The 54,005-nt window shown below is 39.5% G+C and overlaps 1 protein-coding gene across 2 annotated transcripts; it reads right to left on the bottom strand.

Annotated features, from left to right (window-relative positions):
- Nucleotides 1-20,090: 20,090 nt before the first annotated feature.
- On the bottom strand, nt 20,091-37,114 carry RCN2 (reticulocalbin 2). 2 transcript variants are annotated; one of them, XM_060617957.2, is made up of 7 exons: nt 36,787-37,114; nt 36,291-36,396; nt 33,015-33,211; nt 26,717-26,830; nt 22,735-22,831; nt 21,461-21,603; nt 20,091-20,923 (listed from the first exon to the last, which is right to left on the bottom strand). In XM_060617957.2, the coding sequence occupies exons 1-7, from the start codon at nt 36,928-36,930 to the stop codon at nt 20,771-20,773; spliced, it is 954 nt and encodes a 317-aa protein (XP_060473940.1). In that variant the 5' UTR covers nt 36,931-37,114; the 3' UTR covers nt 20,091-20,770. The 2 variants fall into 2 exon arrangements, with proteins under 2 accessions (XP_060473940.1, XP_060473941.1); XM_060617958.2 differs by having other exon boundaries at nt 21,461-21,600.
- Between the last annotated feature and the right edge of the window lie 16,891 nt (nt 37,115-54,005).

The following is a 54,005-nucleotide window of genomic DNA, read 5'->3' as shown; positions in this document are numbered from 1 at the left end:
ACCTAAGGGCAAAAATATAAAACATCTCACAAAGCTCCTGTCTCCAGGCCAAAGTAAGTCCATCTACTCCAGCTCTGGGGCCCAACTTCTTCCAAGAGTTTGAAACAAAAGCACAGTGGCCTGTGGCTTATCACCTACCCAGAGATCCAGCATTATAAAAAAACTCCCAGAAGCTTGTATGGAGGATGGTCAAGGCTCAGGGAGTTTCACACTATAACCTGTTAGGCAGAGAGAAGCGCCCCCTAGAGGCCAGAAATGTGGCAGCGGTCACAGAATTCTCTTTCTGGTCTATTTGAGTTTAACCAAAACTTCCTGGCCAACTTAGAAGCCCTTGACTGCCCCCAAAGCTCTAGCTATGAGCAGTGTTCAGACTGCTGTAGCTGTGAGGCCAGGAATGGGCTGGCAGAGCACTGGTCAACCTGAAACCTGTGCCTTTGGTCCTTAATATCCAGATCCTAAAAAAAAAAAATCAGGATTCCAAGAAGACACAAGTCTCAGATTCGCAGTGTGCTGCCTGGCTTATAGAACTCTGAAAAATTCCTGCTGTTTTATATCTGTAATACATTCTGCATCACAGCCTCCTGTGGTACAGGAGCCCTCAGTAAAATTATGAAGAAGGCAAACTTGGGTGGAAGTCTGTACCCCATCTGAAGTCCTCTGTTTATTCTTCACCCCTTCCATTCAAGGGCCAGGGTGCCTGAGACTCTGTTGCCCTTGCCCTTCCTGTGAGAAAAGCTGGTCAACTTGTTCTCACTAAGGTGTGAAGGTCTGAGAGGTTTTCCTTCCTAGGACAAGTTGCATTTGCTCTAAGAGCCTGATGTATATTGCTGCTGATGCTAACAAAGTACTGATGGTGGGACTTTAAGCAACTGAGAAGCAAAGATTTTTCAAGTTAGGCCAAGAGATTGCCACCTGGTCAACCAAACCAATAAATCTCGGAGGCATTATCCCCTGCTGTTTGGTTTTGGAATGCATACCAGTTTCATCTTGGAGGCACAATATGAATTTTATTTCAATAAGTGCTGTGACTTTTTAGAAGATACGATGTGTATAATTGAACTGATATTTATTTTCCTCTCCAATCAAACCAAAATAACTATATTATTTATAATGTTACTCCAAATAGTCAAATTTTAAACCCTCAAAGGATAAATCAGTCTTCTGATTTAAGATGGCTTCTAGGACACCCTTTCCATTTGTATGCCTTGATTTTGCTGTGGCTGGTCATCTTGCTGTGGGAATAGGGTTGCAGATGAAAAAATTATCCTTTTTCCAAAAGGCATGTATTTAATTTTGGATTTTGAAAATTCTAAGGGCCTTTCAGTTTTGCTTCATCTGAGATAAAATTTCCATCCTCTCACCAGCCATTCACTGGTATCACTCTGGGGACCCAAGGACTCTGGCCCCCATCATGGACCTCCCCCAACCACATTCCTCTCCACAGCATGAGGAGTCAATAGGAACAAAGAGACATACCCAAGCAGAGCTGTGTCCCCTTCCTGGAACAAATTTCAGATTCCTGAAACTCTGGAATAGCCTTCCCAAACTGCCTCCAAGCCTTGTGAGGGTCTCTTCTTCATACCTGTGTCCTCCTGTGGGTAAACTAAACTGTTGGCATGTGCAGCCATAGGTCCAGAGGATGGAGCAGCTTTCGTAGGCAGCGTGGACAGAGGTTGGACATGTGAGCTGGGATACCCACATGCATGTGCACAAGGTTCTTTGCAATGTAGGACAAAGCTGGGGGGAGGAAGAAAAAGGGAGCCCTTTCCAAGATTCCATGTTCCAGCACAGTCTAGGTATTTGAAATTTGAACCTGGTTTTCCAGGTCTGTATGAAAGTGTATTTTTCAAGGTAAGAGGATAAAACAAATTTTACTTAGTAATTGTTAGTCTGATTTATAACTTTTATGATTTAGACATCCCATGGCACGTTGCCTCCATTTATACTCTTAGCTTGGGCCCTGCAAATTTGGGGAAAGGCCTGACCCTATATTCTCTTGTGAGTTTGAGACACAAACATCTGTTCTCTTGTTCTATGAGGCAGGGAAGGAGATGCAAAAGGAACTTGAGAAGAGAGTAGAGGAAAACAATGCCTCTAAATACCCCTTCCAGCCCATCTTCCACACGGCCACTACAGGGATCTTTCTTTTCTTCTCATTGCTTTTTTATATTTTTAAACATTTTATTGTGGAAAATCTCAAACATATCCAAAAGTAAGATAGAAGGTAGAACAGAAAAATGAACTCCCATGTCCCCAACACCCACTTGCAGCAATTATCAATTTACAGTCAAATTTATTTAATCTCTATCCCCATTCACGTCCTCCCCCTCTGCTATTATTTTGAAGCAAATCCCAGATATTATATCATTTCATATGTAAATATTTTTGTATATATTTCTCAAAGTTAAGGACTCTTGGGAAAAACCCATAACCACCTCACACTTAAAAACTATAAACAATAGGGATGCTGGGGTGGCTCAGTTGGTTAAGCCTCCGACTTCAGCTCATGTCATGATCTCACAGCTTGTGGGTTCGAGCCCCATGTTGGGCTCTGTGCTGACAGCCCCGAGCCTGGAGCCTGCTTCGTATTCTGTGTCTCCATCTCTCTCTACCCCTCTCCTGCTCTTGCTCTGTCTCTCTCTCTCTCTCAAAAATTAATAAAATATTTTTAAAAACAATTAATAATTTTAATGTCAAATATCCAGCCATGTTCACATTTTAAATTTTTTGTATTAATTTTTAAATATTTTATTTTTACGTCATCTCTAACCCAATGTGGGGCTCATACTCCCAACCCCAAGATCAACAGTCGCATACTCCACTGACTGAGGCAGCCAGGTGCCCCAAATTTCTAATAGCCTTTTATTTATTTATTTTTATTATTTTTTTAATGTTTATTTATTTTTGAGACAGAGGGAGACAGAGTGTGAGTGGGGGAGGGGCAGAGGGAGAGGGAGACACAGAATCTGAAACAGGCTCCAGACTCCGAGCTGTCAGCACAGAGCCCATGCAGGGCTCGAACCCACGAACTGTGAGATCATGACCTGAGCCGAAGTTGGACACTTAACTGACTGAGCTACCCAGGCGCCCCTCTAAGAGTCTTTTAAATGTCACAAATGTCTTGTTTTTTTAGTTTGTTTGAATCTTGATACAAATAAGTTGTGATTGGTGATATGTCTCTTAAATTTCTTTTAAATATCAGTTTTATATCTCTTGTCTCTTTTTTTTTTCTTGCAAGTTATTTAAGAAATGAGATCATTTATCCTATCGAGTATCCCATGATGGAGATTTTACAAATTGCATGCCCATGGTGTCCTTTTATATTTTCTTTTGTCCCTTATAATTCCTGTAAATTGCCATTTGAATATAGATTTAGGCTGAAAATCTTGACAAGAATACTTCCTAGAAGGCTTGTGATGTCTGGTTGTCTCTATTTGTTTTGTTTTGTTTAAAGTTTATTTATTTTATTTTGAGAGAGAGAGAGAGAGAGAGCACGAGCAGGGGAGGGGCAGAGAAAGAGAGACTCTCAAGCAGGCTCTGCACTAACAGTGCAGAGCCTGACATGGAGCTCAAACTCAAGAACCATGAGATCATGACCTGAGCCGAAATCAAGAGTTAGACACTTAACCACCCGACCACCCAGGCACCCTGGTTGTCTCTATTTGTGATAGCAGATACCACTAATCAGTGCCACCATTCATTAATTAATTAGGGGTTGCCAAATGGTGATATTCCAATTCTATCATTCCCTTTTCATTTATAAAGGGAATTACTTCTATAAAGAGAAACTCCCCCTCATCACTGTTGGGTTCCCCAGTAGTACAGTTTGTATTGGAAAGACAGATAAATGCTCAATTACTTGTCTTTATAAATTTCAAAATAATGAATTTATTCATGAGCATGCTCCAAAGGCAACCGATCAGATTTGTTTTAATTTCATTATGAACTCATGGAGTTAAACTTGATGTGCTTCACTCCATTGCAGTTTTACCTATATTGATGCTAAAATTGTCCTTCTTTGTCCAGAGGGAGCCTCTTCAAGTTGACTCCTAAATCCTTTTAACCCTGTCCTAGCAGTCTTTGAGGACTTCCTTGTCATCTGGTTTGATTGATGTTCCAGGCTCCTCTTGTCCATTTCCTGTCCCAGACCTGGAATCAACCATTTTTTCATGGAGCCTATCCTTTTATCAGAAAGGGGGATTTCAAGACCACAATCTGGGCACTGGGGGTGCTCACTGCTACTGGATAGGTTATTGGTCCTAGATCCTTTCAGAGATCAGAACAAGGAAATATGTCTTTTGTTAGTTTTAAAGATAAAACACATAAATTCATAATGATACTGTCAATTCAAATTCAAGGGTACAGTGTTTTTGCATAACCTCTTATTTCTTCCACCTGAGTCTCCTTTCTTCCATGCTAAAAATCTCATTTCTCAAAGACACCAAGAATTATAGAATTAGAATTTCACATAGTTTCTCATTTGTTTCATCTCATATGTACACACGACAGTCTCTGAATACCAATATCAATTCTCCCATCAGCCAAATGATTGCTGAAAATGGCTTAAGATCATTTGTTTACAATTCTCTTTGTTCTTAGCTTATTTCTTTCTGTAGATATATAGTCAAATTACTGTGTTTGGAACAGTTTCCCTGTGTGCTTATTCCACCAACAGCAAGCATACTTCTCTTTATTTGTTTCATTTCATTTTTTATTTTCAGGGATTCCTTTTTTAAAAATGTTTGTTTGTTTGTTTGTTTGGAGAGGCAGAGAGAGAGGGTGAGAGAGAATTCCAGAGCCCGACACAGGGCTCAAACTCACAAACCATGAGAACATGACCTGAGCCAAAATCAAGTCAGTGGCTCAACTGATTGAGCCACCCAGGCACCCCCCCCCCCAGGGATTCCTTTTTATTTGATTTTGTTTTTTACTTGAATGAAATCTTTACTTGGTCCCAAAGTTAATATACAAGGCTAATATACAATGTACATTCAAATAAGTTCAGCTTCTTTGTTTTTAAGTTTATTTTTTTATTCTTGAGAGAGAGAGAGAGAGAGAGAGAGAATCCCAAGCAGGCTCCACACTCTCAGTGTGGAGCCTAATGTGGGGCTCAAACTCACAAACCAAGAGATCATGACCTGAGCCAAAATCAAGAGTCAGACGCTTAACCAACTGAGCTACTCAGGCACCCCCAAATAAGTTCAGCTTCTACCCCCATCCCCTCCAGTCTATACCCTCCTTCTCCGTATAAGTAACCATTTTTCACTGGTTTATCTCTCCAATGCTTGTCTGTTTTAAATATAAGCAGATAAGTTTATATGTTTATATGTTTGTATCCCTGCCTTTCTTAGACAAATATTATACACACATGTCTTTTTTACTCAATGGTATGTCTTAGGTGGAGATAGTCCTCATTCCTTTTTACAGCTGCCTAGTACTTCTGCACATGGGAATGCCAAAATTTATTCAACCAGCCTGCTGATAGACATGTGGGCTGTTTCCCATTACAAATAGTCCTGAAATTAATTGCTTTTTATATTTTGCCCCAAGTTTATTTGGATACAAATCTTAGACATCATATCATCTCATAGAGGAGTACAGAGGTGGTCATAACTCTCCCTTCCTTAAAACCCAGTAATGGCTCCTCCTCACTTGTGGGATAAAGTCCAAACTCCCTAGCTCAGTAGACAGCACCCTACCAGATCTTACCCTGCTCAGCTCACCAGGTCACATGCTGCCCCTCACTCCCCAGCACCTCTCATGCCCCCTCCACCCAGGAGGATGGTCCATTCTTCCCTGACACTGGGCTTCTTACACATGCTCTACTTTCTGCTTTGAAGGCTTTTTGTCCTTCTTTTCTTCACCTGGTTAACCATGTAGCAGCTTGTGTAAACCAATTGCTGACAATGCATGGATGTATGGATCATGATTTTCTTACATCTACCACCTCACCTCCTGGCCCCTTCAGAATTAGGTTTGACTTAATATCTTCCATGCCCAGCAGAAGCCCAGCATCTCTATGTGCTCACCAAATGTTTGTTGAATGACCAAACAATTGCCTTTCCTTTTAAATAAGCAAAATCAGGGATGCTTGGGTGGCTCAGTGGGTTGAGCATCCAACTCTTGAATTTGGCTTAGGTCATGATCCCAGGCTTGTAGAATCGAGTCCTGCATCAGGCTCTGTGCTGAGCTTGGGATTCTCTCTCTCTTTCTCTCTCTCTGTCTCTCTCTGTCTCTCTCTTACCACACTCCCTCTCTCTAAAAATAAAATTTTTTTAAATTTAAATAAACATAATCAGCTCCAGGTCACAGCCATACCTCTTGCCAACCAGAGAAGCGGCTGTACCATACTAAGCTCTCCTTGGTGTTATTCTTTGTGTGCCCTCCTGAAGGGAAAGCATTTTCTGCCTGTTAGATATTTATAAGAGAGACTTGAGTTATCATCACTGTGGAAAAAAAGAAAGATGTTAGAATCCAGAAACTCAAGTAGGCCAAGAATTTTATGACAGGAACTCGGTTCTGTTGGAAAAAGGCAGACTCAGAGCCAGCAAATGTTGGGCAGAGAAGGGAGGGCCCTGGAGGTCAGCCCTCCACAGCAGGTCCTTGGGCCATCTCACATTTGGCCCCTTCAGAGTTGAAGAAGGCTCCCTTGTTCACCTCTGAGACCCCTTCCAAGGCAGGCCCAGACAGCCTTCTAGGCTGCCTTCAAGATGGGTTTCCCACAGCATGGCAGAACCAATTCCGTTCACGCTTACCTGTTGGCCCAGGCTTTGGGATCTGCCTGCTTTGTCATGTCTGCACTAAAGCTGGCTGAAGACAGGCATGTCCCACTTGAGTGAGCTCCAATCACAGCCTCAGCTCTCTCCCTGCCACTATGATCCTCAGCCTCAACTTGGAAGGCCTTCACTGCGTGCCATCCCTGAGAAGGACATGTGAGCCATGTGGCTGCAGGAGCACACACTCTTGGATTTGTCCCACCCCCTTTAAACATCACCATCTTGGTGATACCACGTTGAAGGAAGCTCTTGGGGAGCTCAGGAGAAGCCTAGAGAGGAAAGAGAAGTTCTGGTTCGAAAAGTTATCAAAGCACCACAGAATCAGAGAGTGCCCCAGGGATCACTAAAGAGGCCTCTCTTCAAACTGTTTTATAAATTTAGGTACCATGGTGTACTTTCTAGCTTGAAGGAGTTCTGATTAAAAAATAATAGTAATAAGTCTGCAAAACCCTAGCCCTACGGCGGCTTCTTGCCTGATACAAGAATTCCCTTTACTATGGCATCTTTGTCACGTGGCCATCCAGACTTACATGCTCTATGAGCCAGGAGGCTCCTTATTGCCCCTAAGATGCCTTTCTATTATTGGGCAGCTCTAATGATCGTAAGGAGTCCCCAAAGCCTCCATGGTTCTCTGCATTGGTCCTTTTCCCGGTCTTCTTCCCTTTGACTGGGCTGCAGCCAGTTAGTTGAAGGCAGAGCTCAAATCCTTCCCCTCTTCCCACCTCACCTCTTCTCCTTATTAATATCCTCAGGTCCTTGGTCTGCTCCTTTGATATTTAACAGACCATTACCTGCCCTAAAGGGATTCTCTTGTCAGAAGTAAAAATGTTTTATGGCTATCTCTTCAATTTGCTGTGCTACTGATTCAAAACAGCAGTTGTTTTTCTCTTTAATGGTTTTTTTTTTCCTCCTACTTGTGAGTTCTCTCCCTTTTTAAAGGTGTGAAGATGGAAAGCAGGCACCAGCAGGTCTGAGATTGCCTCCCCAGGCGTTTCGCAACACCGTGCTTCTTCCCTTCCTGTCACGGAGGTTGTTGCTGTCAGCAGCCTTACAAGGAGGCAACTTCAGGTGTGCAGAATTACAAAGGAAAGACTTTCTAAATTAGAAGTAAAGCGGTTTGATGATCCACACCAATAGAAACAGTGGTTCAAATTGGTAGTTTTGCACCTGACCGCCTGCACTAGAATTACCCAGAAGGCTTGTTAAAACAGATTCCTGGACCCAGCCCCAAGTTTCTCATTCAGGGGGTGTGTGGTGGGGCCAACATGCATTTATAACTTGTTCCCAGATGATGCGTGTGCTACTGGTCTCAGAACTATACTTTGAGAACCACTGGATGAAATGACCAGAGAAAGATTCCCAAAGGAAGCAAAGTTTCAGAGAATGGAAGTGTTTCTAAGTGCCCAGTAGGAAAGCTTGCGGCTGGACTTGCACACCCTGCAGGTACCTGAGCTCTCTGATGCCCCCGCTCCAGGTGGTTCCTCTCCTGCCTGCCTTCAGCATCCCTCCTCCCAAAAGGAGTCTCACAGCATCCCTCCTCCCAAAAGGAGTCTCACTGGGCCGGAAGCACTGCGCCTGGCACTTAAGCCTTGCTTTGCTGACCATTTTATCTCAGAGACTAAAGGAAACTGCTCCTCTGGACCCAATTTTGGCCATTAAAAAAGAATTGGCAAGAAAACAGCCATTTTGTCTTGGAGGTGGCAATCACCAGAGAACAGAACAAGTCATGGCTCTCAACCAGCATTTAAACAACTCCCATGCATGTCAAAGGGCCCTGCAGACATGTCTCAGTGTCTTCAACACTGCACGGTTCAAAATTCTGGGAAATATGGTTCCCAAGAGATGTGGCTCCCGAGAGAAATGAGAAATACTTTAACAATAACGGTGGCCTGATTTTGCAATGCTAGAGGATGCTAGTAAGGAAGGGAAGCTGAGCAGGAAACCAAAGCAGGAGAACGGGCTGTCACCAGGACCAGGAGGTGTTAGAGTTTGTGGTGGTGGTGGGGGTGGTGGGTGTTGGTTTTTAAAATTTTTCACACCACCTGAGCATCAAAGACTGACAACACACTGTGAAACTTCCTGGTCCAAGAGAAAAGGCAGTTAAGTTTCAGGGGCAGGAGCTGTCAATTGGTAGCCAGTGTGTGTGGAAAAGGAGCCTTCATCTCTGGCATCTTAACTCCAGGCTGTGGGGATTCATCTCACCCTGCAGCCTTATCAAAGCATTGCCCTTTTGTTGCTTAGAAAATCACTTTATGGAGATCTTAAAATGCCAAAGTTTTCAAACCATTGTCAGTGGCTATCAGAACTCAGATGAGCTTTAATCAGAATGTGTGTATTTTCTGTTTTAACCTTCAAGAGGAACTTCTACAGTACCCACTGAGGTTTGACGAGAACTGTTTTACGACAGCGGGTTCCAGAGCTTTCCTTCACATTGTATTTTGGCCATGCTTGCTTCATCTTTTTATTACCTAGCAGGGAAAGAATTTCCTTTTTTTTTTTTTTTTCTAGTCTAAACATTCCCCACGAGAAAAACAGTCTGCTTCTCTATTGAATAATAGACCAAAGAGTCTGTTAATAAAAAGTAAAGTCTATTTAGAAATTAATGGTAGGTAAGAATCAATATAACTCATGTTAATCTTATTTTTGCTACCCTATAGAGCACACAAAAAGCAGATTGCCTTCCTGAGCTTGCTTTGAAGGAGTTGATTCTCTCCAAAATGTCTCCACCATCTGTTGTGAGGACAGTTGTCTTACCCAAGGGCTCATTATTCCTTTCTAGATGAGTCAACATCCTCCTAACTCCCCACCCCCACTGTCCTTCCCTTCCCATTTTGCTAATAATCCTTTCTCCATACACTTCCCAAACATTCCTCCTCAGGGGGGCACCACAGAGCCCCCCACCAACATTCCTTTCCAGCTTCACCTAGCCCAGGCTCCCAGTTCCCAGCTCCTACCTCAGAGCCATCACTTTTGAGTCAAGCAGCCAGGAGCTCTTTCATTCACTCAGCACCCACTATGCCCTTTGGCCCTGGGCCACAGTTTTAATAACAATAACAACAGCTAACATTTACTAAGGACTTTCCATGGGCCAGGCACTGTGCTAGTCCTTTCAGGTAAGAACTCATTTGATCCACACAATGACCCTATTAGGTAAATATAGTAACTCCTCAGTCTCTGTTAACAGTAATGAAACAGACTCAGAGATGCTAAGCAGTTTGCCCAAGGAGATGCTTCACAGTTTTGGGGAGAGACAGAAGATCTAAAGATTAAGTGCTATAGTAGAGGTATGAAAGTATAGTGGGTGACCAGAGGAGGCTTCAACCTACCTTTTTTCCTTCCTCCCGTCCTCTCTTCCTTCCCTCCTTCTTTCCTCCCTCTTTCTTTCTTTCTTTCCTCCTTCTTTTTCTTTCTTTCTTTCTTTCCTCCTTCCTTTCTTTTCTTGCTTTCTCTTTCTCTTTCTTTCTTTTTCTTTTCTTCTAGTGGTTTTGGTGCACCTGTTATGTTCCAGGCATTGTTCTCAGTGCTTGCAAAATATGAGAGAAGAAAACAAAGAACTCTGCCTTCATGGAGCTTATATTCTTGTGGCAAGAAATGAACAAAAGAGAACAGACATTATAAGTAAATTATTTAGTGTGTTTGAAGGTGGTAAGGAATCAAATGAAGAGAAGGGCCTAGGGAAAGGGGAGTCAGTATGTGAGTGGCAGGTTGCGGTATTAAATAGGGTAGTCAGGGTGGCTGAATTAAGCAGGGGACCTTTTACCAAGACCTGATGGAAGGAAAGGAGTTACCCTATGTCTGTATGGGGGAAGAGCATCCTTGGGAGAAGGAACTGGCTAGTGCAAAAGTCCCGAGGCAGGAATATGCCAAGTGCCTGGTGTGTTTGAGGAACTAGAAAGGTGTGGAGGGAGAAGAGTAAATGAGGGAAAATAGCAGATGAGGTCTGAGATAAAAGAGGAGGGGTGGGAAGTCAGATTCTATAGGACCTTGTAGCTATCATAAGGACTTTGGTTTTCAAACTGAGTGAAGTGTGAAGTGGTGGGGAGCTGTTCTATTCTATTCTATTCTATTCTATTCTATTCTATTCTATTCTATTCTTTCTTTCTATTCTGGTGCCCTCTAGAGAAGAGATTATGGAGAAGAAGGTGGAGGGTGGGGGAAAGGGAGTCAAAATGGAAGCAAGAAATAGGAGTTGATTACATTAATCAGAAGAGATGGGTCTGGCAGGAGCAGTGCAGGGGTGAAAAGAGGTGGCTAGACTAGAAATGGAATGAGAGAAAGAGAGGAGTTAAGGACTCAAGGCTTCCCAGAGCCTCACTTAGAAGCCCAAGTGCTTTGTCTCTTGTCCCACCTTCTGTCTACCTTCTGCTCTATTCTGCCTCTTTACAGGTTCCTCTGATTTCACTGTTGGCTTTTAAAGGGCAATGCACCAGTCCTAGCTGATTTTGTATCCCCAGTGCCCAGCAGGGCTCCTGTTTGCACAACTCCAGTGTTCTCCATTCACATTGTAACCTATAGGCAATGCTGCTGTCCTGTGGGGTGCTTCATTATGGGGAACGCAATCAATGATTATCAGAGAAGAAGAAAGGAGGGGGCTGTGGAGGAAGGAAGGAAATCTCTTTGAATTAGCAGATTTGTTTGCAATCACACACTCCAAACTGGAAATAGTTCATTTAAGTTAATTTAATATTAGCATTATATTTTTAATATATTATTTAAAAAATAATATCTATATAAAAAATAACACCTACATTTTAAAATTCCTACAGATATTTTTTGTCTGTGAGAGTTGAAGTGTTAAATCCATCATCTCCACTTTTAAATTCCTCTCATAAAAAGCAGTGTTTCTTCCTGCCTGTTTAAATCATATTCCACACTGAAATTGGTTATGTAACTTAGGAATGAAAACAATGTCATGCCTTACTTTTAGTTTGTCCCCTGGGAGGTTGGTACAAGGAAACTTATTGAGGTGGAGTGGAGAATCAATAAATTCATAACCGTAAAGCAATTTGATGAACTTTTTCTTAATTAAATGGGAAATATAAAATTCTTTTCAATAACTGTATCAATTATTAAAACACTCCAATCCAAGTGGCTGCTAGGTAAAGCAGGAAAAGACAGTCAGAGCTGGAAAGAAATGTAAAGATCCACTTTGGTTTGTTTGTTTATTTATTTATTTTGAGAGGGAGAGAGAGAGAGAGCACAAGCAGGTGAGGGGCAGAGAGAAAGGGAGAGACAGAATCCCAAGCGGGGCTCGAAACCACAAAACTGCGAGATCATGACCTGAGCTGAGATCAAGAGTCAGACACTTAAGCGACTGAGCCACCCAAGCACTCTGTTTGTGTGTGATCTTTTCCATAGCCCTCTGATGAGGAACAGGACCCAGGGAAGGAGAGAGTGTGGCTGGGATTGTAACGCTGTTGAGCAGCCAAAACCCAGGTCTGCCTTCTGACACCAGCTTAGCGCCTTTCCCAGACACAGTGATGCAGCTTCCTGTCAGAGAAGACACAGAAAACAAAATTACAGGCTTTCAAAGCCAGGCTCTTAAAGCAATACACGGAACCATAGACCAGTGTTTCCAAATGGGGTGATTTTACCCCATGGGAGGCATTTGGTAACAATGCCTGGAGATATTATCTATCACAAGTATAGAGTGGGGAGGTGCTATTGGCATCTCACCAATAGAGGCCAAGGACACTGCTAAACATCCTAACATACACAGGACAGGCCCCCAGCAAGGAATTATTCAGCCCCAATCATCAATGGTGCTAAGGTGGAGAAACTCTGAACTAGACTGCAGCCCCCAAATGAAGATAAAACCAGTGAGGCAGCTCCCACCCTGGGGGCCAGGACCACAGTGAACTACAGAAAGAGCTGCATTGGTGAGGGCGCCTGAGCTTCTGTTTGGATTCTATTTCCATGGGATGCCAGCCTGGTGAGCAAGCAGGCAAAGGGACCCAGCTTCTCTGGTAGGCTAGGATTCAAGGCTTCAGTCATCAAAACTAGATGTGTCCTCCTCTGAGATCCTGTTTGCCTGGGATTTTATCCTATCAGTATCATTAGTGAGCTCTATTCTCTCATGATTTTTTTTTTATGTTTATTTATTTTTGAGAGAGAGAGAGAGAGAGAGCATGAGCAGGGGAGGGGCAGAGAGAGAGGGAGACAGAATTTGAAGCAGGCTCCAGGCTCTGAGCTGTCAGCACAGAGCCTGACAGAGCACAGAGATGGGTTGAGCTGGCTCAAACCCATAAACTGTGAGATCATGACCTGAGCTGAAATTGGATGCTTGACTGACTGAGCCACCAAGGCGCCCCTCTCTCATGGGATTTTGAATAAGGTCACCATACACCAAAGTATTTAGGGCCCCTTTTTCTTTTGCCAATCTTCTCAGTTACAATAAAAACTGAGCCTGGGTGGCTCAGTCAGTTAAGCATCTGACTCTTGGTTTTGGCTCAGGTCATGATCTCACAGTTCTTGGTATCAAGCCCTGTGTTGGGCTTTGCGCCGAAGGTGCAGAGCCTGCTTGGGATTCTCTTCTCCCTCTCTCTCTGCCCCTCCACTGCTCTCTCTTTCTCTCAAAAGTAAATAAATAAACTTAAAAAAAAACCTTAATATGATGCAAATATATATGAGAGAGAAAATATTCTTCTGCTTTAAAAGATCTCAAGAGGGTAGGAACAGAAGTCAAAAGGGAGGGTAATGTTGATGAGCCTGGGAATTTATAAGGAAAGTCAGTGGGAAGGAAAGAGTTGAGGACATCAGAGGACATCAGATATAGAGTATCTAGAGGAGGATGGGATGGGGACTGGGGCTTAGAACCAACTCTGGTGGCTCTACACTTCAGCTACACATGCCTATTCCAGATCATTTTTTTCCAAAATGATCTTCTCAAAGTCAACCTGATAACATACACTTAGTGGTGTTTTCCAGTAAACTCTGAAATGACCCACTTGGTTTCCTGCCTTTACCTCCTGGTTATATCCATCTGCAGAATCAACCTTGATCCAAGGTCTAAGGTCAAGCCTATCATTAGGAAGTATTTTAAGGGGCAATTCTTACATTTTGATATAATTTCACACCTAAGAAAAGTTTCAAGAATATGACTTTGACTCAGATTCACCAACTGTTTATGTTTTACCTCATTTGCATCATTATTCTCTTTCTCTTCCCCTCCCTCCCCACCCTCTCCATGCATACACAGATTTTTTTAAATGATTTGAAAGTAAGTTGCAGATATCATGCTCCTTTGTCTTCCAAGTACTTCAGTGTGTATTTTTAGAACAAGGACATTCTTATTAAAACCATGGTTCAATTGTCAAAAATAGGGAGATTTATCATTGGTACAATATTAACAAATTACAGTACATTTCCAAATGTCAGTATTGTTCCACTAATGTCCTTTATCCCTATATTTTCTTTCTTCAGGATCCAGTACAGGATCATGTGTTGTATCTGGCTGTCATATTTCAATCTCCTTTAAACTAGAAGAGTTCCATGACCCTTTTTATCTTTCTTCACCTATCATTTTTGAAGAACATAAGTATTTGTAGAATGTCCCTTGCTTTGTGTCTGTCCGAGGTTTCCTTGCAGTGATTCAGACTATTTTTGTCAGGAATGCCACAGAAATGATGGTGTGTCCTTCTCAATGACTATATCATAAGACAAATAATATTAGTTTGTCCCAGTATTGGTGATGTTAATTTTTATCGCTTGGTTAAGGTGGTGTCCTCCAGGCTTCTCAGCTATAAATTTACTGTTTTTCTCTTTGCAATGAAAGAATCATTTGTGGTAAGATGCTTTGAAACTGTAAATATAGTGTTCTTCATCAAGCTTTCACCCACTAGTTTTAGCATCCATTGATGATTTTCTAACCCCATCATTTGTTTTATGTTTATTGGTTGGCATTCTACCATATGGAGGGAGGTTCCCTCTTCTGCTCACTTGTTTCATTCATTACTTTATATCACCATGGACTCATAGATTCTTATTTTATTCAAAATGTTATAATCTATTACCATGATTCATTTTGATGCTTAAATTGTGCCATATTTGGCCAGTGGGAGCCCCTACAAGCTGACTCCAGTGTCCCTTTCATGCATCCCCATTATTCTTCGTTTGAGGAATTTTAAGAATTCTTGTTTACTCATTTAGTTGACTCAACAGGTCTCTGGTTTGCTCTGACCTCATGGCTAAGTCTCAGAAAGAAAATGCAAATGAGATCAAAATAGCAGTGGGATTTTTCTGACAAGCTGCACATAGCATTTTTATTTGAAAAGCATGTAAGACTGCATTATATACGTTGCTTTATTTTTGCACTATTAGATGCTCCTATTTTGTGGTTATGTAACATCTCCAGCTCTCTTGCAATATAAATTAACATGAATTCTTGTAGTAATCATGGCTGACTGAAATCCTGCTCCAAATAAATAGAAATGCTGGACAAAATACAAAATGTTTAATATAAATCAGAGTACAAGAGTAAGAACATCTCCAGGTTCTAGAAACAAAGAAGGAATAAACACAAAGAAGGAGTCAGCAGGGGCACAATGGCTCACAGGGGAATCAGATATGGCCACTGGATATGGGCCTTAACCACTGGCGCTGAGGTCTAATGCCAAAGAGAGGGAACGAAATGATGCTTGTATATGTGGAGAGCTAGCCAGGACCACGAAGGAAGATCTCTTTGAGATGGAGACTAGAAAAATGCCACTTACTGGTCTAAAAGGAACAAAGAATTACAGTATCTGCCAGTCATGGGTATATAAGGTCACTGATGAGAAATTGGGATCCAAAACTGTGCCTGTGCAGATACAGGGGAGGTCCTAATTCACTCTATTATGAAGTACGGAAACTTCAGGCTAAGAAATTTAACAAAGAAACCTGTCTAGAACAGATAAAACCACAGGGTTTAACAAAGGACACTTCCACGATATTCCAGATTCCCATGAAAACAATTCTCACTAAATATGAATTCAGCCATAATTTGCAAACCACAGTGAAACAGAGTCATTGGACTACTAAATGGGAATATAACTAGAAGTCACAAAATCATCTCAAAGACACTTTAACATAAATAAACTTAAATATCCAAAGAGATAAAGAATATATAGAGACTATAAGGCAAGAAAAAGGGACATAAAAAGAGACAAAGAAAAAAAAAGCCACAGCCATTGAAACAAACATATATTATGTCAGCTCTCTCATCTTGTACCATTAGTACATTCACTCAGTAGATATCTACTATGTGCTAATCACATCCTGGACACACAATGGTAAAGAAGATATAGCTGCAAGCCCTCAAGAAGCTTATATTCCATTTTTTAAGTGCAAGATAATAAACTGATTTCTAGATAAACTGTTATACTTTTTCTTCTTGCCACACATAAACTTTTATAAATGTTTATCATGTCTTTAAATTTAGCAGGGTAGTGGCATTAATACAAACCATCCCCATTTCTTTCCCTCTGTTAAGCATTAGGAATTGTTTTTGCTTTGGTAGCTTGTTTGGGAGTGAGAGGGTTTAGCTGAGATGTTGCAGTATATAATGGGGAAGGGCTGAAGGAGCAGACTGAAGACTAACTTGAGGTGTGACCATCAGGTAATGTGTAAATCGCTTCATCACAGTTCAGTCTCAGCTGAGCCTAGCTCCCCTTTCCTTATCACCCTGCAGGCAGTCCACAATTAAATGTGATCAAGTTTTTCATTAGAGTATTCTTAGGAAATCAATCACTTGCATAATGTCATTGTCATAGACAGAACAACACGGCATCACTTCTGACGGTCCAGCAGCTGGCACAAAAATACCCATGTTTATGTTTTCAGTGTATCTTGTAATGGGATAGCCTCTTTGCCTGTGTCACTAACCACTGCTAATGGTACAAAAGAGCAAAACAGTGATGCCTTCTGTTCATTGGAACCTGGTCTCAGAAGAGATGAAAAATATCTTTGTAGAACAGAGAACTAGTTAGGACTTTATTTTTTAAGGTATGTAAAGTCAAGATTAAAGGCTATCTTATTCTAAAGATATTCTAATATTCTAATGATTCTTTAACCATTTTTAATAGTTTTATAAACTCAAATGATTTCCTTTCTACACCTCATGAACTAACTTTGGTTAATTTGAAATGAAGATATGGCAAACTTTAGGTATTAGTTTTTCTTTGTGTTTGGATTGAGTCCTTTTTTCCAAATAAAACTGAGATATATTTGGTAGCTTCTCTGGAAGCCCTTAGGTAGGAGATGCTCATTGATATCAGTTATAAAAATAATTTATAGCAGCCAGGAAATCTAGCCAAATATTTATTCCACAAAACTCAATGTTGAAATAAAGCAAATTAGTTGTTAATACTTTTATCAAAATTTTCACTCTAATTGGCTTTCCTAAACCATTTTCCAAAGTGAAAAAAAGATTTCATAGCTTAAGTAGAAATTTCTCACTGAAAAGGAAATATTGTTACACAAAAACCTTAGAGAACGAACAGCACAAATTTATTCTTACATTTAAAACTGTAAAGGAATCTGAAAAGACCACATACTGTATGATTCCAACTATATGACTTCTTAAAAAGGGCAAAACTAGAGATACTAAATTCAGTAGTTACCAGGGGTTAGGGATGGAGAAGCACAGATGATTCTTAGGGCAGTGAAACAACTCTATATGATACTATAATGGTGGATGCATGTCATTATATATTTGTCCAAATCCACAGAATGTGCAACACCAAGCGTGAACGCTAACATAAACCATGATCTTTGGTCTTTGAGTAATAATATCGTGTCATTGTATGGTCACTGATTGTAACAAATATTCCACCCTAGTGTAGGATTTTGAGAGCAGGAAGGCTGGTCGTATATGGGGAGCAGAAAGTATATGGAAAAATCACTGTACCTTGTGCTCAATTTTGTTGTGAACCTGCAAGTGCTGTAAAAAATAAAGCTGCAAATGGAAAATAAAAATAAAGCTGCTGTAAAAAACCGCAATGGAAAGAACAAGCCAAACATGACATCATGGCTTTTACCCTGAGTGTCCTGGCTTCCTTTAAATTCATATCACAAACTAAACAGCCATTTTCTGTCCTGTAAAATTGCCCAATCAGAACCACCTAAGAATTGATTTGTACAAATCCTGTCAACTTTTTCATTTTGAAGTAGTACCTGCAGTCAAACAATGGAAGTGATTAAGTCCTTTTGCCAGAATCAGCCAATAATTCAAAAAGTCACATTCCATTTTTACTCTCATGCTACAAAGATAAATTCAAATTCTCCTAATTCCATCAAAATAAAAACAAAAGCTTTATTTTTAAATTTTTTAATTTTTAATAAATTTGTAATAATTTTTCTAGTTTGACTTATTAGAAGATATAGAAGCTCTTCTCAAGCAGATGATTCTTTTTCTCCGTTTGCCTGTAAAATCCAGTTGTTTAATACTAAATTTTCACTCAGGATAAGCTAGGCTCTGCTGTGGTTAAACATACATATCCCCCTCCCCCAAGATCTCAGTGGCTTAACAACCACACACACAATCTCAGCAGCTTAACAGAGTAAAAGTTTATATTTTTTGATCATGCAAAGTCCACTGAGGGTCCAGCTGACCTCCATGTGGTCACTCAGAAATCAAGGCCTCTTTGATCTTGTGGCCCCACCATGTCACCTGAGGCCTTCTCTACAATGCCATGGCAAAGGAAATGGGTTGGTCACTGGCCCAGTCTGAGAGTGACACGCACTATTTCGACTCACTTTTAACTGGTCAGAGGTAACTGTCTGCCTACAGGGAGGCTGGGAAGTGTAATTTTCCTCTTGCCAGGAATAAAGGAGAACAGATATTACTGAACACTAATAATATCACCAAAATTCTTATATGTGATGATATCAAGGCTGAATGTAGAATGTTAATTCTTGGGGCACCGGGGCGGTTCAGTGAGTTGAGCTGACTTCGGCTCAGGTCATGGTCTCACGGTTTATGAGTCGGGCTCTGTGCTGACAGCTCTGAGCCTGGAGTCTGCTTGAGATTCGGTGTCTCCTTTACTCTCTGCCCCTCTCCTGCTTGCGCTCTGTCTCTCTCTCTCTCTCAAAATTAAATGTAAAAAAAAAAAAATTAGAATGTTAATTTTTAACTCATTAAGATAAAAATAAAATCCGTATCTAATGATCTAAAAATTCTGATATAGATTTTGAAGAACCTAATAACAAAAACAAATAGTATCATGCTAATGAAACTGGTTATTTCTAATATCCCAACTTCAGTAAGGCTGACAAGTGACAAGTGAGTGATGATGGTGTATCTTTAAATCTTAAACTGCTATCACCAGATAGGTGTTGTAGGTTAAAATGAAAACCTTATACTTTAGGTACCAGGGTAAGCAAGCTATCAGTATGGTGTAAGAGTTTACAATTTGCATTCACACTTCACATCAGCAAAGATGGGGACAACAGAGAGGTAGGCAGATGCTGTTAATTCTATCAAAAAGAGCTTCAGTCTTTCCCAAATACTCATTGAGGACTTGCTAAGCCCCCTGACTGCTATGTGTGCCATAGAAGACACAACTTTAGTCTGGAAGAAGATTAACAGAATATGTAGCTGACCTCTTCCCCCACAAATAAAAGTAATTAAAAACATTTTTTTTAAATGTTTATTCATTTTTGAGAGAGACAGACAGTGGGGGAGGGGCGGAGAGAGGGAGACCCAGAATCCAAAAGCAGGCTCCAGGCTCTGAGCTGTCAGCACAGAGCCCGATGAGAGGCTCAAACCCACGAACTGCAAGATCATCATGACCTGAACCGACGCTGGCATTCCACCAACTGAGCCACCTAAGTGCCCCAAAGTAATTAAAAAAAAAAAAAAAAAAAAAAAAAAGGAAGACTATCTGTAGGTAAGAGCTAGGAAAGCAAATTCCTCACCTTGTCACTTTTCTTCCCCCCCACAAAGGTGAATAAATGGATCCCCTGAATGAGGTTGAAACTGACAAATACTTACCAAGTATGATTTTAATTTCAATAGAATGGACAGTAAACGATATCACTGATAACTAACCAGCTCTACTACTGATTTCAACCTGTGTAATTCTTAGGGTTATTTCTAGCACAAAACAGCAAGACTACATTTGTTACAATAGCAACCGAAGTAGGTCAAGTGTACATTCAATTATAACTTGATTCTTTTATCAAAAAAAGAAAAAAAAAATAAGAATATGTAGCAAGAATAATTTAAGTTTTGAGAACACTCACTATCAAAATCTAAGAACGAATAAGGTGAGATCATGTATAATAACAAAACCTATGTGAAATATCTGGGAGATCAAAGAAAAACAAACAAACATATAAAAAGATAGGACATTTCATTTTTAATCAGTCAAAAATGAAGAGTTCTGGACAATGTCAAATTCCACACACCATAACGCTATAGTTACACATTAAATATAATTACTATCTATACATATGCAAAAATATAGTTCTATTTCATACAATAAAACCCTTTATAGAAACCATTTTAAAATTAAGCAGAACTTCTCAACATTAAAATGTGAGGTGTAAGTCCTTCTAAAGGTTCCTTTAAAGGTTTTAAAACAAAATGCTAAATCTAAAAACAATGTCCTTTCTGTCAGTTCCAAAGTTAAATCTACTTAAAACAAAAGAAAAACTGATAGCTCAGTCACATACTATTTAAATAATATTGTTCAGGCATCTCTAAAATCCTGCATTTTTTTCAAGTATGGAAATAGAACTCAAATATCCCACGATACAGTACTAAACAGATGGAATATTTAGGAAAGACTTTGTTGTCATATGGCACAATATTGTTTTATTCCTTCAATATATTTTGAAATAAATACCAGGTTTGGTTCTGTTCTTCTAAAAGGCCAAAATTACAATTTACATTTAAAATCATTTTGACTGTGTTAAGACTTGAGTGTAAAATATAACATCAATATTTTATCACAAAAGTAAAGCTGGTAACAAATTATAAAAGAGACAGTACTCTACTCAGATCTACCCAGGGATTAAAGCTCATCGTGATAGAAATACTCATCATGAAGCTGTCTGCCATAATCTGTAGCTTCACTGGTAAGAAACAAGTCCTGGTTCTCCAGAATCTCTGCTTCAGAGAGCTTTCTGTCACTATTCAAATCCATTTCATCAATTAGGTGAAGAGCCTTTAAAACAAAACAAAACAAAACAAAATAAAACCAAAAGGTGTCAAGTATAAGTTTTCAGCAAGATGTTCACATTTCAATGTGATTGGATTTGTCAAAATCATTCAGGTGTGCCAAATACTCATTACTATCTCAGTATCTCAAAATATTACACATTATAACCAAGCTATCTACCGCTTCTCTTACTATCTCCTTTCTTAATTTCTGCTAGGTTCTGCCTCCTCCCTACTCAAATCCAATTCAGGATACCTCAAAGTTAAGCAAAATTAATATAACCCACTTTGGGCCCTTATAGGTAAAGTATAAACTTTTATTGTTCTATTCACTGTACTATCAAATTAATACATGATATAATCTTAACTTCCTTGACAATCTAAAACAGTTCACAGATTTAAGTCAAGAAATTGCAATGCATGGATCCTAAAGAAACAATGATTCCATTACTTCTTTCTTCAGCTTATGGCTTTGAACTTCTTTTCTATTAATAGCACCAAATCTGGGGAAGAGGAGAATATATAGTCACTTTTTAACACTCACCTCTTCTTGTGCAATTCCTTGATTATTGGGTACTACCCAAGACAACAGCTCTTGGGGGTCAAGCCTGCCATCGGTATCTTTGTCATAATCATTCAGGAATCTATCTTTCTCAACCAGTATCCACTCTGGATCCTCATTTGCTGCTTAATTAAAAAAATAAAACACAATATGCATACACAAGAATAGAACCTGTATCCAATAAGAAGTTTGGTACATCCCTAGAATAAAGGAAATGAATTTAAAGCTTACTACATCAAGGAAGCCCAATGAAACAGATCTACATATCTGAAAAGTCCTAAAATAAGTATACACTATATAATTTTCAAAAGTGACATGTAAGTCTAAATGACCCAGAGTTTTTATTTTTTATTAAAGGTTTGTTTTTTTTTTTGAGAGAGAGAGATAGAGAGAGAGAATGAGCAGGAAAAGGACAGAGAAGGAGAGGAATAGAGGATCAGAAGCGGGCTCTTTGCTGACAGCAGAGAGCCTGACATAGAGCTCGAACTCACGAGAACTCATGAACTGTGAGATCATGACCTGAGCCAAAGTAGGACACTTAACTGAGTGAGCCACCCAGGTGCCCCACCACTCAGAGTTTTTAAAATGATGTATATTATCACAACAAGTTAAGTCTGTTAACTGCTGCTAATTGTTCTGGTATCTAGTTTCCCCACATTTGAGCGGGGTACATGTACCCATGTACACATTACATGTACATCATGCGGCTATATAAAGCTTGCCATGTGTGCTTATAAAGTAACATGTGTAATTTTAAAGTGAAATTCACACTAAGTGATGCTTTGAAGCAACAATTCCAAAAAGACCGCTGTGAAAATAAAAAGCTGCACATGCAGACTCCTCAAATTTCAAACACTCAGTAAGACGCCATCCATGGTCTATACCAGTAATTATAGTATTTTGTTTCTTTTTCTTTTAAGATCTACATGCAAAGGTACAGGATTTTGTTTAAAAATATCAACCTCTACCTCCTTGCCCATTTGAATTGATAATTATGTTACGTTTGTTTGGAAAGGAAGAAAACTCTTTGAATCTACAAGTGGAACTAAAAGTGAGATAGCATTCTCACATAAGCCATGAGTCTGTTTTGCTTATATTATATTTACTCGGCAGAACAAGCAGAAATCAGGCACAATTCTTCTTGTTCCATTTCCCTCTGTCAAACAGACCTCAAACAGAGTAAGGCTCTCTCCCAATTCCTTTCTTCTTTAATTCCCATTTTTCCTTCCTCCTTCCACACATCCCAGGGTACTTACTTGGATCCCGCCTGTAGTCACCAAGAAATTCTTCCAAACTAACAAATCCATCACCATTTTTGTCATGTTCTTCTAAAGCCTCTTGAATGACAAATTCCTATTGTATGTTCGTAAACAACAACAACAACAACAACAATTAATTACAAAATTTTCCCACCACCATCTGGATCCATCCCAGTACAGAAGTTCTTTAGGAATAATCATTTCAATTGTCCATACTTGCAAGACAATCTTTCTAAACTGGAATTTAGAAGCAGGAATAAAACCACAAATATTAAATAGTTTTAAATTCAATGTCTTTAAGCTTCTGCTATTGAGAAGAACTCCACTTCACCCTCCTAAACAACCTGAACACTAAACTCACAATCCTATTTTCTGCACATTCCCCTCCTTCTCCAGAAGGACACCTCTTATCACCTAGGTCTCCTTCAGCTCCACTTTTCGTCTAGTCCATTAACAAACCCAAAAGAACCCCCATTTTAGATCCCTTTGCGTGGAAGTGTTCTGCCTCTAGATCTAAGTGAAATGTGTCAGTCCCCCATAAACCTACACCTCCTTTCTTCCTCTTCCACCAAATCTACCCCATCCACCCCAAACTGCCCCAAATCTGCTCCTCATTCTTATCATGGCTTATCAACCAATCCTCTCTAACCCAAAGATTACACGCTTTCTAGTTACATTTGACCCAAGGTGACCTGTTTAATGGCCAGCTCTTTCAGGCCTTCCCTTATTACCTTCCTGTATCTTCTTGTACCCTTTTCTTACTTTGCCAATCTCCACCCTGTATAGCAGACCCACATCACTTTCTCCTTTATTCCACAATCATAAAGTCTAAAAGAAAGAGAAACACAAATACAAATACAAACCTAACGCTTATAAATTAATTTTATTCCTTTCAGTGGGCTCTCACTGCAGTTTGGAAGTCTGTCTCTGCTTCAGTTTCCCTAACACATACTCTAAAGCTGTTTTTTGAAAATTCCACTTTGGGCCTGACTACAATTCTATCCAAATACTCTCCCATTTTTCCAAACAAGGTACAGGTCTTCTGAGAGATAGAGCGTGAATGGGGAAGGGAGAGAAGGGGACAGAGGATCTAAACCGGCTCCACACTAACAGCACAGAGCCCGATGTGGGGCTTGAACTCATGAACTGTGAGATCATGACCTGAGCTGAAGTCAGAAGCATCTGACTGAGCCACCCAGGTGCCCCAAGGTATGCCTGTTTATCAGCATTGCATCCTCACCTTTAATTACCTCTATTTTTATGCCTATTCCTCTCATCCTTCTCTTCAATCTCAGGAATTTGCTGTCTTTCCCCTTTCTCTAGGGTGAATCCCTCAACATTCTTCCTAGGAAGACTTTTCCCATACTTTTCCATTTCCTGAGTGTTTTCTTTCACTCTTAACTCTGGCCTCTCCTAAGGCTCCAATCTCTTCTCATCAGCTTCTTCTTCTATGCCTTTAACACATTCAAGTCCCCAGGACTTTGCTATACTCTTTAATTACCATCCTGGATTCTTTGATGCCTAGCTTCTTATGGGTTACATTTATTACTTTGTCCTCACGACCTGCTGCCACCCAAACACCTTTCCACCTGGATTCTAGCATCACAACTGTAACAAAAACATATTCTCAAAAGTCTCTAATTCTAGCCAAACCCAAAGGCTTCCTTTACATCTGCATGAAATAACTTAAATACAAGTTGTTAGTTTTCTAAAAATCAAATGTTACAGATTTTATATATAGAAATCAGGGGATCTTAACCTGGATATCCAAAGATTAGTTTTAGAGAATCTGAGAATCTCCTGAAATTATAATCCCATATTTTGTGTGTAGGAGCCTATGTGATTTTTCTGGGATAGTCTACAGGTTGCTCCATATTTTTAAAGGAGTCTTGGGGCGCCTGGGTGGCACAGTCGGTTAAGCGTCCGACTTCAGCCAGGTCACGATCTCGCGGTCTGTGAGTTCGAGCCCCGCGTCAGGCTCTGGGCTGATGGCTCGGAGCCTGGAGCCTGTTTCCGATTCTGTGTCTCCCTCTCTCTCTGCCCCTCCCCCGTTCATGCTCTGTCTGTCTCTCTCTGTCCCAAAAATAAATAAAAAACGTTGGAAAAAAAAAAAAAAAAAAAGAAAACATTAAAAAAAAAAAAAAAATAAAAAAAAAAAAAATAAAGGAGTCTGTGATCCCATACAAGTTAAGAATCACTGTAATCCCATACAAGTTAAGTAATCCTCTTGGGAGACAACAGACTTATTTCAATAATGTTGCCATGATTAAAAGAAATTTTGGGGGGCACCTGGGTGGCTCAGTCGGTTAAGCATCTGACTCTTGATTTCAGCTCAGGCATCTCATGGTCGTGAGATGAGGCTAAACCTGCTTGGGATTCTCTCTCTCCCTCAAAAAAAAAAAAAAAAAAAAAAAAGGAAATTTTGGAACTACATGAATGAAAGTACTTTAAATTCTAACTTTTAATCCAAAGTAAAACCATCTAGTTGATCTTGTACTCTGCCTTTTCCTTTATCAAATATATCTTTAAATGGAAAAAGGGATACACCAAAACAAATTAAGGTAAATAAGAATTAATGAAGCTGCTTTGAATGAGACACCACTTTTTGGTCACATATCTTATGTGCCACAGTCACGTAAGTGGGAGTCAACTCCCACTTGGCATATCCTGTCCCGTCCTGACACAACCCATTCTGTCAATGGTACTACTGTTTTGATCATTTTTATACAAGCTCAAAACCTCACAGTCCTCTCTAGCTTTTCCTTTCTCTTCCCACACTTATTTAGTCAGTCAACATTCTTGCTGTGTTTTCTTCAAAATGTTGTTCATGCCTATTTCGTTCCATTGCCACATTGTACTCTGGGGCCGTGGCACATGATGCCCAAATTATTTCATTGTTTTCACTGGTCATTCCCCTCCTCAGTCTTCAATTCAATTGTTCCTTATTCCCCAGAGAATCAATAACTGCCTGCCATGCTAGGGTTCAATTAGCTAGTCTTAACTTAATTTTGGCACTTAAACAAACTGTGCCCAGCATTGTTCTAAAACTAGGTCGTGTGTTTTGTGCCAGGTGAGAAATCAGAAGCCTCAGTGGCAAATGTGGTCGCAATTGTGGTGTCTTGCCGCTGGGCTATGGAGAAAAAGGTTAACTGCAGCCTTGTTATTCAAGGCAGCAGCTTTTGGCCATGACCCATTTAATATAAAGCTATGTTCCCTCCTTGAAATATCTTCCCTCCCTGAAATATCCAGAGAACCAAGCCACACAGCTGGAGGCTGAGGCTAGGCAACAGACCTCAATATTGAATGTTTAGTCTATTTTTTTATAAGGCTATTTGTTATATTAGCCTTTACAATAGTAAAGTTAACTAGCCTTTACAATAGTTTCTGTTCTCAAGAAGCTTGCCGCGTCATAGTAGGGACTCAATCAATGTTTGTTGAGCTAAATTCTAGAGTTCAACAAAAATTCTGAAGAACTGGTAATTCTTTTAAGTACTAAAGTGATGAGAGGGATCATTCCTCACGCTGCAAACATGTTATTCAGCAGCGGCTACACCTACACCCCTCACCAACACCCTAGGAAAAGGGATCCGAAGGTGATATGTTTTCCCAGACCTGAAGTTTTTACAAGTGATGTCGTAAACTAAATAGAAGTACTGATGCTACTGATACTGGAAAACAGAAAAGTGTGAAAGCTACAAAAGGACAAGGAAGGCAATGAAAGTAATGTGGTTATAAGGGAGAAAACAGCCAAGGGAAGCATGCCACTCACACATTTGACAGAGATTTGCCTTCTCCCTCCTAATCAGCACTCCTCCCCGATCAGCAGAAATCCTTTCCCACCTCTCATCTTAAGTAGGGAGATCTTTGGATCTTGGGTTCTCTTAAAAATTCTCATTGCTAGACGATTCATTTTAACAACTTAGAAAAAAACAGGTTTTAAAGTTTTGGTTACTCAAGAATTCTCTTAAAACTTCCTTACCGTCATATAATCAACTTCTTCAGGATGCTCAAAAGCAATAAATTCCTCAAGATTCAAACCAGGACCAGAATCTTGGTTCGCTTTCTCAAATCGCTTCTTGTCCTTTAAATGAAGCTTTGAAAATTAAACATTGAATTTATTTAAGGTCTCATCCACACAACATCATTACACATACTTTGAAAAATACATACTATGTGAAATCTGAAGTACATTCTCGTACATTATCTTCACATTGCCCTTTTGAAGGTAGGTTAGACAAATTAACAAACATTTATGAGAAGCAACTGAGACACAGACTCTAGAGTCAGAGACTCAGATCTGAATGCCAGCAATGCCACTTACCAGCTGTGGTAAGAGCACGATGCTTAACCTCTCTGGTTTCCTCAGCTATAAAATCAGGATAAAAATCTCCATTAAGCAATTGGGATGAGAATCCCTCTCAAGCAATTAGTAAACCTTAGCATTTAAAAACTGTTACATATTACTATTATTGATAGAAAACTGAAATTAAATGATTGAGAAAGATGTCAGAAATACAGCTGGTATGCTGAACTTTGATCCTCCCTGTTCTTCTACAGTACTACACATTATCTTCTTTAACAATCTCAACTTTTCCGAATGCCCCAAAAGCAATAAATTCAGACTATGTATTAATTCTTGATATATCATTTTCAAATAATTTCTGGTCCTTGGAATGACTTTTCAAAAATGTTAACAGATTTTAGAAAAATAGTCCTCTTATGAGAATACTTCTGGTATATGTATCTAATATTTGAAAGTCTATTGTTGGTAGGCCCTTTAGAGTGCTAATAATTACTCAGGTACAAACACATCAAAAGGTGAAACGGACCTATTTTGAGGTTAAGTAAACATACTTTTTTACTTTCTCACACCATCTTCCTTTTTTTCCTTTTGTAAAGTATGCACAAGTAGTAAATCAAGAAGCAGCTATTAGAGACAAGGCTGTTTTTAATGCATTTCTCAAAAGGAATTCTGTAATCAAAAACCTTGGAAGCCAATAGTGCTATATTGCTAATCTTGCATAAATTCTATTTTGAGAATTTATGGGAAAAACTTTCCTTTCTGTAAACTGTATGTATTAAACAGCACATGAAAAAAAAAACACAATTTCAAATATTTTGGAAGTTTTTAATATATGTATCTCATTGTTGAAAATAAATGCTCTTTTCAGTTTTCTAGAATAGAGGTTAGGTAGCAGTCATTTACTGAAACACTAGTTCTTTTAAAATGACTGATTTACAGTGGAGAGGCTCACTTCTTCCCCCAAAGAGTTCATCTTTTAAACCATCCAGATCCCACTAGCCAGTTATTACTAAATCATGACAGAAAGAAAAAAAAAAAAAATAACAACAACCTTGTTTCCAAATAGCTGCTTTTAACTTAATGTTTCCTAATTTCACATAACTAGACCAAATAATTTACATTTGCTGTTCAGGGGCTTAACATAGGAAAAAGTAGACAAGAATTTGAGGTACTTTGTTGAGTCAATCAAGTTCTTTCTGAATAAACTACTATTCAAAATACCAAGTGCTTAGATTTCCTTATGAAAGAACCCTTCAGTTTGGAGCAAAAAGGTCCATGTTTCAGCAGCGGGAGCTGAATTTGGTCAAATTTGCCTATGGAAAGAAAGGATCTCTTTCAACAAGCTCAGATTGTTTTTTAAAAAATTAAGGAAAGTAGTTTTCTTGTTCATATTTCTCAGATTTTTAAAATCAAATGAAATAATGAGATTTTAAAAAACAGTTTTATTCATGGTTATTTGAAGAAAACAATTTAAGAGCAACTCAAATTAAAGAAGCCAATACACAGGAAGATTGTTTTTCCAAAGTGGCAAAAGATTACAACAAAAAAGGCTGTCAGCTTCATAAAACCTCAACAGTCTTCTGTGTAAAAACACTGTATTTTAGTGGAGAGTAGAAAGTGCTACATACAGTTAGTAAAAAGGTAGAAATGACCATAATCATTTATTTTTATATTGTCACAGAAACTTGTGAAGAACAAAACTGCCATCTTTTGGTAGACTAATGATTTTACACGAGGAAATATAAAACCTGTGATGCCAGAACAAAAGTCTAGGTCTTAAAAATTCTGATCAGCCACGTGCCAGATTCTATCTTACATAAATAAATATTGCTTGTACATGCACATTCAGCAGCTGGCTTTAAAAGTTAGACCAATTGAACTTTTGCCAGGTAGATGCCCAAACTTTAATTATCCTGCCTAAAAGTGCTGACTATTATTGTTCACCATAACGTAAAGAAATGCTTTTTCAAGCATTTTACAGCCTTAGAGGACCATTATTACAGGTTATCTCTATTCTCTACATGGAAAGTTACTAAAAATAAGATAAAATTCAGGCATCAAATTGATTTTTGTTTAATAGGCTTCCATATAGAAAAATTTTATTTTATTTAGATATGCAATTACTTTTGATGATTAGTTATGGTATAATGTTAAGTCTGTAACTTTGAGTAAGACTGATTCATTCTTCATCCTTGTTGATTTTTATTTTGAAGAATAATACATACGTTTCTGAGTTCATCTTTATAATCCATATCCACTTTGAGGGGGTTATATATAACAAATTCTAATAAAGTATTATCAATGGAACTTCATATAGAGACATGAAGAGAGAGACATGAGATAACACCTGGTGCAGAGATATTCCTGGGTTGTCAAAGAATAACCAGTAGGACTTCCATCGAGAAGTGTTCATTTTAGGGATCCATCAATTCCTTTACACTATTAAGATCTAATTCACTCTTAAAAAGTAGAGTCTTATAATCAAAATGTACTGAGTACCTTGGTGGCGAACCCATTATCAGAACCACACATTTTTTAAAAGAAAAACTGTTCTTAAGTAGATTATATTAATGAGTCATGTATCCCTTCAAAGTGAAGATTTTTTTCTCAACACCATCATCTATTACTAATCACCCTGTTCCAAGAATATAGACTCAAGAAACCACATATAAACATTTCTCATGTTTTGATGGAATAGTTATTAAATCTTTTGGGTGCCAAAAGAAAAAAAAAGACACAATTATAGTCTGATGCTGGTAAGATTTTAAAATATTGTATTTAACTTCTCTCTTGTTACCTAGCAGTTAAGTCATTATATCATTCCATGGTTTGGTTTTAGAGAAGTCTCAGAACTCAAACAATACTTTTAAGATTAATTGATTCCTATAGGATATCTAGGAGACAGGCAAATCCCAAATCTCATTATTGTTTGTTTCTTTTTTAGCATTAAGTAGTAAAAAGACTAATTTCCACTCTCTGTAGTCCACTGTAAGATGAAGACCCAAATAAAGAGGAAAAAAGGGAAAAGGAATCTTAACTAATCTAAAGCTGATATAGTTAACCAATTCTTCAATAATTTTTAAAAGCTAATTATGTATTAAATATAAACCTATGTGAATCACACATGCTTTCTTCAATAATATTCTTTTGTGGGGCACCTGGGTGGCTCAGTCGGTTAAGTGTCAAACTTCAGTTCAGGCCATGATCTCATGGTTCCTGAGTTCGAGCCCCACATCAGGCTCTGTGCTGACAGCTCAGAGCCTGGAGCCTTCTCCAGATTCTGTGTCTCCCTCTCTCCTGCCCCTCCCCCAATCATACTCTGTCTCTCTCTTAAAAATAAACATTAAAATAATATTCTTAACCGTCTGAGCCACCCAGGCACCCCTAAAATATTATTCTTTTGTTTACTGTTTAATATTCTGTTGACCTACCCAACTGCTACTATTTATTGCTATCTCTCCATACTATTATTATCCTCATTTTTTGAGATGAGGAAACTGAGGCATAGGGAGGTTTAATAGCTTACCCAAAGCTGCACAATTGTTAAGCTGTACAGCTGGATGTGAAGCCAGGCAGACTGGCTCCAAGGCTGAAGCCCTTAACCTCTACACTGGTGGCATACACATAGCATAATCATTAGCAGAAAAAACAATCCACTTTGAGTTAGTGATGGCCTATAGAGCTCAAGTGGCCAATATGATTCTGAAATAAATAGAATGTATAATGATAAATATGGCCACAACAAAACCTAAAAAGTAGACACCATAATGGAATATTAAAGAATGGAAGAGGCTCAAATGTTATACAAGTATCCTTGACTAATATTTTGGGATGTAATAATTTGCAACAAGGTGTTTAGTTTAATTGAATCAGTTACTTTGTTTATTCATTTATTTAAAAAAAAATTTTTTTAACATTTATTTATTTTTGAGACAGAGAGAGACAGAGCATGAATGGGGGAGGGTCAGAGAGAGAGGGAGACACAGAATCCGAAACAGGCTCCAGGCTCTGAGCGGTCAGCACAGAGCCCGTTGCGGGGCTTGAACCCATGGACCGGACCGTGAGATCATGACCTGAGCTGAAGTCAGACGCTTAATGGACTGAGCCACCCAGGCACCCCTCATTTATTTTTTAAATAGGCTCCATGCTGGGTCCCTAACACAGGACTTGAACTCAGGACTCTGAGATGAAGAGTTGGACACTTAACTGACTGAGTCACCCAGGTGCCCCTGGGTTTATTTTTTCCACATAGAAAAAACTATTCAAAAAAAGTCTTTAGAGTTACCTTTGAAATATAAAAGTTCATATTGAAATAGCAATTTCTTAAGCTTATTTTCCTTTGTGTTAAGAAGTTCGTACAAATTAATAATTAAAAGTTCTTATTAACTCCTAAATAAAAATTGTCTTCCTCACCTCTGTTTAAGAAGCATTAGAACCTGTGTGGCTCAGTCAGTTAAGTGACCGATTCTTGCTTTTGGCTCATGTCATGATCTTACGGTTTGTGAGTTCCAGCCCTGAGTCGGGCTCTAAAGCTGGCAGCATGGAGCCTGCTTGGGATTCTCTCTCTCTCCCTCTCTCTCTGCTCCTCCCCTGCTCACGCTATCTCTGTCTCTCTCAAAATAAATAAACTTAAAATTAAAAAAAATACTTTTTTAAAAAAAGCATTAGAACAAGACATATTTTAATTATGACAAATTAAACCATGAGAATCAACAAAACTTATAGTGACACTGAATCTTCAAAAATGAGTTACTTTAAATGGTACAGCCTCTATGGAAGACCATATGGCAGTTCTTCAAAAAATTAAAAATATAAGTACTACACAATCCAGCAATTCCATTTCAGGGTGTATATCCCAAAGAATTAAAAGCAGGATCTCAAAGAGGTATTTGTACACCCATGCTCATAGCAACATTATTCACAAGAGCCAAAAAGTTGAAGCAACCCAAGTGTCCATGGATAAACAAAGTGTGGTATATACACACAATATGTCCATGGATATACATGTGGTACATACATACGATAGAGTATCATTCAGTCTTAAAAAGGAAATTCTTACACATACTACAACATTATGAGGACATGATGTTAAGTGAAGTAAGCCACTCACAAAAAGACAAAAATATGTATGATTCCACTTATATGAGGTTCCTAGAATAATCAAATTCAAAGACAGAAAATACAATGGTGACTGCCAGGGACCCAGGGGAGGAGGAATGGGGAGTTGTTGTTTTATGGGTTTAGAATTTCAGCTTTGCAAGGTGAAAAGAGTTCTGGAGATTGGTTGTATTAACAATGTGAATGTACTTAACACTACTGAACTGAACACTTAAAAATGGTTAAAATGGGGGTGGCTGGGTGGCTCAGTCAGTTAAGCATCTGGCTTCAGTTCAGGTCATGATCTCATGGTTCATGAGTTCAAGTCCCGCATCAGGCTCTCTGCTGTCAGTGCAGAGCCTGCTTCAGATCCTCTGTCCCCGTCTCTCTGCCCCTCCCCTGCTCATGCTCTCTCAAAAATAAAAATAAACATTTAAAAAATTTAAAAAAATGGTAAATTTTAAGTGTATTTTATTACAATTAATTTTTTCAAATAGTTATTTTATATAAAACTATCTGTTTACAAATGGGAATGGGCCCCTAGTCTTAGTCAATATGATATAAAACTGTTCAATAATAACAAAAAATAAAATACTGAGGTACATATTCAAAATACACTAAAAAGCAACTGTAGCAATGAGGACAAATGATGCAGCTGGGAAAAAAAAAATGCAAGGATAATTTAGGTAGTCCGGAATAAGAGTCCTGAATCCGGTGAGAAAGGAAGCCATCAAAATGACCACTGAAGTGGAACAGGTGATTGCCCAGAGGACAAGGCAATCCCAGTCTATAACCTCAGAACCTCTTGTGCTCATTCATGCAGGAAGGGAAAGTGAACTGATAGATCAAAAGGAACAGCCCATGCATGCATACTCACCTGCCGAAAAGACTCCTCTTCTGCATCATCCAGAGCAGTGTTCTCATCAAAGTCAATCACACGATCATACATCTGAATGTTGTATTCATCCCATGACACACTACCGTCACCGTTTTTGTCATATTCAACAAACTGTTGTTTCGCTTCTTGCATAGCATAATGTTTGAAAGACATCTGAATCCACGAACTGAGTTCACCTGTGAGAATTTCCCAGAACACAATGAATGTTGATGGTAATTCTGGTATTTACAGAAGTGAACGTTTCTAAACTTTATCTAAAAGAAAAAAATCCTGAGTGTTTTCAAATACTGAGAGAGAATTAGCCTAGTTGTATTCAATAGAAATAGGAGTAGAAGGTGGTGAGAGCAGTTTGGAATCTAAGAATATAATATTATGTGATCCAAATAGAATGCAAACTCTGAGTACAGAGTTTGGGTATGTTTTGTTCATTAAGGTACTCTAAATGCCTAGAAATGCCTGGCTCAATAAGTTATTTGTTAAATGAATTACCAATTAGCCAAAATAGTATTTGACTTTTAAAAATTATCCACAAAATTGCAGATGACCTTTGCTAACTATCACAGATCTCTTGGGAAGTACAAATATGTTAATAACTACCTATTTATTTTAATATGCATTAGAAATAAATTTTTCATTTATGAAAGTAACATAAAGTTTCCCTTTAAAATAAATTTCATGTTGAGTTGAATCAAAACCATATTAAGGAAGTAACAGATGGCAAGTAGCTATGGTCTAAATTGTGAAAATGTATTCAAGTGACTGATGTTTGAGAAACACTATTACAGTATATGTCCTTCAACCATGTCATAAAACTTCTGGGTGAAATTTTAACAGAAGTTATGGGTAGCATTTAGGATTTAAGCCCTCTTGCAACAGCTCTCTGTCTTATCTTGGTACCTGAAGACATGGGAGAAAGTTTCTAATCTCTAATGTCCACATTCAGATCAACTTTAAAAAAATCTATTCAGAGATATTTACTCTATTGCATTATAGAAAAAAGGTGGTGGGGGAAGAACATGAATATTTGCCAGGACAGCAGGAGTACACCATTTGGTTTAAAAGTGATATACCATTTGGTTTAGAGTGGTACTCCTCTACTGGTTTGGGGGAGGTCAAGTGGATAGAAAAGTGAAGACACTTTGTCTCTCCTGAAACTCTAAATTAGGGCAGAATAATTCAGTACATGGTAACCATGTATTGAACAATTATTATATATCAGGTCCTCTACATATGTTGTCTCTAATCTTCAAAGCAAGGCAATTCTAATCACTGTCCATTTCCGTTTCTAATCTAATTTATTTTACAGTTCAAGAAATTGCCATTTGGAATTGAGGACTCACAGCCAGTAAGCAGAATCCAGATTCAAACCTATGTCTGTTTCTAAAGCCCAAAATCCTTCCACAGAATTTCGGGCTCTCAAGAACCTGAGTCCAGTCCTACCTCTTACAGTGCAAATTAGCAAACTTCTCTGAAGGGTCCTTCAAGTACAATGAGGGTTTCTTCTGGTTTATTTAAAGAGATCATCATGACATAATAGAATACAGATTGGAAAAGGGACCAGAAACATGGGTTCACACTTGAGCTCTGCCATAAGGGGTAAGTTTACTCACCCAAGTTTTTGTTTTCTCATATGTAAAATGAAGATTTGAACTAAGTTCCTTTTGACTTTAAATTTAAAGTTTACTATTAAATATTTGAACATATCTAGGCCCTAATAGGTACCACAAAGTCTTCCAAATCAATTTTTTCTGTGTGCTTGCTAGTATAACCAAAGATAGACCTATTTTTAGTGGACAACTAGAGTCAAAGCTTTGTTTTTATTTGAAGTAGAGAACCCAAAACCTTAATATTTCTGAGGGCACCAATTTTACTGACAACACATCTTAAATTTACCAATTATTTTGTACTTCTCTGTCCAGCAATTTTCTTTATGATTGACTTCAGACGATGAGAAGCATTTAAATAAGAGTTATAGCAAAATATGGGATGCCTGGGTGGCTCAGTCGGTTAAGCATTCAACCTTTGGTTTCTGCTCAGGTGATGATCTCACAGTTTGTGAGTTTGAGGTCCACATAGGGCTCTGCACTGACAGCACAGAGCCTGCTTGGGATTATCTCTCTCCCTCTCTCTTCCCCTCTCATGCTCTCTTTCTTTCTCTCTAAATAAATAAATAAGCTTAAAAAAAAAAAGAGTTATAACAAAATATCTCCTGAATTTTTTTGGATGATCGACTTAGAAAGTTGAGAGGGTTTACCACTTGAATTAAGCAATGAAGAGAAACAGTTGCACAGCAATTTAATATTCTTTTAATAATCTGTGTATTTCATTTCTGACTGGAGAACCTACCTGAGAGCAAATTTTTTAAAGTAAACTCTACCAACTGAGCCAGCCAGGTACTCCTCATAAAAAAAAATAAAAAAAAAAAAATTAATGTTTATTTATCTTTGAAAGAGAGAAACAGAGCATAAGTGGGGGTGGGACAGTGAGAGAAGAAGACACAGAAACCAAAGCAGGCTCCAGGCTCTGAGCTGTCAGCACAGAGCCCAATGTGGGGCTTGAACCCATGAACCATAACATGATGACCTAAGCCGAAACTGGATGCTTAACCAGGTGCCCCTCAGATTTTTTTTTTAAGTGAAGGATATTAAAAGCTGAATTAAGAGCAAGAAATCTGGATTCTAATCCTGGCCACTCGTTTAAGAAAGGCACTTACCCCTCTGGACTTCAGTTTCTTCAGCTCTACAAAGAGAGGTGGACAAGATGATTCTAAGGCCCCTACCAGGTGTAGTTAGTTGTAATAAACATAATTTACATGCAACAGGTCTTTTTCTACTTATGAAAAAGAAGCAAATTCTTAAATTGCTAATGAAGCATATATCAAAAGAGCAATACAGCATGTAACACCATAAGGTTTTTGACATATTTCTCTAAAAGTCATATTGTTGACATTGATAAAAGTCATATGAGAAACAGGGTGTTTGCTCAATGTATGATTTACACATACCGTGTAGCGTCCACGATGTTCATATATTACCGGAGAGCACTGATTTTTACTTGGAACCCATGCCTAAAGATTTCCAGATAAAACCTACTCAACATGTTCCCCCCACCCCACCCCCGTCACAGTACCTCTCATTTGTTGCAACACTAGCAATCTACACTCAACAGATAGACCTGCTTAATAAAATGTTTATATTTCTATCTCCTACAAAGGGATTTCTCCCTAACATTGTTAGTTGTGTAGGACGTCCTTACTTTCGGTGAGGAAGCCATCTGAGTCCAAGTCAATTTTCTTTATGATTGACTTCAGTCTTTTGTGTTGCTCTTCAGGGGTAAGTTTAACATACTCATCGACTTCTTCCTTTGGGGGGGGGTAAGCAATACACAGGGGGGTAAAGCATTACCATCAGTGCGGTAAAATGGTGGAAAAAATAAGGCTACCAGAAGCCTCTCCTGTCCAGGGTTTTGGGGTGACCCACACTTGCTCTCCAAGGCCCCCACCTCCTACACACCTTCAGTGATCCTGCCCCGTGTCGGAAGGGTGAAAGGGTCCCGGCTCCCGGGCCGCTCTATTTCCTCAGGCTCAGAGGCCTCGGGGTCCCCCTGAGAGTGAGAGGCGCCCCGCCCGGACCCCATTGTCAGGCAGCCCGGGCCAGGCCTCGTCTGGCCGCCCCTCTTTGTCCCGGGACAAAGCCCGCCGCAGCCGCGGTGCGAGGCCCGGCCCTCCCAGCCCCCGGCCTGGCCACCTCACCTGGCCGCCCAACAGAGCCTCACGGTCGTATTCGCTGCGGTGCTCGCCCTGCGGGTAGTGCAGCTCCTCGGCGTCCCCGGCGCCGGCTGTCGCGGCACACAGCAACAGCAGCCCCAGCGCCGCGGGCCTCGGGCCCAGCTGCATCGCGCCGACCCGCCGCGGACACAGAGAGGCGAGGAAGGAGACCGGCGGGGGCTCAGGCCCGCGGCGGCGCTTCGCGGGCTGCTGCGGACCGGCGGTGCGGCGTATGTGGGGAGGAAGGAAGGAGACGCGGAGGGGGCGGTGGCCGTCTTTCCTCGGGCCGTAGGCGGCTGAGGCCTGAGCGACTACTGCGGTGTTGGGGCTGGCCAGCCCATGGCCTAAATGGCCCCGGCGGAGGGGCGGGGCGCCAGGCCGCGCCGCTGATTGGGCCGTCCGGCGCTGGGGGAGGGCCGCGGCGATGTGGCGGTCTGCTGCCGGTCCGAAAGCTCCACAGCGCTAGCGGTGGCTGCCGGGAGGGGAGACCCCCGCGGGCGCCTTCGTCTGCGCCAAGAAACCCTCAGAAAGCACGACCCCACCTTACTCCCTCCCTGTCTTTTCCCGTCAGTCTTGTTAATGGCAGAAATTCCTCACTCCATGTGTCCATCCGCCCTCGAGAAAAGCTGGAGATTTGGATCAAAAAAATATGGTACCTAGAAAAATGTTTATCTTGAGGAACCAACCAACAGTATGCATTTCCCAGTCTTCAAGTGTATGTCTACTTATTTATTTCACCAGAGCAGGAAGAACAAACCCAGCTGCTGAAGTCAGGTATTTGTAGCTGATGCTCAATTTCGTGACAGGTTCTGTGACCATGGCAAAGTTCCTTGGCCCTTGAAAACTTGTTTGCTTACTTATAAAATGGACGTCAATTGACCTTAAAGAGTTGTGAAGATTATATTAAATAAAATAATGCGTTTAGAACAGTAGCTGCAGCATATGGTAAAGTGTTCAATAAATGTGAGCTTACATCCATGTGGGTGAAAAAGTAGATGAATGGACAGGTGGCATAGCTTAGAAAGTACCTAGGAAAACCTTGATGAATAGAATGCATGTACTCGTAGCTTCTATTCCATGTGTGTCTACAGGTCTATGTAATTTCTGTACCTCATCCACACTAAACACAAAAAAAATTTGTAGGCTGCAGCTTGAGGCCTTTTCTTTCATTGACTGCTCCACTTAGGATCAGGCCTTTTCACACGGAAGAAAAGGCTTTCTGGGTTCTCTTTCACTTCCCACAGTTTCTATTTGGATTGGGAGTAAGAATCCTGTTCCAAACTGAAAAACTGAGTGGGCACAAATCAGACAAATTTCCTGGGTCAAGATGGAATTTTATTGTTTTTAGTCAGAGACCATTGAAAGGTTTACAGAGTAGACTAAGTTCAAATGGGATCTTTTCAGCGTTATAAGGAGCAATGCAAAATAAAGTTTTAAGTTTCAGAGTCTAAGTGTAGGCTCTAGAGTTGATTTCTCTAAAACAAACAGAAAAGAAGGAAAAAACTTTTATCACCAAGCCATTTTAATTTTAACTTCAGCTCTGGGTTTTCAGGCAGTCTGTGAAAAAAAGAGACACAAATGTCTCTAACTCAGCTTTGTACCTATTGTTCTCCAGTAAGTGCAAGGTAAACTTTGACTAGCTTCTGATGTGATTCCAATTACAAAGGTTAGGATAAAAGGTATTATAGAAGTTCTTCCAGTCTCAAGGGCTCTACAGGTGGGGGTTTTGGGGCAAAGGGAATCTAACGATATCTAAAGAGGCAGTGGTGAACAGACAAATGTCTGAGCATCAGAACACTTGGGTTCTGTCTTCCCTCAGCCCCTAAGCAGGCTGCTTTTCCTCCTTGTGCCTATTTTTTTCCTCTGTTGCAAAAGGATTGGGTTAGCTCTGAGGATCTTAATTTGAGAATTTAGGGCTGCTAAGGGTTCCTAAATGGTGTGATAATCTCAAAATCTCATGCAAAATTGTGTGCATATGTACATTTCTGGGGAGGAGGTCTATAGTTTTGCTTTCATCAGAGTCTCAAAAAGATCCATGGTAGCAACACTTGTAGAAGTTTCTAAACAACTCTTCATCTCTTAAATGCACAATTTTATGATCTTGGCAGTCAGAATTGTTAGGGGGCAGATTACAGTAACGACCTGTGCTTAAGAGAGGCAAGATTGATGCATTGTCGTTATTTGTAATTAATCCATTTTATTCAGGGAAAAATAAGTATCTAAAATAAGCAGCCTGTTCATAAAAAAAAAAAAAAAAAGGCATTATGAGAATCTGGAGATCAACTTTCTTGACCTATAAAAGTCATAGCACGTAGAAAATTTGTTTTTATTTGTATTCGAAGTATAATTTATATATAGTACAGTGCACAAATCTTATGTGTACAGCTCAATGAACTTTTAGATATATATACACCTTTGAAACCTGCCCGACACCCCCAAAAAACTCCCTCCTGCTCCCTAGATATCATCTCTGCTAAATGTAGTTACTATTCTGACCTCTCTCATCATAGATAAGTTTTGGCTATAAAGATGACATCATATAGCATTAAAAATTACTAATCATATGCCCTTCTGCCCTGCTGGAAAGCAGTATGGTGCCATGGAAAGAACACAGACAATCTTGGAATCACACATACAGAGTTTGAATCTTCAGTCTCCATAGCTTACTCCCTATGTAACCTTGAACAAATGGCTTAATCTTGTTTTTGACCCTGTAGAAAAATGGAATAATATAAAACTGATAAGTTTTGTGTGATAAGTATATTAAATAATCTATATATCTGATCCATAGAAGAAGCTTAAGTTTTTTACTTTCCTTTCTTTTTCCCTAGAGAATTCCTACTCAACCTTCCAGACCCAACACAAGTGTTTCCTAAATGAGGCCTTTTCCAACTCCCTGACAACTAAAATTTTTAATCTCTTAGGTCTCTCTGTTTCCTCATTGTCCCAACATTGTACATATGTTCTTTGGTACAGCATTTAGCACAATCTATTGTGACTATTTGTTGACACTACTACAGGAACATGGGAGCCTTGAGGTCAGGAAATGTGTGATTGTGCCTGTATTTCACTAGTGTCCCTACTAGTAAGAGGAGCTCAATAAATTTTTGTGGAATGAATGAATCCTGCTGTAGTGACATTCTTTTAGAAGTATGGAGATAGGAGAGTTAGAAGGGGACATTTATAGATTTCTTCTTGAGTTGGGTAAAATGTGTGTTATGATGACAGTGGCTTACAAAACAAAGCAATTCTTAACATACATAGTGTGGGCATTTGTGTTATAAACCAAGGTCCATGGAAATGAATGATTTTTGGCACAATAAACAACTTAAGTGGAAAAGCCAACAAATTCCATGAATTTGTAGCTTTTCCAAAGTTGGAAAACACAGGACAAAAGAACAGACTATAGGGCAGTGAATGAAGGAACAACTTAGACTGAATGATCACACAATTACAGGGATTTTGCCGGTTGTTAATCTTTTATTAGTCTTTTGAGGAGAGGAGATGTGAAAATTCCAGGGTCACAGTAGAGTCCTAGAAGGTGACAGAAAATATGAAGGTGGGTAGGAGTGTTATACTACTTAGAAAATATTTTCATTTCCAAGTGTGTAAGTAGTCATAAAATCTTAATAATCTATATAATTCCAAAAAATTCAATGTTATTGTTTCTTGCTGAATGAAAGTTCCTTAAATTAAACATGAATTTGTCCCAATGATCAAATGTAATGACAGCTCTGTCCTCAAATAAAAGGCATCCTCTATATCCGGCAATTCACATTTATGGCCCCAGGCCAGTTACACCCATCTCTGGCTCTAAAGGCAGCCCAAGTGGACAGATACTAGTCAGATTCCTTCCCTGATTTGTTCCCTAAATCCATAGGGTAAATGCATATCTTGGTTGACCTGGCATAATTGTTAATCATGTCCCCTTTCACTCTCAAAAGTTCCAGAATGGGGTGATAAATTATAATGTCACCGTACCTTTGGGCCCCACACTCAAACTGTCCAGCCCCCTCTCAGTACCCCTCCCCAAGTCCCAGTCTTTATTAAGCCTCAGAACCCTTTCCCACACTCTATTCCTCAGGTTCTCAACAATAGGTCCTTGAAGGCTTAGTCAAACACAGTGGCAGTAAAAACAATGAGTACAAAGAAGGAAGGGATGAAACTTAGCTGAAGAAGGCAGTGAGACAAGGAACCAGAAGAGTAAGATTGTGGACTAAAACAGGAGTTTTAATGAATTATAACGGAATTCATTTTCTTTAGGCATTACTAAACCAGCTCTGAAGACAATTTTGTCAGAGGAAATCCAAAACTGATATGAGCAGAGTGGCTTCTCTGAAAGACAGTACTTCCTGAATGTATAAGTTTTGGGTGATTATAGGATGAAAACTCAGGATTGCTTTATAGTCACACCATGCATGCAAGCCCTACATGTTCTCAGATCCAACCAACAAAGAGAAAATACAGTTGCTATGATTGCAGCTCCATCACAAGATGGTGTTCTGGGACTTGTGAATGATTTGGGCTTCAGTTTTTTGGATTCAAGATCAAACTCAGGTCTGTGGGCCTTTGAGGTTGGTTTCTGTTTAAAAAAAAAAAGGCTTGTACTGCAATGTAGTGCAGAAACAAAGGATATATATAATGCATGCTTGTTTATTTTAGGAAAGTCAGTATATACAAATAAGCAAAAAAAAATGATCACAAATCACATTCTTAAAAATAACTGCTATTAACATTGGTGTTTAACTTTCGAGAGTTTTTCTGTATGTGTTATACATATTTTTGAAGGCAGAGATGCTTTATGCAAAACTAAGATACAAAGGAAGGTACTACTATCAATGAAATAGCTTGAAGAAACAGAGGGCATAGCCTAGAATGTCCTACAAGGTCTGGGGACAAGGTAAAAATCCTCACCAAATATCTGCATTCCATCTCAGGAATTTCTTTGTGTCAGTTCTCTGTAATGAACTTTTGCCTGATATGCTTTTCCTTATTTTCTCCCTTTCTTGTTGCATGTCTTCACCTCCCACCACAAATGCTGCTTGGCCTAGATCCATCTCACCTCTATGAACATATGCTTTGGAATTGAGTATAACAAACTATACCTTTGAATCTCCTCCAAAATATGGCTCCTGGTCTCTATCCTTACATTTTACTCATAATACCCAAAGTGAAAGGTATCTCTCATGCCCTCTCTCCCCAGCACTCAGTAGGAGAGTGGAATTGGAATACAAGGGGAAAAGACAGACATGATTGTATCTGTTATTTATTCTGTTACAGAGGCCAGTTCTTGGACTCCTATTCCCCATGTCTTCTTCTAAAGAGTTCCCCCACCTGGTGCCTTGGGGCAAAAATAATCTGTGTTCTGGAGTTGTTGATTGCAATTTTCTATGTGTATCAATTAGGTAACGTTCGTTCATTGCACAGTATGGATCTTTTATGACTCTACTGGTATTTTGCCAGCTTGTTTTATCAGTTACTGAGAGATAGTAATCTCCTACTCTGGTTATTTCTCTACTTTTTTAAGTTTTGTCAATTTTTGTCATATATATTTGAAGCTATGTTAGTAAGGACCTACAGTTCTGGGGTGTCTGTGTGGCTCAGTTGGTTAAGCATCCAATTCTTGATTTCGTCTCAGGTCATGATCTCTTGGTTTGTGGGTTCAAGCCTTGCACCAGCTCTGTGCTGACAGTGCAGAGCCTGCTTGGGATTTTCTCTCTCTCTCTCTCTCTCCCTTTCTCTCAAAATAAATAAATAAATAAAAAGGACATACAACTACATGATTTTTATTATCTTTCTGGTAGACTGACATTTTGACATTATGAAATGTTATCTTTAGTTTTAAAGCTTTTTGTCATAAAGACTACCTTGTCTGATGTTAGTATAACTACATCAGGGTTCTTTTCATTACTGTTTGCAGGTATACATTTTTCTATACATTTACTTTTAGCCTCATTGTATCTTTATATTTAAGGTGTATTTCTTGAAACAGCAATGATTGAATATTTATATTTAGTTTTCAAAATTTTTGCCTTCTAATTTACTTATTTTTGATATAGTGACTGAGAGATTGGGTTTAAATCCATCATCTTACTATTTCTTTTCTACCTGTCTGATATGTTCTATGTTCCTTTTTCTTGCCTTTTTAAAATTCATTTTCTTTTCATTATTTTGTTTTTTCTCTTATTCATGTGCTAGTTACACATTGATTTACTGTTCCTTTAGTGTTTGTTATCAAAGAGATTATAACCTTGATCTTTGATTTCTGAAAATTTCTCTAATATAAGATAGGACTTTCACCACTCTCTGAATAGTGCAGGGATCTTAGAATCCTTTAATAACATTTACTACCCACCACATGCCTTAATGCTGTTGTTGTTATGTAGTATAATTCTTTCTACATGTTAGACTCTATAAGATATTGTTGTTGTTGTTGTTGTTGTTGTTGTTGTTGTTGTTGTTGTTATTTCACAAATCAGAGGTGCCTGGGTGGCTCAGTTGGTTGAGCATCGGACTCTTGATTTCGGCTCAGGTCATGATCCTAGTGTTGTAGGATAGAGCCCCACAATCAAGCTCTGCTCTGAGCATGGAGCCTGCTTCAAATTTTCTCTTTCTCCTTCTGACCCTCTCCCCAACTTGCATGCATGATCTCTCTTCCTAAAATAAAAATATTTTTTTTAAATCAACATTTATTTATTACCTACATATTTACCCTAGCAAGTCCCAGTAGGAGAGTCATAGTACAGACCACTTGGGTTCTATAGTAAAGCCATGAGGTCTATAGCAGAGAATTTTCTTTGAAAATAGAGTTAAACTCTATTTTAACCATTTGAAAAGTATCTCTACGTATGCTATTGTGCCTTGGTAAAGAATGAAAATCTGGCTATGATGATATTTTGTGAGGATGGCCTCTATCTTTCTTTATTCCTTCATCCAACAATCATTCTGTGGTTCTGGTTCCCCAGTCAGTACAATACATGGGTCGGGAACCAGAGAGTGGAAGTAGGAGCAGCTCCATTCACTGTCATTCTTAGAAACCCATTTGAAGAATTTAGGTTTTTTGTCTCCATAACTTTAGGTCTTATGGTTCTGTATATCCTGCTTTCTGGAAAGAGGATACCAATACCAGGAAACAAAGAATCCCACTGAACTTAATACTATGACTGCCTCCTTACTACTTTGGGTTCTTTGTGCCAGTAGAAAGGAGTTATAACCTTGTGAAGGAAATCATGAGGAGACAGGTCTGCTGCTGCACAGTGGGGATAGGCAGAAATGTTTGGCACTTGGGTGATCCACTAAAGAGTCTCTTCATACTCATGGCAATTTTAACTATAAATGGAACTATTCCTAATAAGGGCATGGTAATCGGGAGCTCAGGCTCCCCAGAGATGAGGATTGGGTCACCTCACGAAACAAACCATGTAGACCAGCAGAAGTACTACCTGTGGATGAGGAGAATCTAGATTGGATGGTAGAGGAGAAAGATGATGAATATCATCGATGGCCTTGGGTCCCGCTACAGAGGAGAGACTGTAGCTCATCTCACAAAGACTCCTTTCTTCTATTTTGCCAGAAATTGTAATTCACCAGAATCCTTGAGAAAGACATGACAGAGTAGAGTGAACCCAATGTGTAAAGCACTCGGATCTGAACGGTACAAGAGGTAGCCTTTGCAGATATCGTTGATGCTCTGCCCAGATCTTCTGAGATCCCTTTTCCCAGTTTGGTTGGGTAGTATCCACTACCCAGCAGCCATAGGTACTTGAAGTAATGCGCCATACCTGCAACTTTCTCTGGAGGATTTCCCTTGTATATTTAAATCCTCTGGGGCTGGAGGTTCCTGGAGTTGGACCAACCTCCCATTTCATAAACGTGACAAATAATTGATTGGGGTCAAGGGTACAAAAATTCTACTCCCTTGTTTCAAGGCAAGACAAGATCTTTGTGCACTTTATACTTCCCCAGCTTCTTGTAGGATGAGGTTGAAACTAGATTTCACTTGGAATCCCATTATTCCATAGTTCCTTGCCTATCCTGCTTTCCTCCCCCACTTCTCTGTCTCTTCTGCTTTCCTCCCCCACTTCTCTGTCTCTTCTGAGTGCATTCTCAATAAATTACATGCAAACAAATACCTATTTCAAGGAAGCTTACTTAAAATTTCTCCCAAATAAACTACCTGCACCCAATTCTTTCTCCAATGTAAGAAAGTAGTCATTTATCCAATTGATATTTAATACCTGGGAAGACCATATGACCCTAAGTTATTATAGGAAACAACACCTGGACTTCAACTGTTATAAAAACCATTAAACTTGAATCACAGTATATATTGGCATGCATAACTATATTTATACTTTTAAGGCATTTTAACTCACTTTCTATATGAAAGATTATGTGCGTTTGTAGAAGCCTCATTAACAATGAAATATGAAAAACTTCAAGATGTGAAATTAGTTTCAAGGGTATAAATTACAGTAACAAGAAAATCCATTTATAGGGAGAACTTTTAGCTTTTAGAGTGGCCTCAGATTAGGTTGAATTTCCTGTCATCTTAGATTTTCAAACACAAGCTGGATGATCACATGGTGAAAACAAAATAAAGGGCTCATCAAGCATCAGAAGCATTGTATTGGTAGCTAGTTGATGCAGATGATCTATAGTTATGATCTATATTCAGGAACTTAAATATAGTATTTTGAACCCTCTGTTGGAGAAGGATTCAAATGAGAAATTATTATTTCCAATTATTTACTTTTTCTGTTTTTTTTTTTAATTTTGCTTTCTGATACCTAGTACTAAATCCATCATTTGTTTTGTAGACTTTTTGCTTTAACCAAATATCATCTTTATAGTAATTACTATTAACTAAAAACATAACCAACACACCAGCCTATGTGATCTTTCAATGAATTGTGTTGGGCAGTGACCATGACTGGAGGTATGGACTGAAAACCATCAGCTTTCTATACCTGTAGATGGCTGAAAACCAGATTTAAATTTCAGTTGTTGAATTTAAGCACTTATTGAATTCATAGCCTTTCTCTCATGTGAAAATTAAAGCATCAATTAGGAAGTAGGATGCTTAGAATTGAAGTGGGATATATGGTAGTCTTTGGATGATTGCTGTCTGATGGTACCATTCAATATCCCTGCCCACCATGCCTTAGACCATACCATCATCCATAGCCCTTAAATATCTTATACACCTTCATAGTATCCCATGTAATATTGCTTCTGGCAAAGAAAACACACTTTATGATGAAAGAGTTAAGGCAATGAACTGATATCTATGGGATTTGCTGGTCTTATCATTTATTCCATCACCCAGAAACAAATGGTCTTATAGATGGCCTATTGAAAACTAAAATAATGCTGGCCAGAAGATTTTCCAAGGTTAAGGTGCTACTTTTCAAGGTGTCCTCTAAGTCAGCAGTCAAGATATAGTCTTATTTTCTTTTTCCATTGTAAAAGTATAGGTTCCAAGATGGAAGTGAGAAGTATACCTTTTTTTTTAAAGTTTATTTATTTATTAAATTTTTTTAATGTTTATTTATTTTTGAGAGTGAGAGTGAGAGAGAAAGAGAGAGAGCACAAGTTGAGGAGGGCTAGAGAGAGAGGGAGACACAGAACCTGAAGCAAGCTCCAGGCTCTGGTTGTCATTACAGAGCCCGATGCGGGGCTCGAACCCACAAATCGTGAGATCATGACCTGAGCTGAAGTCAGACGCTTAACCTGCTGAGCCACCCAGGTGCCCCTAAGTTTATATATTTATTTTGAGAGAGAGAAAGAGAGTGAGCAAGAGAGAGAGCATGCACTTGAGCAGGAGGAGCAGAGAGAAAGGGAGACAGAGAATCCCAAGCAAGCTCCACTCAGTGCAGAGCCCAAGTGGGGCTCAATCGCACCAACCACGAGATCATGACCCAATCTGAAATCAAGAGTCAGATGTTCAACCAACTGAGCCACCCAAGCACCCTGGAAGTGTATCTTTCATACATAACGCAAATTAGAAAAAATTTTGGTTTTCTTTCCATGATCCTTGATGGGCTAGTTTAGAGGTTTTGGTATGCATGAGAGAAATGCTTCTGCCAGAGGCAGGTCCAATTCAGGTCCTCTGAATTGGAAATTAAGACTGCCACCTGGGTGCTTGAAGTTCTTTCTATCACTAGAAAAACAGTTCAAAAAAGGTACTGACTCGGGTGATTGATCGTCCCTATCAAGAAGAGATAGTGTTGGGGCGCCTGGGTGGCTCAGTCGGTTGGGTGTCCGACTTCGGCTCAGGTCATGATCTCGCAGTCCGTGAGTTCGAGCCCCGCGTCGGGCTCTGTGCTGACAATTCAGAGCCTGGAGCCTGTTTCAGATTCTGTGTCTCCCTCTCTCTCTGACCCTCCCCCATTCATGCTCTGTCTCTCTCTCTGTCTCAAAAATAAATAAACGTTAAAAAAATTAAAAAAAAAAAAAGAAGAGATAGTGTCACTGATAAGTGGCAGGGGCTTAACAGACTACAGCTGGGACTCACAGATCTCCTTGGGGTCACCCTTATTACTGCCATGTCCAGTGGTAAAGTAAATGGAAGACTCCAATAATCTTAAGTGGGCAAGGCTATCAAAGGCTCAGATCCCTTGGGAATGAAGGTTTGGGTCATTCAAACAAGTAATGAAGCCTGACCAGCTGGAATTGTTGCTCTGGGCAAGAGAACATGAAATGAGTGGTGGAGGATAAAGGTTAGAAATATCAATTCCAGTCTTGTGACTATTTGCAGAAATAAAGCTTATAGAATCTGCCTAATTTTCTCACATGTTCTGCTCTGCATATACTTTAAACTAGTTTTATTTTCTTTTCCATCCCTTTCTTCCAGGGCATGCTGGTGGTGCTTAGCTTTACAAGTTCACTCATGGGTTACAGAATTCTGAGAGGATCTTGATGGGACTAGATGAGGACTGAATACCATACAGAGAGTCAAACTGTATTCAGCTACCAACGGGATTTGAGGTTATCATTCTTTTAGGGAGGGAGTGAGCACATTTTAATTTTTTCTTCTGCAGGATTAAATACAGGAAGAAGAGTTATGTTAATATTGGACAGGGGCAGCAAAGAAGTGAGCTCTAATGAATATTGTCACTTTTTTTCCATCTAGCATGGATGATTGGATGATTGGATGATTTCGATGATTGGAGAATTCCCCACCTTAAATCTGCCTCTTACTCTAGAAGTTGAAAATGGCAAATATTTTCTTACCTTCCTTACAGTAAGGGTATGGGTGCATGATCTAGGACCCACCACTAACCAGACACAATCTTCCAATACTCTATATCAGGAGTAAGCCACAGGAGGACTGTGGGGAATTCTCAGCAGCATTACAGAAGGATCAAGTTCCTTGGGCAGAAGTAGTGCTTTCAATGACAAGTTTTGGGGTGTGAATTTGGGTATGTTTCTGGCTGGGTAGCACTGGGAAATTCTTGGAACAGCTCCTATGTCATGTTTTTTTTTGGTTTGCAAAATTTGATTTTTGTATAATTTCATACTTGTCAGCAAAATTGTAAGAATAGTTAAGGAGCCATATGCCCTTAGGACAGGGAGAAAGTGGGGGGTGGGGGTGGAAGAGAGCAAGCACTGGGAAGAATGGTAAAAGAAATGAAGCAAAGTGTAAACAATTGGTAAATTTAAATGAAAGGAATATGGGAGTTCCTTAACCATTTTTGCAACACACACACACATACACACATGCACATATTTTCTCTGATCCATCTGATAGTAAGTTGTAAACATAGCTCCATACCCCAAAATACTTCAGTGTATATTTCCTAAAAACATGAATATTCTTTTACATAACTACCATACATTTATCTAAATCAGAAAATGTAGGGGCACCTGGGTGGCTCAGTCGGTTAAGCGTCCAACTTTGGCTCAGGTCATGATCTCACAGTCCGTGAGTTCGAGCCCCGTGTCGGGCTCTGTGCTGACAGCTCAGAGCCTGGAGCCTGCTTCAGATTCTGTGTCTCCCTCTCTCTCTGACCCTCCCCCATTCATGCTCTGTCTCCCTCTGTCTCAAAAATAAATAAACATTAAAAAAAATGTTTAAATCGGAAAATGTAACATTGATATAACACTATTATCTAAAGTATAGTCCACATTCAAATTCCTGTATCAGTTAAACAAATTTATTTTCTGCTTAAATGAATCAGTGTTAGCTTCTGTGAACTCTGATTAATTCAAAGTCTCAGAGAGCTATCACTTCCTCCCTGATATGTTCCTGGGCCCCAACTTTGGGTTAGATGACTCTCTTATGTACTCTTTATAATAGAGGGTACTCTACCTACCAGAGTATTTATAACACTATTCCTGATTGTGTATCTGCCTCTCTAACCTGAATTAAGCCACTTAAAAGGGTAGCTATATCTCTTTTTCACTGGTCTTTCTTCACTGGCTAGCACAGTTTCTGAGATATGGTATATGCTCATAAATATTTGTTGAACAATTGGATCTGTACACTTTAGTGGCAACTCAAATTAAATATGTTCTTTTTAAAATTTTATATATTTTTAAATGTTTATTTTTGAGATAGTGAGAGCAAGTGGGGGAGGGGCAGAGAGAGAGGGGGAACAGTGGTTTGGAAAGAGGCTCTGTGCGGACAGCACAGCTGTGGTGTCAAACTTACAAACCACAAGATCATGACTTGGGCTGAACCGACTGAGCCACCTAGGCCCCCCTCAAATTAAATATATTCTAAGTTGAATTTGTCATATTCACTTTTTCAGTTGAAAGGTATATCTTTCATGGTTCAATGCAGAAATTAGAAACCATTCCATGTACTTTTTATAGGAAGAAACTTATTACAAGAAACTGATGCATATAAGGTCTAGGAGAGCAAGATCTAGGCTGGGCCACTGGAAATTATTCCCAGAAAAATACAGAACTGGACCATCAGCAACATTCTGAGGTCATCATTTGAATTATTCAAGACACACCTATATAGTTTTGGACCAGGGGTCTGGAAACTGTAATTAAGAAGCTGTTGCCTCTACCACCATGGATGACTTCACTGCCTCTTGGCACTCAGAAAGCTGGAAAATGGCTATGGGAATTCAGCTGCAGAAAAAAATTCACATTTTCACAAGTTTTCTTGATAGTATAAAGGGTAAAAAGGTGATTTTCAGCTTCATCTCACTTCTACTTGTCATATTTCATGAGTTTATCCCATTATCAGAAACTAATTCACATTCAGAAACCTAGTTGCAAAGGAGTCTGAAAAAAGTAGTTTTCTGCTATCCAGGCTTTGCAATGAAGGAAGATAGCCCACAGAGATGGAGTTGATCCCCAGCATGCACCACAATGGCATCCCCATTCATGAAGTTGCCGAAGTTAGACACCAGTGTGCCCAGTGTGCAAACCTCCACTCCTTTCTGATACCAAGCTGCTCTTCTTGGATGGATGGAGGTGGCAGCACCTCTTCTCTGTGAGATTAAATTTAGAGGATTAAATTTAGTATTCTGAGGGAATGGAATGAAGTACACCTTGGTTGACTGCTCCAGAATCACTGATCCTCTGAGCAATTTTCTGCCCAAGAAAATGGCAGTCACATGACTAACTTGGACTTTCCTCCCTCTGGAGGTGGCAATAACAGATTAATTCATTTTCCAGGTACCCTGTGACTTTTGGGGTCATGTAGTAGAAGGAAAGTGGAGAAACCAAAGCCCAGATTGGTGAGGAGATCTGGGTGACATTATGGAAAGAGCGAGGATTTTATAGTCAGGTGACCCTGGATTTGCCTCTTACTAAATATAACACCTAGAACAAGTTCCTTAGTTTCCCTATATCTTGATTTGTTTATCTTTAAAATACCTATCTCCTAGTGTTGTTGTGAGGATTAAATTAGATAATACACATAGAATGCAGGTATATAAAAGTACACAAAGAAAATGTTGGTTCCTTTATTGATTTCCTATGGCTACAGTGATAAATTATGATACTCTTAGTGGCTTAAAACAACATATATTTACTCTTTTACAGTTTTGGAGGTAGAAGTCTCAATTCAGTTTGACTGGGCTGAAATGAAGGTGTTGGGAGGGCCATACTCGCTCCAGAAGCTCCAGGGAAGAACTTGCTTTTACCACCTTCTAGATTGTTTGGAGAGAGCTGGAGATATGGAGGAAATATAGCCACTAATGGACATGTTGCCTGAGAAAAGAGTGAGAGAGCATAATACCCTGATTGTCCCTTCCTTCCACCTTTCAGTACTCTGTCAGGGCCTCTCACTGGCCAAATCTACCTGGAAGCCACTTGCCAAGGGATGCCAGGAAATGTAGTTCCCTGAGAGCAGAGCAGAGGAAGATCAGGGAACGGGCCAAGAGCAAAAGGCAAATAAGTGTCACAGTCCACATCATTAGCTATTCAAAATATTTACCTCCTTTATTACAGTTTCATGCTTCTTTCTAACAGGATGCAGCTGTGCTTCACACAAATGAAGATGCCCTCATCATCTCCTCAACCTGGGTGAGATAAGTCATCATTGCCATCTTAAAGTCCATCATCTGTAGGAAATTCAGTCTTTCCCAATAAACTGTGTTTCTTATAGTCTGGTAACATCTGAACTTATTGGCAAAGTTAATACCATTGACATTCTTTGTGTAAATTAGTAGGAAGAAGGAGAAAAAAAAGAAATGATTATATTAAAATATACATAACACAAATATGCATAGCTGTTAGTAATTTCTATAACTGGTCATAAGAGCAGAGTTGATATTTATCACTTCCTTCTTTCGCTATTCATTCCATGCTTCTGTTGTCCTTAGTTAGTGCTTGACTGTTTGTTGTTTTTACCTGGGTAGTGACCTAAACCTTCATTCTTGAAGGATCTGAATCCTACTGGTCTTGCCTTTATTGGGTTTTGCCTTTTTTGGGGGTTTTCCTTTAAACTTTTCAATTGGAGATGGAAAAACAGAGGCACCCCATTGATTCCCCTGGGTACCAGATAGGGTCCTCTTTGTCTTCATTGCTAATTGGACTTACTGCTTCATCCAGTATTGTAACCTCTCCTCTGGCTATTGGTTCAGTGGCATGAGGCCCCAAAATAGTCAGGTGGCAGTTTCTTTTTCTCATTCATTATTGTGTACTCTCATGAAAGCATACCTCCCTTGGGACTGTAGCAGATGAGGTGGATGCCTCTCTCCATGTCCTATCAGTCCACCTGAGTTCATCTGCAGCCGCAATGGAGAGTTCCCTGAACAATGACAGCTTTCTCCCTTCTCTTGTCTCTTCTGGTGGGCTTTCTCTGGCACTCTGCCAAAGGGAATTATAGCCCAGGAATGTGAGAAAGTTAATGTCCTGTGAGTAGGAGTTGTTGGGTATATTCCTTGGTTTCTTGTACCCCAAAAGGACAATTCTGAAGCTTATTTCATACTGTTTTTCAGAGGGTTTTTGGTGAGATTGAGCTTTAGTTGCCTACAGTGCTCATCTACTCATTGTCACACGTTTATTGGTTTTTCTCCCTTCTCTGGCTCACTTTCCTTTCTTCCTCACTTGTGTTTACTAGGATCATTGCCCAAACAAACAATTTGCACCCAAGACCTGTCTTAGGACAAGAACCCAAACTAAAAGAGGAACTAAGACCTCTAGAAGGGTCTAAGGTTGTGGACTTTGTCAGTGGGTCATTAGGTTTCCGGAACCTAGGTGTTCTGGCTGTAAGAGAAACAGCACCATCTGTTGGTCACTAGCTCAAAGCAAATACAGTATTCCATTCTGTAGGACAGCACTGTGTCTCACAGGGGTGTTATTATCCTATGGGGGTGCTGTAATTATGACTTCAGTAGGCCATTCCACCAATCTACTAGGTCAGTTATTCTCTGATGATTCTCACCCCTGCTTCCATGCCTATAGTACACAGGCCCACTGAACCAGGCTGAGGTGGCTTAATAAAGGATCTGACCATAGTTCATGAAGTGAGTGGGTCGTTCACGTGGTTATATTGAGAGCCCTCTCTTCAGTGAATGCCTTTTGATAAGCATTCACATGAGAAGCAAAAATCCTCATCCTACTGGCCAATTTCGAGAGATCTATCCACATACCTCTCCCATAGGTTTCTTTGTTATCAATATTCCAATATGATTCTTTCCAAGTCTCTGAGTAACAGGCATAATAATTAATTACTACCCATGAGCCAGAAGAGGTTTGTACTTTGGGCCATGTTTTCTTCAGGCAAAATGGACATCCAGAAGTGCTGCCCAAAGTTCTCCCTATTGGGGAGAGAGTTGACTTTCACCATTTTCCTTCAGAGTGATTCCTGAATGGAATGGTGATAGTCCAGCAGTCCACTTCCACCTGATGCCAACATATTGTACAAACCCATTTTTAAACTAGGCCCAGGTTTTTTTTCCCTCTGTGACAACTGGTTATAGGGAACTCTTCAGTGGGGTGTGAGCCACCTGCCCATGCAACCTCCTGGTCTGCTCAAGTGTAATCTTTTCTATACCATTTTCAATTGATGATGGTTTATTGCTATGTATGCCCAATCTTATGGCAGTTCAAGAATGGCATGGGGTGCCTGGGTGGCTCAGTCAGTTAAGTGGTTAAGCATCTGACTCTTGATTTTGGCTCAGGTCATGATCTCACAGTTTGGGAGATCAAGCCCTGCGTCAGGCTCTGCACTGACAGTGTGGAGCATGCTTGGGATTCTCTCTCTCCCTCTCTTTCTCTGCCCCTCACCCCTCTCAAAATAAATAAATAAACATTAAAAAAAAAGAATGGCAGCTGAGATCACATCGATCTTGATGTCATCAAGACATGGTCTCTACCAGAATCCAGTGCCCTTTCAGCAGAGGAGAACATGGTATTGTGTTCAAAATCCTAAAATTCTGTGCATCAGATATCTTATTGGGGTTTGCCAGAGGGTCCAAACAGTATCCTTACTTGCCACAGACACTTTGGATCTTCTGAATCATTAGGCTGGAGTGGCAGAGACTTTCATTTCCTGGGAACACAGGTTTCTCAGTAAATGGGTCAAAGAAATATACCCAAATGTGGTATATATGTTGCCTCCAAAATTCAAAGGCTCATCAAGATTGTGCCTCTTTCTTAGTGTTAGGATGTGCAAAGTATAGAAACTTCTCTTTCACTTTAAGGCAGGGATTCTCAACCTCAGTCTTAACATTTGGGCTTGATAATTCTTGGTTGCGGGGAGCTGTCCCGTGCATTGCAGGATATTTAGCAGC

This window comes from Panthera onca, chromosome B3, assembly GCF_046562875.1.
Source record: "Panthera onca isolate mPanOnc1 chromosome B3, mPanOnc1 haplotype 2, whole genome shotgun sequence".
NCBI classification, from domain to species: domain Eukaryota; kingdom Metazoa; phylum Chordata; class Mammalia; order Carnivora; family Felidae; genus Panthera; species Panthera onca.
Note: the sequence above shows the minus strand (reverse complement) of the source record. Positions and strands in the feature narration are given on the sequence as shown.

Bases quoted from the DNA above. Each gene is read 5' to 3' on its own strand.
- RCN2 (XM_060617957.2), bottom strand. From the start codon at position 36,930: ATGCAGCTGGGCCCGAGGCCCGCGGCGCTGGGGCTGCTGTTGCTGTGT. The intron at 22,832-26,716 runs GTAAGGAAGTTT...AACATACAATAG, and splicing joins AAGAAGTTGATTATATGACG to GAATTTGTCATTCAAGAGGC. The intron at 21,604-22,734 runs GTAAGTACCCTG...TTTTTAATTAAG, and splicing joins TGACTACAGGCGGGATCCAA to CAGCAAATGAGGATCCAGAG.